Raw genomic sequence first — 69,807 nt, 5'->3', positions numbered from 1 at the left:
CCAGGTGGACCCAGGGCCCAGGGGGCCGGCCCGCGCCGTGGAGGGACAGGCAAGTGCAGGGGTCTGAGGGCGCAGACCCGCCCGACTGCCGGGGCACAGGGCGAAGAGCCTGTAGGCCTCCTGACCGAGGCGAGGGGCTTGCTTTGGTCACACTCCCCTGCCCAGTCCCTCCCAGCTCTGGGACAGCTCAGTGAGGTACACAAGGAGGGAAGGGGCCAGAAGAGAACGTGGGTCGCCTCCGTGCCAGGGGTCTGCTCCCGGGAGGAAGGGGCTGTGGTACCGGCTGCTCTGAGCTCGCAGCCCAGGGGACCAGCCTGGCCGGATGGCCAGTTCCAGACTGTCCCTGCTCAGAGCCCTGGGTCCCTGCCTGACTGCCCGCAGACGCGGAGCTCGCGGCACCAGGGGGCGCCCACGGACTTCGCAGCAGCCTCTGCTCGCCCACCTCGTTCTTTCTGCTCCTCAGAGACGGCTCCCCTCCACCCCGAGGCCCAGGGCCACGACCGGCGGGTGGGGGAGCGGGGAGGGGGGCTGCAGAAGGGCATGGGGAGGGGGGCCACGCTGAGAGCTCGGGGCCCAGGAGATGACAGGGAGCAAGAATGACATGGTCTCTGTGCCCTCGGGGGACCTGCGGAGGGCCGGTGGCTTTTCATCCACTCTCACTGAGCAACCCTAAAGCAGTCACTGCTGACCCCACTTTATACATGGGTAAACTGAGGGCCAGGGAGGCTGCCTGACTGCCTGAGGTCACAGGACTGGCAGGGAGGAGGGGTGGGGCTTGCACCCAGGCAATGGTTCCAGGGGACTGGACTTGGCAGCCATGTGCCTGTCACCCCCCAGGCTTGTCCTGCAGCCCCGCCCATGCTGAGAGGCTCTGCACGTGGCGCTCAGCGTTGCCTGTGGGGGCAGAGCTTGCAGGCCGCCTTCACTGGGGGTGGGGGGTGGGAGGTAGGAGGTGGATGTAATTTACCTAAGATGCGGTTGCACTGGATGAGGATGGTCCCTGATCAGACGGCTGGTGTTCTCAGAAGAGAAGTGAAGACTTGCGGTGCAGACACACAGCACAGGGGAGAGAAGCTGTGTGAAGACAGAGATCCCCGGAAGCTGGAGGAGGCAATGGGGAGCCCCCCCAGGGCCTTCGGGGGGGCACAGCCCTGCGACACCTTGGTGTGGACTCTGGCCTCCAGAGCTGGTAGAGAGTAAGCCTCCCAGCTATAGCCATTCGCTCCAGTGGCCCCGGAAAACTAATAGAGGCAGCGAAGATGGACAGAGCATCGGGCCAAGGACCTTGCCCATCATGTTCAGCTGACACAGAAATGGGGACTCTGCTGTTTCTCAGGGAGCGTGTGACAGAAAATCATGAACTAAAGAGAAAGTGCAAAACCACGACACCACTGAGGTTATTTTGAGATTAAACAAGCAAACAAACAAATACAATTACCCCAGAGAAAAGGCACAAACAGGAACCAGGAGGTGACCATGTGCCCAGATCTCACCTGGCCCTGGCAGGTATATAGAGGATCCTGGCCCAGGAGGCTCCACACCCGAGCACCTGCCCTCTCTCCCCACCTGCTCCTCTGACCTACTCCACCCTCCACCCACCAGAACATGGGCTGCTGTGGCTCCAGCTGTGGCGCGCCCGTCTGCTGTTCCCAGTGCAAGACCTGAGGCTCAGACCTCAGGAGAGTCTGCTCTCCCCAGGACGTGGCCAGAGCCCCATCTCAGTTCTGGGCTGTCTCCCAGACCCAGGAGTACTTAGTGTTTCCTGAGTCCCAAGGAATGGAATGACCCTGTCACGTCCTTGGCCTGTCCTGTGACCCCTCTGCCATCACCACAAGGAGTCTCCTTCTCCCCTGACCTGGGTACCCGACAGCTTCGAAGCTCCCAGAGCCCTGAAATCTCCGACAAGCCCGCTGCCAGGTCCAGCCCTAATGGGACCCTCCCTCTTGCCCCTTTCCCTCCACACTCCCTGTCTGAGCCAGCCCTGCAGCTGAGATCAGAACTGGGGGAAAAGAGCGACGGCTGAGACTTCGTGTCCAGCGGGACCTTCGATCCCTTTGAATAAACGTGTTCTCCAGCCCCAGCCTTGTCCTCGCTGGTTCCTGGGATGAGGGCTGAGTTTTTTGTCATTAGATGCAGCTCATGCACCAATTTGTCTTCACGTTTACTGAGCCACCCACGGCGTCTCGGGCTCCCTGCTTCTCCCCGGGGACACCGGTAAGGAGGATAAAGACCCCTGCCTGGGGGTCGGCCTCTGGGGGGTGGGCTCCTCCAGTCCGGCAGCCGCCCTTGAGCTTGACCCCATGGCGTCTGCATTTCCCAGCGGCTGAGCCCCAGGCACGGAGCGGGCACACCTGGGCGAGGCCCCAGGCACGGGTGGAGCAGGTGGGATTGTGACCCCTCTGTCCGCCTGTCTGTCCTGACTGTGACCACGACAGAACACCCAGCCAGCGCTGAGGGCCTCGGTTTATAGAAGATGCTGGGAGGGCAGAAGAGGGACAGGGGCCTGGGGGACATGCGTGCCCTCTGCTCTGGGGGTGGGGGGAGGTGACAGCTCACGCACACCCTGGACATCTCTCCATTTGGGGACCTAGATGGCGGGGAGGTGGCGGCACGGGGCACCTGCCTGGGGCTCGTGTCCCTCCTGGGCCCACAGGACGTACAGGCTGGGCTCGGCCGGGAGGCTTCCTTCCTGGGCCCCCATGGCCTCCAGGTGTGGGAAAGGTCAGGTCCCTGGTGACCATCAGACTTGGGCCTGGAGCCCCCGTGCCTCTCCCGGGCTGGCTGCAGGCTCCCCTTCCTGCCCCTCGCGCCCAGTGAGGTTTCCGAGGCCTTGTGAGGGCCATGTCCCAGGAGAGGCTGGCGTCCCCAGGGCGGTGGGGCTCCTCGGCCACTCACCAGGCCAGATGCCAGCGGCTTGCGGGGAGCCCCGGGCTGGACTTCAGGCCTGCCAAAGCCACTGCCCACTTTCAGCCACCCCACGAGGAGCTGGTACCAGAGGGCGCAGAGGACTGAGACTGTCCCCATGTCCCCACTCATCCGCCCCGACTGCCCTCCCCCGTGTTTACCCGGAGCCCCCTCTCCCCTCCTGGGGCCGCGTTCAGCCCCGGGATCACCGGGATAAAGACCTGTGTCATCCCAGACCCCTCCTCGTCACGGCTTCTCCTCCCTGACCCCAGGCCCAGCGAAGGGCAGGCAAGGCTGGGACAGGCCCCCACGGGCCCCAGCGAGGACCTCGGCTGGCCAGTGGCACCTCCTCCCCAGGCCGTCCCTGACCCCCAGGGGTCAGTGGTTCCGCGTCCCCGGGGACAAGCCTTGGGCACCAGGAGGGCCTGGCGTCTTTTGGCCTGCTGTCCTCGGCCGGGAACGCTCCCTGCCAGTTGGAGGTGCCCATTCCATTCAGGGCACTAAATCTAATTTAGTGCTTCCCTTAACATGAAAACATGATTGAAAAATAATAACAATAGCTAACTTTTGCTGAGTGTCATGTGGCACGTTAAATGTTAACTGAGTTAAACATTTTATATACCCTCATGTGCCAGTTTAAATGTTAACCGAGTTAAACGTTTTATATACTCTATCCTAAATGTATAATTAAAAAACAGGGGACCAAGAGGTAAAGGAATTTGCCCCAAGCCACAGAGCCAGTAAATCCAGAACCAGGGTCTAACCAGTGTCACTTTGTTCCCAAGGCCTGATGCTGCCTTGCTCCCGTGGATGCTGTTGACTTACCCAGAGGGCACAGGTTATTTTACAGCAGAAGTTCAGCGAGAATACGACCTCCCAAAGGAAGGAAAGAGTGGAAGCGCAGTGGCATCATTGCATCCAGGTCCGGGGAAATGAGAGCCTGAGAGCCCAGCTTTTGCTGCGAGCTCCCCAGCTCCTTTCAAAAAGGGAAAGAGGGGCCTCACAGGCCTTGTCCCCTGGGGGAGGGAGCAGAGCGGTTTGCAGAAGCACCCCTGTCCTCTGCAGAGGGAAGACTTATGTGGGGTGATGGGCCCCAGAATAGAAGGTGCCCTCCGGGGCAGAGGGTCCCCGCAGCTGCCTCAGTGAGACTCAAGGGACCAGTTCTCAGACCGGATTGGGAGGTTCTGCACACCAAGTCTAAAAGCTCAAGTAATTCACACACGGTCAGCAAATTTGAAGTTCATGTTCAGGGAAAGCGTGGCTGGTCCTGTGTGAGGCAAGGGTAGGGCTCATCACATCCCTGTCAGCGTGGCTGGGCCACAGAGCCCGGGTATGTGGGCAAACGTTATTCTGGATGTTTCTGTGAGGGTGTTTATGGATGAGATTTGCATTTAACTTGGTAGATTTTTTTTAAAAATATTAATTAATTAATTTATTTATTTTGGTTGTGTTGGGTCTTCATTTCTGTGCAAGGGCTTTCTCTGGTTGTGGCAAGCGGGGGCCACTCTTCATCGTGGTGCGCGGGCCTCTCACTATCGCGGCCTCTCTTGTTGCGGAGCACAGGCTCCAGACGCGCAGGCTCAGTAGTTGTGGCTCACGGGCCCAGCCGCTCCACGGCATGTGGGATCCTCCCAGACCAAGGCTCGAACCCGTGTCCCCTGCATTGGCAGGCAGATTCTCAACCACTGCGCCACCAGGGAAGCCTCCACTTGGTAGATTTTGAGTGAAGCAGATGGCGGCCCATGATGTGGGTGGACCTCAGCCAATCAGTTGAAGGCCTGAGCAAAACAAAAGACCGACCTCCCCACGAGCAAGAGGAGATTGTGCTGGCGGATGGGTGGTCTTTGGAGTCTGGCTGCAGCATTGGCTCCTGCTGGTTTGCCAGCAGACTGACTTCAAACTCAAACTGCAACCCTGTCCTGAGTCTCTGCGCCCGCTGCCCCCATTCGATTCTGGACCTGCCAAGCCTCCAGGATGGCCCGAGTCAATGCCTTAAAGTAAGTGTCTTTCTGCAGATGCATATCCTGTGGGTTCTACGCTCTGGAGAAGCTGACCAGCTCGCTGACCGCCGGCTGCGGGGACACTGCCCGCAGATGCTCCCCCACGCCTGGGAGTTCCAGGCCCGGCCGAGCCTCCTCCGCGTGATGCCACTTAGGACAACAGAGCCCAGAATTCAGAGAAGGTCTCGATTAACCCATCCTGGGAAGACACCTCGCCATCAGAAAGGCTCCAGCATTGAACCCAGGCAAGTCCACACACGTCCTGGCCCCATGCCGGGGTCTGGGCCGGCCAGGCATGCTGCTGTGTGTGTCGGTTTCCTTCTGTGAGGACCAGGCCGCCCAACCTGCGGGGGGGTGGGGTGGGGGGAGTAACAGATGCCATGAAACAGTAGAAAACCCACGTGGGACGCTGCCCGCCACCCGACATGAAAGGGCAGGATGGGGCGGGGTGGGTGGGAGAGCGTGAGAGCCCCCGGCCTTGAGCATCTCGGTTCCTGCACGCGCTGACCTGGCCGGGAGCCAGTCCTGTGAAGTCCGAGGGGGCGGCCCCTGCCGGCTCTCACCTGATGAGATGTGTGGTTTCTGACCTTGAATTCATCCTTGGAGGCCTTCCAGCTCCAGACACGCGAGGAGGTGCATGACCCGGAAAATTCCTCTGGCTGAAAAGAAATGGAATTATTGGGTAAAAGAAGGAAAGTCCTTTTCAATCTGTAGCTGACTAACAAACACCAGGCCGGCTGTCACAGGACTAGTGAGGGGGGCCTGGAGCCGGCTGTGAAGGGCAGTGGTCAGGGCTGCCCCACTGTTGCCCCCAGACTCCCAGCAGCTGTTTCTCCTTCCCGGGACACGTCGCACTGAAAGAAAAACACAGGAAAGGGGACACATGTGCACATAGACCACAGTAACGGCACAAGCTGACCACCCTGCTACAACCAGCCCTCAGATCGAGTCATAGAACATTCCGGCACCTGAGAAACACCCACTTCTAAGTTGCTGTCCCTCGCCGCCCCTGAGGCCCCACTCTCCTCAGTCCTCCAACCGAATGAGTCCTGTTACCAAGGGTCACACAAATGCCATCACACACTATGTATCTCTTGTGTCCTTTTGCTCCAGGGTCCTTTCCATCCAGGTGTGTTGGTGGGTTCCACCCACACTGTGCAGGTGACTGGGGTCCACTCACGGCTCTGCCACGCCGCATCCCATTGGGTGGATGTACCACCGTGTCCTTGTGCATTCTGGGACTTTGGTTCTACAAGCTAAGTGGGAGGTGGGGCCGCGTGGTGGGTGGTCAGAGCTGAGACTCCTAAAGGCTGCAGCCCCTCAGTGAGAGGGGCCCAGGGAAGCCCCCCCCATCGTCTGAAGGAGGGAGCAAGGAAGCATTCTTCCTGAGTCTGAGCAGTGGGTGATTAGAATGTCTCCCCTGGAATTCCCTGGTGGTCCAGTGGTTAGGACTTTGTGCTTCCACTGCAGAGGGCGCCGGTTCGATCCCTGGTCAGGGAAGTTCCACATGCCACACGGTGAGGCCAGAAAAAAAAAGAGAATGTCTCACCCGAGAAGTGACAATCCAGGCTCCCCCCCGCCCCTTACAGAGTTTGAAGCTCAAACTGACATTAATTTTATGGTCCAGAAAACCACGGGCTGAGAAAGTCATGTGGAGTGTTCTTGGATGGGGAAGAGCCAGGCAGAGGCAAAGCGAGACTTCAGAGAGGACACTGCCTCTTCCGGGCCTTCGGGGCTCCTGCCAGAGTCTGGTGACCCCAGTCCACGGCAGAAAACCACAGCACACGCGAGGAAGAAGTCACCACGAGTGAGAAGCAGCAGACGCACCGGACGGAGACTCCCAGGGGGTCCCAAGAGAAGACACCACTGGAACATCTCACGCACGGGGGCTTTACCCGCAGGCCTTCCTGCCAGGGAGGGCGCTTCCTTCCCTCAGGGTTTCAGGTAAACCCGGCAACACAGCTGCCTCTCTGCCCACACGTACCTTCAACAGCTAAGATGAAGTGGACCAGTTTCTGGATGGGTGAACCACCAAGCTCACTGGGGAAGAAACAGATCATCTGAATAGTCTTACATTTATCAAAGAAATTGAAATCATAGTGAAAAAAAACCTGCCCTCCCACACGAAAATACTCCACTCCAGATGGCATCACTGGTGAATGAGACAAAAGCTTTAAGGGAGAAATCGTGCAAATTTCATACACTCGTTTCCAAAAAATATAAGAGCACAGGGCACTTCCCAACTCTTGTGGGGGACCGGCATTCTACTGATACCAAAACACATTTCAAGAAGAAAACCACAGACCTGTGTCATCACCTCAAGCTCTACCAAGTATTAGCGCATCAAATCCAGCTGTTTTATATATAAAAATATATATATAAGTACATGTATATGTTTTATATAATTATAGATACTATATATAATTATATATATTATAAATATAAATATATGTAAGTTGTTGTGTGTTTTGTGGTAGAACAGAGAGAGGGAAGTAGAGATTTTCATAGAAACTGAGTTAAAGATTAAATACAAGAATCCCCTTCAAATATATATATACACATACATACATATATATAAAAATATATATTATGTATAATATTTAAAATATATAAATATATTTATGTATAAAACATATACTTTAAGATTAAATACAGGGAATCCCCTTCAAATACATATATAAAATATATGTTATATAAAATATTTAAAATATAACATATAAATACATTTATGTGTAAAACATCCACTTTAAGATTAAATACAGGGAATCCCCTTCAAATATATATATAAAATGTATGTTATATACAATATTTAAAATCTAACATATAAATATGTTTATGTGTAAAACATACACTTCATATCTCTCATCCATCTATACCTGTGTACCTGCGTATCTATCCGTCGGTCCGTCCTCCAGCTACACCTGTCTGTCTACCTGTCAGTCGTCTACCTCCCGCCGGCCGGCCGCGTCCGCCTCCCGGTGCCCCCACTCCAGGGCAGCCCGCCCACCCCGCAGCCCCCCAACCAGAGCCGCAGTCCCACCACTGCCGACCAGGTGGCGTCTGAGGCCCGGCCACCGTCCCTCTTCCTTAGGGCCACTGTTCCACTTTTTCTTCTGCTACGTGACTCACCTTGTGGAGATTGTGGGGCATTTTGAGGTTTTCTCTAATGCACATTTTGTCTCATGCCCACGCCGGGCGCTGGGAACACCAGCCGTCGGACTGGAGTGAAGCTTTGGGGGAAATCCAGGCGCCACCGGGGCTGCCTCGCTTGGTTCCCTGACCTTCGGGTTGGGTGCTCATGTCCCTCAGGACAGGAGTGCGGGGGTGGGGGGAGGACGCACCCCGCCGGTGACTTCCTAAGAGCTCCCCGCATGCTGGGAGGAGGGGACAGGTCCCCGCCCACCCTCAGTCTTCCTCCTGGGATGAGAAGCTGTCCTGGGGGACAGAACCATCCTTGGGAATGGGCTGCTCCTGGCCCGACCCTCAGAAGCGCCGGGGCTGGTGAAAACCTGGTTCCTTCAACAGGAGAATTTTATCCTGTTTCTTTTGGTCGGTTGTTTGGAGACATTCTTGGATGCGGTTTTGTCAGTTACAATTAAAAGCTACTCTTTTTTTTTTTTTTTTTTTCAGAAAACAAAAACAAAAACAAAACATACAACACCAAGAGTGAACCCTAAAGTACACTGTGGACCTCGGGTCATGACGCCGTGTGGATGAAGTCCATCAGTTGGAACAAACACACCGTCTGGTGAGGGTGTCAGTAGTGGGAGCCTGTACACACGGGGGGAGAGGGTCTATGGGGAATCTCTGCACTTTCCACCCAGTTTTGCTGTGAACCTAAAACTGCTCTAAAAAATAAAGTCTATTTTAAAATAAATAAATAAATCAAGGCTATTTTTTTTTTTAAGACTGTTGCTTTTTTTTTTTTAAATTATTTATTTATTTATTTATGGCTGTGTTGGGTCTTTGTTTCTGTGCGAGGGCTTTCTCCAGTTGCGGCAAGCGTGGGCCACTCTTCATCACGGTGCGCGGGCCTCTCACTATCGCGGCCTCTCTTGTTGTGGAGCACAGGCTCCAGACGCCCAGGCTCAGTGGTTGTGGCTCACGGGCCCAGTTGCTCCGCGGCATGTGGGATCTTCCCAGACCCGGGCTCGAACCCGTGTCCCCTGCATTGGCAGGCAGATTCTCAACCACTGCGCCACCAGGGAAGCCCCAAGGCTATTTTTTAAAAAATAGCCTCAGAAAATGAAATGTTTAGGAATAAGTTGAACAAAACGCATACGGAACCTGTGTGCTGAAGCACAGATGAAGGAAACCAAGGCAGACTCAATAAACGCAGAGAGGGCACTCATGGATTGAAGAGTCAAAATAGCAGAGACATCAACTCTCCTAAAACTCATGTGCAAATTTAATGGGATTCCATAAAAAATCTTAGCAGGATTTTTTGATAGATAGAGACAAAATGAAATTTTGTCTGTTTGTGAAATTGGAAAGGCAAAAAAATTAAAATTGCCGAAACAAATTTGAAAAAGAGAAATAAAGTTGGAGGCATGGTATTCCCTGACTTGAAGACTTATTGGCATATTATGTGACTTTTACCACAATAAAAAAAAATTAAAAAAAAAAAAAAGACTTACTGGAAGGCTCCTGTCGTCTGGACAGTGTGTTGTCAGCAGAGGGCAGACATGTAGCTCTGTGGAAAAGCACTGCGTCTGGGCATAGGTGAATACAAATAAGACCAACTGATTTCCGTGAAGGTGCAAAGGCAACTAACTAGACAAAGGATGGTCTTTTAAAATCACCAAAAATTCAAAAATCACCAAAATTCAAAGACACTATTTAAACATCCACAGATAAAATATTTTATTTATTTTTCAACAAATGGTGTTGGAACAATTGAATAGCCATAGTTAAAAAAAAAAAAAAAAAAAAGAACCTTGACCTAATCCTCATAATTTGTACAAAATTAACTCTGGATCAGTCATAAATCAAAATGCAAAATATGAAGCTATAAAACATTTAGAATAAAGCATAGGAGAAAGTCTCTGTGACCCTGAGTAATAGAAACAAGTGTATATTAGAGGTAAATAATAATGTATTTATTATAGTTTGGATGTGCAGGGTAAGGTAATAAAATCCTGTTATACTTGCCAAGGAAGAAGGGAAAGCTTGACAGTGGGTAGTGGTCGGTGGAGGAGAAGCAAGTGGAGGGTCCCTTTGGAAGGGACATTTTTTTTTCTTGTGCCATTTTTCATCAAGTGTTTAGCCTTTTGGGGGGCTCATGATAATCTTAATTCAAATTTCACTGCATTATAAAGCGACAGGGACATCCTGCTCTCAGCATGACAGCCAAGGGAGCTCTGCAGATCCACTCAAATGTGAAGCTGGAGAAAATGAGTTTTTAAAAACTGCAAATAGCCATTCTCTGGAAATGATTCTGAGCCATTTCACTGAAGAAACATTCATTCCGTAGAATCTACCAGAACTTGGTAAGAACTATGAGCGTCTGTGGTCTTTGAACAAAGGCGTGTGCCCTCCTTCCCCGCTCTGGCTCAGTAGGGCAGAAGCCCACCCCAGGCTGGGGAGCCATGCACACAGGGACCCCCGTTCCTGGCATCCAGCTGTCGGGCTTTCTTCCCGGGAGGGCAGCGTGTCAGCGCTTCTCATGCTGCCCCCCAGAGGTCTGTGTTTGGGGCTAAATCCCGAGTGAGTGTGGCTGAGAGGTGGGGGCTCCCTTCTCTGGCTCAGAAATATGAACATTAATGTCAATAATGATAATAATATGAACATTGTAATTATCAAATTACATTTGATAATTTAGATAAAATGGACAAAATCTATGAATTACACAACCTTCCACAGCAGGCTGCACGTTGAGCTTAGAGCATTGAGGATGCTGGTTCCCTGTTACCCTTGCCCTGGCTTGTGGCAGGTGGGGTGGTCCATGCAGAGACCCGGAGCTGCTGTCCCCCAACCCACCAATCACTCATCTTCTAAAGTGGGGGTGAGACACTGCGAGCCCTGGTCCCTGCCCCCAGCATCAGAACGGTGGCTCAGAGAGCTTTCCTGGGGGAGAAGCAGGCTGTAGAACCCAGGGCTCCAAATCCTTCTGCAAAAGAACTGACCTCATGTGCAGCAGAGTGAAGTCAAGCCCAAGGGTGTTCTCAGGACCAGTGGCAGCAACTGGGAGGAGACTGATAGATTCTTTAGAGACATAGGATAAGAGAGCCAGAAAGAGAGGCAGCTGTTAGGAGCCTCCCTGGGGTCAGAACAAATCTCAGACACCTGTCTCGGCAGCGGAGAATAATCAGTCCTGCACTAAGCATCTTCCCTCGGTGACTGATAGGACATGGGCAGAAACTAAGCAACGATGTAGAAGACTTAGGGTCCAAGGGCACCCACAGCACCTCCACCCGTGACAGATACACATTCGTGTCAAGTACACATGGACCGTTGACTAACCAAGACCACTTTCTGGGCCAGAAAACAAGTCTCAACCAATTTTTAACGTTTCAAGTCATACAAAGTAAGTTATCTGACCAGATGGAATTAAATGAGATATTAATAGTAGAAAGAAATCTTTACAATACCCATGTATTTGGAAACAAAATACCAAACTGCTAAACAATCCACAGATCAAAAGGGAAGTTGGAAGGTAAATTAGAAATTATTTCCAAAGAAAGAAAGTGAAGCATGTCAGTTTTTGAATTTGTGTTTTCACAATTTAGAACAGTAATGTCCATATTAGAAAAACAGTTCTCAGTGAAGGATCTCAGTGTCCACCTTAAGTAAGTAGAGAAAGGAGGAGATAAAAACAGAAGAAAAATGTAAAAGATCAGAGTGGAAATCAATGAAATAGAAAATAGAAAAGCAATAGGGAAAATCAGTGAGAACAAAAGATGGTTCTTTGAGAAGAGGAATAAAATTGACAAACTCTTAGCCAGACTGACAAGAAAAAGAGAGAAGACATGGGCTTCCCTGGTGGTACAGTGGTTGAGAATCTGCCTGCCAATGCAAGGGACACGGGTTCGAGTCCTGGTCTGGAAGGATCCCACATGCTGTGGAGCAACTAGGCCCGTGAGCCACAACTACTGAGCCTGCGCGTCTGGAGCCTGTGCTCCGCAACGAGAGAGGCCGCGACAGTGAGAGGCCCGCGCACCGCGATGAAGAGTGGCCCCCGCTCGCCGCAACTAGAGAAAGCCCTCGCACAGAAACGAAGACCCAACACAGCCAAAATAAAATAAATAAATTTAAAACTATTAAAAATAAATAAATAAAATTTTTTAAATAAATAAATAAATAAGAGAGAAGACAGAAATTACCAGGATCACACATGACAAAACCATAATCACTACATATTCCACAGATATTAAAAGAATTGAAAGGGAATAATATGAACAGCTTTATGTCAACACATTTGATAATTAGATAAAATGGACAAAATCTACGAATTACACAACCTTCCACAGCTCACTCAAGAAGAAATAGAGAATTAAATAACTTTGTATTTATTAAAGAAGTTAAACTTTGGCTTAAAAACAAAACAAAACAAATCAAAACAAAAAACTTCCCACAAAGAAAACTCCAGGCCCAGATGGCTTCATGGGTGAATTCTACCAAACACACAAAAAAGAAATAATATGAATTCTACACAAATACTTCCAGGAAGTTGAAGAGGAAGGAAACACTAAAATATACACAGAAATGAAAAAGACCTAGATTAAACAAAACAACTTAGGAAAAGAAGAGGACTTACACCACCTGACTTCAAGGCTTATTATAAATCTACAGAAATCACGATAAACCTGTGGTTCTCTGCTGGGCATGATGTGTTCAGGAGGGACATTTGCATTTGGCTGAACTGTGTCCCAAATCCCTGTGTTAGGGTCCTGACCCCCAGTACCCCAGAATGTGGCTGCGTTTGGAGGCGCGGCCTTTAAAGAGGAGATGAAGGTAAAATGAGGCCACTAGGGTAGGTCCTAATCCCACAGGACTGGTGTCCTTGTAAGAAGAGGAGGTCAAGACACAGACACACACAGAGGGATGGTCTACACGCCGAGGAGAGAGGCCTCAGGAGGGACCAGCCCTGCCCACACCTGGATCTTGGATTCCAGCCTCCAGGACTGGACACAGTGACTGTCTGCTGTTTAAGCCCCCTGGTCTGTGGGCCTTTGTTGTGCCGGCCCTAGAAAATGAAGACAGCAATGTCTCAAGATGTTTTTGGTTGTTACACAGGGGTGTGGGTGGGGATGCGGGTCTTTGGCACCCAGTGGTCTGAAGCAGGGGTGCTGCTAACACTTTACAATGCACAGGGAGCCCCCCTGACAAAGAATTGTCTGGCCCAGAATGATAATGGTGTCAAGGCTGAGAAACCCTGAGATTGACAAATACATCAGGGAAACCAAGTAGAGAGTCTAGAAATAGACCCACATACAAGTGGACAAGTAATCTTACCTTCTCACCAGACGGAACGACTGGGTGTCCTCACCCAGACAGGGGACCCGATTCGTACTGCACACAGCAATTACCGTGACTCACCACACACAGCAGCTACTGCCAGATGAATCTTAGATCGAAACGTAAGATACAAGCGAAAATCTTTGTGACTTTGGGTTGGGCAAAAATGTCTTAGATATGACATCAATAAAAGAAAAAAACTGATAAGTTGGATTTCCTCAAAATTAAGAGATTCTGTATTCAGAAAGTCATTGTTAAGAGAATAAATGAGAACATAATCCAAGGATGGGAAGAAAATATTTGAACGCACATGTCTGATCAATGACTAGTATCCAGAATGTATCAAGAATTCTCAAAGCTGAGAAAAGAAGTGGCGCAGTGGTTGAGAGTCTGCCTGCCAATGCAGGGGACGCGGGTTCGAGCCCTGGTCTGGGAAGATCCCACATGCCGCGGAGCAACTGGGCCCGTGAGCCACAATTACTGAGCCTGCGCGTCTGGAGCCTGTGCTCCGCAACAAGAGAGGCCGCGATAGTGAGAGGCCCGCGCACCGCGATGAAGAGTGGCCCCCACTCGCCGTAACTAGAGAAAGCCCTCGCACAGAAACGAAGACCCAACACAGCCAAAAAATAAATAAATAAATTAATTAATTAATTTAAAAAATGGACAAAAGATTGAAACAGACACTTCACCAAAGGATATATACAGACAGCAAGTAAGCACATGAAAAGATTCTACACGTCATCAGGGAAATGCAAATTAAAACCTCAGTGAGATGACACTACGTACTTTTCAGAGTGGCTAGAATAAAAAAAATAACGGACCATCTGAGGTGCTGACAAAGATGGTAGCAACGGAAGCTTATACACTACTGGTTGCAATGCACAATGGGGCAGGCCCTTGGGGAGTGAGTTTGGTGATTTCTTTTCTTTTTTTAAATTTATTTAATTTATTTATTTTTGGCTGTGTTGGGTCTTTGTTGCTGCTCGCGGGCTTTCTCTAGTTGCAGCAAGTGGGGGCTACTCTTTCTTGCGGTGCATGGGCTTCTCATTGTGGTGGCTTTTCTTGTTGCGGAGCATGGGCTCTAGGCGTGAAGACTTCAGTAGTTGTGGAACGTGGGCTCAGTAGTTGTGGCCTGTGGGCTCTAGAGCACAGGCTCAGTAGTTGTGGCGTACGGGCTTAGTTGCTCTGCGGCATGTGGGATCTTCCCAGACCAGGGCTCGAACCCGTGTCCCTGCATTAACAGGCGGATTCTTAACCACTGTGCCACCAGGGATGTCCCTGGTGATTTCTTATAAATGAAGCATGAACTTACCATACGACTCAGCAATCCTACTCAAAGTCATCTACTCAAGTGAAATAAAAAATCTGTGTTCACACAGAAACCTGTAGGTAAATGTTTTTGTTTTTTGGTTTACCTGGCCACGCGGCTTGTGGGATCTTAGTTCCCCAACCAGGGATTGAACCTGGGCCCCAGCAATGAAAGTGCCGAGTGCTAACCACTGGACCACCAGGGAATTCCCTAAATGTTTTTTTGTAATCATGAAAAGCCAGAAACAGCCTAAACTGACCCTCACCTTGGGAATGGGCAAATGGGTATATCTACATATTGGAACACTGCTTAACAATACAAAGAAGCAAACTCCCATACATGGAACAGTGTGAATGAATCTCAGATGCATCGTTACCACTGAAAGAAGGTAGACTTGAAAGCATACATCTTATGTGATTCCATTTATGTGGCATTCTGGAAATAGCAATATCATGGGAACAGAAAAAAGATCAGTGGTTGCCGGGGCTCGGGGGTTGAAGAGAGAGTTTGATTGCAAAATCGCATGGAGGAATTTTATTGTGATGGTGGAACTGTTCTACATCTTGATCTTGGTGGAGGTTATAGGACTATACATTTGTCAAAATTCAAGAAACTGTCCATTGTACTGCATCTTACTTATACCTCAATTTTTTGTTAATGGGGAAAAAAAAGTCCAATCCCAAGGGCACTCCCCTGGCTCCTGCCAGGACCTGCCAGCTGGTTCTTGCGATTCTGTAGGTGTGCAGTGTCTTTCCTGCCTTGGGCCCCACGTGTCCCAACTGGACTAGGTTGGGCAAGGCCTTGGGGGAACCCTTCTGCTGCCTTCTTCCCTGGGAGGAGAGCCAGGCCTCCCAGGACCTAGCCTGCCTGGGAATTCCAGTCATGGCTGAAGGCAGCCTGCAGCTTCAGGGCAAATGGGGTGTTGGATTTCAGAGCACAGCTGCTGGGGCCTTTGATCAATTACAGTCCCCCAAACGAAGCCAACAAGTACACACAGGATTTGACATCACAATGAAGAAATTTTACCTACAAGTCATGCAAAGAGCCCGACACCGACACTATAAAATAAATATTTTTTCAAGGACATATGATACATTAACAAAAGATGGACCATAGAGTAAGTATGTAAACACTTCCAAAGACTGAAATCATATACAGAATATTCTCTGCCCACAGTTCAATTATGCTAGAACTCCAAGAAAAAAATTTAATTAGAATATTCACGATAGGATATTGAGAAACATATTATAAATATACTATGGTGGGTAAAAATAGAATGTCATAGGGGAAGTATTTTTAACTGACGCTAATAATGTTACTAATCCATTCCTAGGCTGAAAGTAGGAAATTGCTAATATTTAGCTGTTTTTACCATGAAAGCAGCAATTTCAAATGAGTCAATGAAATAAAATGAAAACAAGACAAGGAGACTGATCTGTAAAGCACTGAAAGAAAAAAAAGTATGATTTAAATGCAAGAGTACCTGACCCAAGGAATTTTTTCCTGAAAATTCTGCCACTTGTGAAAAATCAGTAGACAAGATATTTCCATTAACTTTAATGTGAAAAACTATGATGTGTTTGGGTGTGGTATCATCACCCAAGATACCAAAACTACTTTAGGAAACTTAGTTTAATTGAGTAATGAAAACAATTGGAAATGAATTCAGTTTGTGCATGAAATGTGACGAAGCTTCTTGTTTTCCCGTATTTTTTCTGCACCATTTTCTTCACCAATTTTTCAACCAATTTGTCACAGTTATCCTGCACTCAAACTGCTATTAAAAATAAAATGATAGCCCAGGAAGACAGCTGAAGGGCAAAATAAGAGCTAAACATGAGAGCATCTCTGAACACGTATGTAATAGATGCGAGAGGTATAGAGCCTGCACCCTACCCTGTGCCCCCCTCCTGCCTGGTGATTTGTGCACAAAACAAAACAAAACATTGTGGGTTCATCCCAATGTGGTGCACGCTTCAAATTGTATGGTAATATTCTCTGATTAACACTGTGTGTGAGAGTTAAAAAAAAAAGTGTCTTCATCTGAAACCATAATGACGAAATATCACTTCTCATATTTATTTATTTAACATATTTGGGGAAGAAGAAGTCACTACACTAAATGAAAAGAAAAGGTTGTTCTAAAGGTTGTACAAACTCTCAATAGCCTTTATGGCAAAGCGTCATAAACTGAACAGTGGTTATATCTGTATTTGAAAATGAGAAAAGATAAAATAATAATAATAAAAAAAGAAAACGAGAAAAGATAAAAATTAAAAAGTTAACACAGACACAGAAACAAACTTATGGTTACCAAAGGGGAAAGGGGGAGAGGGATTAATTAGGAGTTTGAGATTAACAGATACACATTACTGTATGTAAAATAGATAAAGAGGACCTACTGTATAGCACAGGGAACTATATTCAGTACTTATAATAGCCTATAATGGAAAAGAATTTGGAAAAGAATATATGTGTATATGTAACTGAATCACTTTGCTGTGCATCTGAAACTAGCACAACATTGCAAATCAACTATACTTCAATAAAAAAATTTTAAACTAAAATTAACAAGTTAAGCATTTAGTGTGAGATATTGGAGATAGGAACAAATAAATAAGACAACAAATAAAATAGTAACTATTAAAGGAATTGAAACAAAGCCTTCCTACTTAAAAAACTCTAGGGCCACGTGGCTTCACCAGCTGCCTTGCCACAAAGATGACACAAATAAAAAAACCCTTGAAATAATTCAAGACTAACAGAGCTTTGCCACCCAAACCTAACAAGGATGGTGTGAGAAGGAGAACTTGCAAGTCTGTCACCCTCCTGAACATAAAGGCAAAGAAAAAAATCACGACAAGCAAAGCAGCATTTTAAAGTAATAACGCAGAATGGACATCTTAGATTTATTCCAGGCAGGCAAGGCTGCTTTACTATTGGGGGAACATCAAATAAAGTAATTTGCAACATTAAGGTATTAAAAGAGGAAAATCACATAATCAAATCAAAGGCGAGGGCTTCCCTGGTGGCGCAGTGGTTAAGAATCCACCTGCCAATGCAGGGGACACGGGTTCGAGCCCTGGTCCAGGAAGATCCCACATGCCGCGGAGCAACTAAGCCCGTGCGCCACAACTACTGAGCTTGCGCGTCTGGAGCCCGTGCTCCGCAACAAGAGAAGCCACCGCAATGAGAAACCCACGCACCGCAACCAAGAGTAGCCCCCACTCGCTGCAACTAGAGAAAGCCCGTGCGCAGCAAGGAAGACCCAACGCAGCCAAAAAAAAATCAAAGGAGAAACATTACTCAATAACATTCAATATCAATGTAATAAATCTGAGCCATTTCTGTTACAATGTGGGTTCATAAAATGCAAATTAGCTCAAAAGCAATTAGTAAATAAAGAAATGTCAGTGTGGCACAAGAATAATACTTATTTAGACCCATTTTCCCCAGCATAGTAATGATTTTAAATGATTGAGGTGGGCATTTTTGTTACTGACCAAGGTTCTTGGCCTCCTTAATAAATAGAAATTGACCAGAGGCCAGAAAAGAAATTCAGGCAAGGCTTTATTGGGGCCCCTGCTGCAGCAGGGGGGAGAGAAAACAAGTAACAGTTTCCCTTGCTGGCTCACTCCCCTAGGTGGGGCGAACAGGTTCCTCATATGGGGGGCGGGTAGGGGTGTGTCCAGGGGTCGAGCTGGAGGGGTGACTTAGGGGGTTCGCCCAGCCCTTTGGTGGTGTTCTGTGCAGGGGGCATGCGCAGTGTGCCCTGCTTTTGCTCCAGGCCCTTCAGAAGTGGCAGTTGGGGCCTTTGGTCTTTTTGTATCATGTTGTCCAGAATATGCCCCAGCTGTGCATGCACACAGTTATTTTTAGTCTCTTATAGTTTCTTTGTATTTTGTTGCTCAAGGAGCCGTTTGTTCAGGTGCAAGCACTGCAGCAAATGGTCCCAGGTCCCAGCTCGTCTCATTTTCACAATCATAGAGGAAGTCCTGGGAAATATGAAGGCCTGAAGGAAAAGCTGACAGCCCTGGAGGAGATTCTCCTAACACAGGAGCTGGTTGCCTAGAGCCAGTGCAGCGTCCACGGTGTTAAACTGTCCGGAGAAGCCAAAGCACAAATGAAAAATCTGGGAAGATGCTTTCCCCTGTGTTGAAAAAAGGCTGAAAATGTCTGTGTTTCGGGCCAGGTGTTGGAATTTGGTGAGATCTGGGGTGAATGCCTTTAAGGACCCAGTTGTTGAACTAAAGAATACTGGGCCAGAGCTGACAGCTTCCAGGGGATAAGCAGCTGAGGTGCTGGGTGACAATGACGGTGGGCACTGGGCTTCGTGCTGTTCAGTCTTTGCTCAGGTCACAAGGCCCCATAGGTTTTGAGTTGTCTGCCCCCAGAATCCACTTTCCTGTTGGCTCGGTTCTTCTAAAAATATGTTTTTGCAGAGGGCAAAGTTGTTCATATTTATGGCATTATGGCAAAAATGTCAGTATTAGCATATTATGAATCACAGGGAAGTTCCTTAAACTAATAAAAGATTTCTACAAATACTGAGAGCAAATATCATCCAAAATTATACAGCCAGAAAGATTTATCTTTGAGATAAGGATTACAGAAGGAAATCCTGCCCTCAGAACCTCTATTTCACATTGTAATTGAAGTCCCAGAAAAATGTAGTAAGTCAAGAAAAACCAATAAAATGTATGCGGATTAGAAAGGAAGAATTAAAACTGTAATTATTCAAATGATCACATGCTATGATTGTATATGTGGAAAATCCAGAACTTACAAAAATATCATGAAAATAAAAACACTTCTGGTAAGGATGCCCATCAGTCTTTAAAAGTTAATTGCAAAAACAAAAACACAAAAAGCAAAAGTCAACTGCATTTCTTTACATCAGCAATAAACACTTAGAAAAGAAACTATTTCAAACTGTAACATATACAACAAAAATCAATTATCTGGAAATAAATCTAACAAATTCTGTGTAAGAACTCTACACAGAAAACTGTGGAGTTGGAGGCTTCCCTGGTGGCACAGTAGTTAAGAGTCTGCCTGCCAATGCAGGGGACACAGGTTCGAGCCCTGGTCCGGGAAGATCCCACATGCCTCAGAGCAACTAAGCCTGTCCGCCACAACTACTGAGTCCACCTGCCACAACTACTGAAGCTCGCGTGCCTAGAGCCCGTGCTCCACAGCAAGAGAAGCCACCGCAATAAGAAGCCCGCGCACCGCAATGAAGAGTAGCCCCTGCTCGCCGCAACTAGAGAAAGCCCGCGCGCAGCAACAAAGACCCAACGCAGCCAAATATAAATAAATAAATAAATAAATAAATAAATAAATAAATTTATTTAAAAAAACAACAAAGAGCAAATGTGCCCCCAAATCAAGCGATGACAGGCCAGGCACCGAAGCCAGGGCACTGGGAATGAACTAGGTGGGATCACAGACACGTGTTAAAACAACTGCTGTAAACACGTGAGAGAAAACAGAGGAGAAGATGACAAAATGGACGAGAAGACAAAGAATCTCCCCAGAAAACTGGAATCTACAAAAAATCCAATAAACCTTCTTGAACTGAAAATACTATAACTGAAACCAAAAAAATGCATCATATGCGCTGAATCACAGCCTGGACACAACAGAAGACAGAATTCGTGAATTCCAAAAAGGTGAACAGAACATAGAAAAACAAGGCACCGAGAGAAAAATGTAAAAGTCAGAAAAGACAGACTGTAGAATTAGGGAAGAAATCTGATGTTTAACATGCACGAGATCGAAGTCCCAGAACAGAGGGGAGTGAGATTGGGGCAGAGGCGAGATGGAGAGGAGGTGGCGGGTCTTTTCCAAAACGGATGAAAGACCTCAAACCACAGTGTTGAGACCCAAGAGGGAACCGGGCACCACGAATTTAGAGCCACAGCGGCAGCACCTCTGACAGCCACAGCCTCAGGGTCAAACTGCTGAAAACCAGAACCTTAAATGTAGCCAGAAAAAAGGACATTCTGTATGGGAAGAAATGCTCCCTTTGCCCCCGATGCAAGGGGGTCAGAGGAGGACCTCCAGGGAGTCCCATGACCCCAGCCTCACACTGTCCACAGAGATTAATTCAAGATGGATTCTAGACCCACAAGCAAAAGAAGAACAAGAAGCTATTACAGCAAAACAAAGAGAAAAACTTCAGGACTTTGGAGTGAAGAAAAAGTTAAAAATCAGCAGGACATTCATCACAGTGACAAAAACATTAATCCTACAAGAAAAAAATTATAAATGGGACTTGAAAAATAATAACTTAGGTTTATCAAAGATAATGTTCAGAGGTTGACAAGGCCAGCTGCGAAGTGCGAATATTTGTATCTGTTCCTTCGTTCTCCTGGCTCCTGAGTTTGGAACCGTTCCTCAGTCTTCTGTTACTCCCATGACCTTGATACTTCTGAAGGTCACAGGACAGCTATGTTTTTAATGTCCCTCAATCTGGGTCTGCCTGGTGCTTGGTTATGTGTTTCTGGCGGTGTTTCAGTCAGCTCGGGCTGGCCCAGAGCTTCTGAAACCCTTGTGATTTCTTAAGAGATACAAGCCCAGGAGCTTCTTTTGTTCTAATATCTGTTTTTGACCCCATTACCAAGCTTCTAAACCCCTTGGGATTTCCTGGGCGATAGGAGTGTTCTTTGTTGTAACAGGTGACTCTGGGTGGGCTCCTGGGTGGCGCTGGTCACCAAAAGACCAAGCAGTGATTAGAAGCTTGGAGTTTTAAGAGGGGAGCAGTCTGGAGACTGAGTTAATGATTGATCATGCCACGTGGTGAAGCCTGCCTGAAATCCCAGAAGTATGAGGTCTGGAGAGCTGCTGGGTTGGTGAACAGGTGGAGGTGCTCGGAGGGTGGTGCACCCATAGAGGGCATGGGGGCCCCACGACTCTGCCCCACACCTTGCCTCGCGCAGCCCTCCATGAGGAGATTCGCCTGTTATCCCCCTTTCCTAATAAACTGGTAAGCAGAAAACTGGTTTCTTGTGTTACGTGAGCCGCTCTAGCAAACTAACCGAACCCAAGGAGGGGGGTCATGGGAACATCTGATTTGTAGCCAGTCGGTCAGAGGCAGAGATGACAACTGGAGTTTGCCATGGGTGTCTGAAGTGGGACAGTCTTGTGGGACTGAGCCCTTCATTCGTGGGAGCGGTGCTGTCTCTGGGTAGACAGTGTCAGAAGTGAGTTAAAGTGTCGGACCTCCAGCCGGTGCAGCACAATTGCTTCATGTGGGAAAAATGCCCACGCGTCCCATGTCAGGAGTGTTGTGAGTGTGGGAATCGTATGAAAGCAAAGGGGACTCACAGGACAAGTGCAGGTTTTCTTTCCAGGCTGCAGTAGAAGAGCACTGCAGACCGGGCAGCTTAAACAGTGAACAATTATTCTCACGGTTCTGGAGGCTGGTGGTCTGGGATCAAGGTGCCGCCAGTTTGGTTCCTGATGAGACCCCGTCCCACTGTGTCTTCACATGGAGGAAAGGGGGCCCTGCTCTCTTCATTTTCTCATAAGGGCACTAGTCCCCCATGGGGTCCCACCCTCGGGACCTCATCTGACTCTCATCACGTTGGGGCATTTGAATTTGGGAGGCACAGGCACAGACAGTCCACAGCAGGAGGGATACACACGAGTGAGGCTGAGTTAGGCTGTTCCCCGTGCATCCTCTCGGGTGGTAGACGATTCTGATATATCCCCTTCCCAATGATGTTCACCGGGTCATTAGATCGAGTAGGACCTGCAGAGTTCTCCACCCGTGACATTACTCAGTTTTCCCTCTGTAATTGTAATTATCCTTCAGGATGGTTCTTTGAAACCAAAGATCCCAGTGTCCATTAAACCTCCAGCTGATTTATTTACTAATCTCAGTATGGACTCATGGTTTCCTATTTTATTCAAAGGATTATAATTGTTACTAATATTGTCTACTTTGATCCTCAAATTGTCCTGGATTTGGCAGGGGGTCCTGCACATTTTGGACACATCCTCCTCGATCCTTTAGCCCTTCTTGCTTCCTGGTGCAAGCTGGTCCAGGTCAGCCCTGGGCGTTCCCTGAAATCAGCCGTTTCCCAGGGAGCCCTGGGTCTTGTAGGTCAGTGGTCCCCAACCTTTTTGGCACCAGGGACTGGTTTCGTGGAAGACAATTTTTCCACGGACTGGGGATGGGGGTGTTTTGGGGATGATTCAAGCACATTACATTTATTGTGCTCTTTATTTCTATTATTGTCACATTGTAATAAATAATGAAATAATTATACAACTCACCATAATGCAGAATCAGTGGGAGCCCTGAGCTTGTTTTCACTTGCCACTCACTGATAGGGTTTTGATATGAGTCTGCAAGCAATTGATTCATTATGGTCTCTGTGCAGTCAAACCTCTCTGCTAATGATAATCTGTTTTTGCAGCCGCTCCCCAGCGCTAGCGTCACTGCCTCAGCTCCACCTCAGATCATCAGGCATTAGATTCTCATAAGCAGCACGCAACCTAGATCCCTCGCATGCGCGGTTCACAGTAGGGTTCGCGCTCCTATGAGAATCTAATGCCGCCGCTGATCTGACAGGAGGTGGAGCGCAGGCGGTAATGCGAGCGATGGGGAGCGGCTGTAAATACAGATGGAGCTTCGCTCGCTCGCCTGCCGTGCGGCCTGGTTCCTAACAGGCCACGGACTGGTACCGGTCTGTGGCCCGGGGGTTGGGGACCCCTGTTGTAGGTGGTGAAGTGTCACTGGGTACTGGATGAGCTTTTGCTGTTGGGATGTTGCAGACCCTCTCAGCGGAGAGAGCCAGAGGACACATGTCCTCCTCCAATGCCACCCAGCACCCCGGGTTCACCCCCATTTTATCCCTTTCCACATCTCCCACCCTCCTCACCAACACCTGACTCCGGTCAGCTGTGATATATTTGCTAATTTGACCAGTTCCCTTGTCTGTCACCAACCTCCCGTCATCACTACTGTCCCTCCCCATGAAGATGCCCTTCTCATCCCCCCATGTGGTCCCTTCCTCACCCGCCTTGGAGTTGGCCCCCCTCCTCCCCAACACCCCACACCTGGGTGCCCCTCCCACTTCTCTCTGTGTGTTTTCATTCACAGTAAAAATGAACAATCTCCTGCTCACCTGTTTCCCTTCCCACTATCATTTTCCTTCCAGAGACACTCTATTCTATGCATTGTGGTTATTTATGAATAAATACAAGGATAAACTCCCCAGGGGAATTACTTGAGTCCAAACAAAGCTCTGCACATTTATCCTTTTTATTTTCATATGTATATGAAAATATATGTTAATAGACATTTATTTCCCACTGATGACATTTATGAATAATACTGCTATAAATATACATTAGTATAAACACATATATACATATAAATATGTATTTATACAGAAAAAATTTGTGTATACTTATAAATAAATATATATATCATACAGAAAACTTCATAACACATAGTTGTACAATCTTTTATAAAGCATATACTTGTGTACCTACCACCAGCATCAAGAAATAGAACCTTATCAGCACGCAGATGTCACCCATGTGTGCCTTGACTTGTCAAATGTATCAAAGTGGGTTTTTTTCCAGTTTTATTGATACATAATTGCATACAGCACTCTATAATTTTAAGATGGACACTGTAATGATTTGACTTACGTGCATCATGAAATGATGACCACAAAAGTTTAGTCAACATCCATCATCTCATGTAGATACAGCATTAAAGAAATAGAAAAAGAAAATTTTCCCTTGTGATGAGAACTCAGGATTTACTTCTTAACTTTTGTATATAAAGTACAGCAGTGTTCATTGTCTTTATCATGTACATTACACCCCTAGGGCTTATCTGTTTTATCACTGGAAGTTTGTACCTTTTGACTGCCAGCATCCAATTCCCCTCCCCCTCCCCCTGCCTCTGGTAGCCAATATCTGATCTTTCTATGAGTTTGTTTGTTTTTGAAGTATAATTGATTTACAACACTCTATTAGTTCTTTTTTTTTAAAACATATTTATTGGAGTATAATTGCTTTACAATGGTGTGTTAGTTTCTGCTTTATAACAAAGTGAATCAGTTATACATATACATATGTCCCCATATCTCTTCCCTCTTGCGTCTCCCTCCCTCCCACCCTCCCTATCCCACCCCTCTAGGTGGTCACAAAGCACCGAGCTGATCTCCCTGTGCTATACGGCTGCTTCCCACTAGCTATCTATTTTACGTTTGGTAGTGTATATATGTCCATGCCACTCTCTCACTTTGTCAAAGCTTACCCTTCCCCCTCCGCATATCCTCAAGTCCATTCTCTAGTAGGTCTGTGTCTTTATTCCCGTCTTGCCCCTAGGTTCTTCAGAACTTGTTTTTTTATATTCCATATATGTGTGTTAGCATACGGTATTTGTTTTTCTCTTTCTGACTTACTTCACTCTGTATGACAGACTCTAGGTCCATCCACCTCACTACAAATAACTCAATTTCGTTTCTTTTTATGGCTGAGTAATATTCCATTGTACATATGTGCCACATCTTCTTTATCCATTCATCTGTTGATGGACACTTAGGTTGTTTTCATGTCCTGGCTATTGTAAATAGAGCTGCAGTGAACATTTTGGTACATGACTCTTTTCGAATTATGGTTTTCTCAGGGTATATGCCCAGTAGTGGGATTGCTGGGTCGTATGTTAGTTCTATTTTTAGTTTTTTAAGGAACCTCCATACTGTTCTCCATAGTGGCTGTATCAATTTACATTCCCACCAACAGTGCAAGAGGGTTCCCTTTTCTCCACTATATTAGTTCTTGATACACAACATAGTGATTTGATGTTACTGTACACTTCACAATGATCACATGATAAGATACAAAGATATTACATAATTATTGACTATATTCCCCACACTGTACTTTTCCTACACATGACATTTATTTTGTAACTAAAAGTTTGTACCTCTTAAGCTCCCTCACCTATTTGTCTCCTCTCCCCCCTCCCCTCTGGCTACCACCTGTCTGTTCTCTGTATCTATGACTCTGTTACTGTTTTGTTATGCTTGTTCATTTTTTTTTTTTTTTTTTAGGTTCCACATGTAAGTGAAGTCATATGGTATTTGTCTTTCTCTGTCTGACTTATTTCACTTAGCATAATGCCCTCTAGGTCCATCCATGTTGTCACAAATGGCAAGATTTTATTATTTTTTATGGCTGAGTAAAATTCCATTATATATAACGCCATACCGTTTTCCACAATGACTGCACCAGTTTGCATTCCCACCAGTGGTGTATAAAGTTTCCCTTTTCTCCACGTCCTCACCAACACTTGTTATTTGTAGACTTTTTGATGATGGCCATACTGACAGGTGTGAGGTGATGTCTCATTGTGGTTTTAATTTGCATTTCTCTAATAATTAATAATGTTGAGCATCTTTTTATGTGCCTGCTGGCCATCTGTATCTTCTTAGGAAAAATGTCTATCAAGTCTTCTGCCCATTTTTTGATTGGATTGTTTTTCTTTCTTTTTTTTTTTTTGATATTGAGTTGTGTTGGCTATTTATATAGTTTGGATATTAACCCCTTGTTGGTCACATCATTTGTAAATATTTTTTCCCAGTCTGTAAGTCGTCTTTTTGTTTTGTCAATGGTTTCCTTTATTGTACAAAAGCCCTTATGTTTAATTAGGTTCCATTTGTTTATTTTTGCTTTTGTTTCCCTTGCCTGAGGAGACAGATCCAAAAAAATATTGCTACAATTTATATCAAAGAGTGTTCTGCCTATGTTTTCTTCTAGGTGTTTTATGGTTTCTGGTCTTACATTTAGGTCCTTAATCCATTTTGAATGTATTTTTGTATATGGTGTGAGAAAATGTTCTAATTTCATTCTTTTACATGAAGCTGTCCAGTTTTCCCAACACCACTTATTGAAGAGACTATCTTTTCTCCATTGTATATTCTTGCGTCCTTTGTCATAGATTAATTGACTATGCAAGTGTAGGTTTATTTTGGGGCTCTTTATTCTGTTCCATTGATTTATGTGTCTGTTTTTGTGTCAGTACCACATTGTTTTGATGACTATAGCTTTGTACTATAGTCTGAAGTCAGGGAGTGTGATTTCTCCAGCTCTGTTCTTTCTCAAGATTGCTTTGGCTATTCAGAGTCTTTTGTGTTTCCATACAAATTTTAAAATTATTTGTTCTAGTTCTGTGAAAAATGCCATTGTATTGAATCTGTAGATTGCCTTGGGTAGTATGGTCATTTTAACTGTATTAATTCTTACAATTTATGAGCATGGTATATCTTTCCATCTATTTGTGTCATCTTTAATTTCTGTCTTCAGTGTCTTATAGTTTTCTGAGTACAGGTCTTTTACCTCCTTAGGTAGGTTTATTCCTAGGTATTTTATTCTTTTTGACATGATAGTAAATTACAAGGCAGAACATTCTTTGACATAAATCATAGCAATATTTTTTTGGATCTGTCTCCTGAGACAAGGGAAACAAAAGCAAATTATTTCCTTAATTTCTTTTTCTGATCTTTCATTGTTAGTGTATAGAAATGTCACAGATTTCTGTATATTAATTTTGTACCCTGCAACTTTACTGAATTCACTGATGAGCTCTAACAGTTTTCTGGCAGCGTCTTTAGGATTTTCTCTGTATAGCATCATGTCATCTGCAGACAATGACAGTTTTAATTCTTCCTTTCCAACTTGGACTCCTTTAATTTCTTTTTCTTGTCTGATTGCTGTGTCTAAGACTTCCAATACTATGTTGAATAAAAGTGGTGAGAGTGGGCATCCTTGTCTTGTTCCTGATCTTAGAGGAAAAGCTTTCAGCTTTTCACCATTGAATATGATGTTAGCTATGCTCTTGTCATATATGACCTTTACTATGTTGAGGTATGGTCCCTCTATACCTACTCTGTGGAGAGTTTTTATTATAAATGAATGTTGAATTTTGTCAAAATCCTTTCCTGCATCTACTGAGGTGATCATATGATTTTTATCCTTCATTCTGTTAATGTGGTATATCACATTGATTGATTTGAGGATATTGAAAAATCCTTGTATCCCTGGGATAAATCCCACTTGATTACGGTGTATGATCCTTTTACTTATTGTTGAATTCAGTTTGCTAATATTTTGTTGAGGATTTTTTTGTATCTATGTTAATCAGTGATATTTGCCTGTACTTTCTCTCTTTTTGTGTGATCTCTTTGTCTGGTTTTGGTATCAGGGTGATGGTGGCCTCATAGAATAAGTTTGGGAATGTTACTTCCTTTGCAATTTTTTGGAGTAGTTTCAGAAGAATAGGTGTTAACTCTTCTCTAAATGTTTGATAGAAGTTCCTTGTGAAGCTATCAGGTCCTGGACTTTTGTTTGTTGGGAGTTTTTAAATCACAGATTCCATTCAGTACTTGTGATTGGTCTGTTCATATTTTCTGTTTCTTCCTGGTTCAGTCTTGGGAGATTGTACCTACGAATTTGTCCATTTCTTTCAGGTTGTCCATTTTACTGGCATATAGTTCCTCTTAGCTGTCTCATGATGTTTTGTATTTCTGTGGTGTCAGTTATAACTTTTCCTTTTTCATTTCTTACTTTATTGATTTGCTACCCTTACTGTGATGTGTGGGGATTTGTCAGTATTTCGGCTTCAATGGTCTTGAATTTGTGGCCTAATTGATTCCATCTTCTTTTCTCCACGCCCCTCTGGCAGCCCTCTCAGCAGCACATCTTTCTGTCCTGGAAATCAGCCTTGAGACTCCCCTTAGGGGTCCCAGCCTCACCAGGTGGCATTAGGTGGCAGGGGGTGGGGGAGGGGATGCTGTGCCTCTTCTGACTCAGAAAAGCCCCCCGTACCTGTCCCCGCTGTCCTCCCACCCACAGGTCATGTGCAGAGGACCAAGTCTCGTGGGCTTGGGGTTTGTGGCAGTCAGGGACTTGCCCCTCCCCTCGTGCCCCCATCAGAGCCGGTGGTCACTATTCTGTGGGAGGGGGAGCACTCGGGCGACACCCTGAGCTCTGCACCCCTGCGGGGGAGATGAGAGCACACGACTGAGAAAGAATATTCTGTGGGTTTCCAAAGTCTGCAGAGTCAGGCTGGAGCGGGCAGTGGCTTTGCAAGTGGATGGGCCCTGGGGGATTCTGGGGGGCTGTGGTCAAGGCAAGGGGCTGAGCTGGCTGCACGGCGGGTACCCACCCCAACACACACATGCCTGCAGGCAGAGGCACACACACACACTCACACATGCAAACGTGCCCACACGTGCACACTCAAATGCGCACACACACGGCCAGTCTCGCCCTTTAGACCCGCTCCCCATTCAGCTACTTGGTCCCGATCCTTTTAGATTGGACTCTGGGCTGGGGGGTCACAAGGACAGTGGCCAGGCCAGCCAGGGCAGCACGAGGGAGAGGGGAGGGCAGGGAAAGTCACCTGATGCCCCCAAAGATGCCAAAAACTAGGGGGCGTGTCCAGGAGGGACGGGGGAGAGAGTGAGCGAGGACGATTCACTCGTATGTATTTATTATTTACTGCAAACTGAAAATCAAATAAAAATGGGGAGGGGGGAGTGCAGGGGGCACAGGGCCGGAAGGAAGGTCAGGGAAGAGACCAGGGAGGCAAAGACACAGGCCTGGAAGCCAGAGACCAAGGCACAGCCCGTGCCGCCTGCTGCCTGTGAGGGCGAGGGATCCGCCTGGCCCACCACGGTCACGGTGCCGCGGATGCCCGCCCCCCCTCCTGAGCCTGACGGTGCGAGGCCGGCACCTCTGGGGTGGCCGCGTGCCCCACGCTGCCCAGGACCGGATACGAGCATCCGTGAGCCGAGGGCGCCTTTGCTGGCTGCAGGGCGACTGTGCCGTTTCTCCAACAGGAGCCCGACGCCTCCGCTGCACGGGCCCCGCCAGGGGGAAGCTGGCGGAGGCAGACTTAATGTGGATGCCCTTCCTCCTGGGACCCGTCCCCGGCAGCCAGCCAGCCGCGGGCATCAGAGGTGGAAGGAGGATGAGCAAAGGAAACGTTTCCCCTCCACTTTCACCACCCCCGCCAGGCACCGTAACGCGCTAGGACGCCAGGGTGGCCCAGGCTGACCTCAGGAAAAGCGGCGCCCGTGTCCCCCAGGTGCCTGGGGGGCCGGGCGGGGGCGGGGCAGGGACTCTCTCCCACGGCCGGCCGCAGCCCCTCCCCTCACTCCGCGTCCTATTCCCAACTCCTTCAGGGACCCACGGGCTGTGGTGGGCGCCTCCCTGGGCCTGACCGCGGAAGTGTTGAGAGCGCCCATGACTGAGATGCAGTGGTCTGTCAAGGTGTCCGGTTGCTCAGCCCCACCGCCAACTGCCCTCCCTGCTCCAGCCCTCCATGGAGGCCACCTGGGAGGCTGGCTGCTCCCCTCCAAGGGGTGGCCGCGATTCAACTCCCTACGACCTTGCAGGGCCCTGACTGCCCGTTCTACCCCAATCCACCACTGCCCAGGGTCAGGGGTCAGCAGCACCGTGTCCCTGCCTTCTGCCCCGTCCTGGGCCCCCAGCGCTCCTGCCTCTCCTTTGCAGGTGTCGGCTCAGGCTCACTCACCCCATCTCTGCCCCCATCCACCCAGGCTGCACCCGCTTTGCTTGAAGCTTCCAGACCCAGCTCGAGTCTCCACTCCGAGCCCTGGGCCGTACCCACGGGGGTGCAGCCAACACCCAGGTTCTTGATAGTCTCACCTGGGAAACACTTCTCCAGGCCCAGTGGTCATAACACTCAGAACGGCTGCTCCCGTGACCCGCCCCCCGCCTTGAGCCCCCATCCCTCCCGGCAGGGGACCCACCGGGATTCTAGCCCCCGGGCCCCTCAGCCGCCTCCTGTCCTCCCCAACCAAACACCAGCCTGTGTCCTGTTCCGACACCCACCTCCTGGACACCCCTCCCAGCCTCCTGCATGGGGGCTCCCTCTCTCTAGTCTGTGTAGCTGGGCGCCGCGTGAGAAGGCCACTGAGCCCACGACCTGGGCCATTAGACGGGCAACCAGCCAACCCAGCTGGCCCACACCTCTCCAGAGACCCACGGCCCATCCCGAAGATTCGCTTCCCCAGAGGACTCCACTGGGAGGGCCCCTCTCTCCCAGGAGGTCCGAGGGGAGCCCCCGACTCCTGACCCCACATGCACACGACCACAACCATCGCCCCAGCGATGGAAGAGGTCTGCCTGCACACAACCTCCCCTGCTTCCTAGACCAGCTGCATCCCTCACGGTGAGGCCTCGGCTGGCTCTGGGGTCGCTCCACCTGCTGCGCTCGCTGCAGCTCCTGGGCTGAATCGGGCCTCCTCCCTCACGTCCCACGGGGCCTGCGCTTCTCCTGTCCTAGGGCTCCTCAGACTTGCTCCCAGAGGCTGACGTTCCCTGCTGGGCTGTGAGCAGAGCCCACCTCCGTACGGGCACTGCTGCCCTGGCTCCCGGCGCGTGCCGCCCGCACCGATCTTGATCCTGAAACAGCGACCTCCAGCTGATGCCTCGCTTTCCCCCCTGGTGATCTTCACGGCACCTCTGAGACATGGGAAAACCACATCCCCTACTTGGTGGATGAGGAAACGGAGGAAGCTGCCCAGGTCCCAGGTCCCCACGACAGACTGGGAAGGCCAGGGCAGTGCCATAGCTGCCGGGGGCTCCCTCCTGGTGCCCGCCCCCCTTCCCTCCTCTCCAAGGAGGCTGCCTGAGCCTCGTGGGGACTCGCGTTAGGGGCACACTCTGCCAAAAGCCCCCTCAGTCCTGTGTTGCACAGTGAGCAGACCGCCTGGATTATGGAGCAAACTTTCCCTGGAAAAGTCAGCTGGGTGCAGCACGCGGGGCCCTGGACCCCCAGGCAGTGACTGCATGGGGTTCCCAAAGCCTCCAAATCCCGAGCCCTGCCCAAGCGGGGGACAGGAGGCTGGGCCAGAGCTGGGCAGGTATTTTATTGGAAGTTCACAGATACAAGAGCTCTGAGCAGGGTCACAGCTTGGAGGAGGCGGCGTCAGGGAGGAGAGAGTCAGTCCCCAGATGCTGGCAGCCACCCCATCCTGGGAAGCTCCCACAAAAGCCCTTCTTGCTGGGTGTGAGGTCTGAGGGGCCCCAGGAGCCTGGGCGGGGGCACAGGCAGGTAAGGAGGGCAGCCACTGGAAGCCAGGGTGCAGCAGCACAGGAAGAAACCCACGGGCCCCCCCAGAAACAGGCGGAGGACCAGGAGGCAGAGAGGATGGGCCGGCACGAAGCTCACCGTGCCCGTGCCTCGCTGCCGGGCTCACAGCTTCAGGGGGGCTCCAGCTCCGCCCCAACCGCAGGGCATCCAGCTTTCGTCAGCCACGAAAATGAACCCATCTCAGAGCTTCACCTCCAGGCTGGTGGTGCCTGTTGGGGCCTCAGTAGTCGGTGAGCGGGTACCGCAGGAAGATGAAGACGAGGATGATGCAGGAGGCTGCCAGGGCAGAGCTGGTGATGTTGAACAGCCGAGCGGTCTTGGCGTCCTCCACTGCTCCGTTCAGGTCGTTGAGAAGTTTCTTGTCCCGAACCTGAAGCCAGAAGGAGGAGGTGAGACCAGCAGCCGGCGCCGAGGGGTGGACACAGGCAGGGGCCAGGCGGGAGGGCGGGAGGGCATGAGGGCAGAGGGCCCTTGAGAGTGTAGCCCCAAGCCAGGGTCAGTTGCCGATTCCTGATTCCTGACAACCGTGCGGGGCTGCTGCACAACGATGCCCTTGCTGGGTGGAAACGTGCCCTGGATTATGGGGCATTAGGTCGGAAACTTACTTTCAAACAGTTTACAACATAAAGAATAGGTATTTAGAGAGAGAGAGAAGAAAAGGTGAATATGGTAAACTGTTAACATTGGGATGTCTGGGTGAAGGGTATATAGGAATTCTTTGTATCTTTTTTTTTTTGCAACTTTTCTATAAATCTAAAACATATAAAATAAAATGGCTTGTTACTACTGTATTATATACTTGGAAGTTGCTGAGAGTGGACCTTCAGTGTTCTTACCACCAAAAAAAAGGAAAAGATAATTATGTAAGATGATGAGTATTAACTAACCCCATTGTGGAAATCATTTCGTGGTACACCTTAAGCATATACAATGTTGTAGGTTGATTATACCTCAATAATGCTGGGAAAATAAATAAATAAAACAAAAGAGGAAGCCGATCTCAGAGAGAGTTATGTGATTGGATGATGGGGCAATACACGTGTGTCCTAATCTGATTGGTCCCACCTCATTTAAAATTAACTGGGATTCCCTGAGAATACACACTGTGCTTGGACGGGAGGCAGCCCTGGGGTCCCTGCAACGGGATATTAAAGTGAAGGGAGCGGTTGGAGCCCAGTAAGTCCCGGGGAGATGGTGGACAGTGGTGGACCCATTTCCAAGATCCTCTGGCTGTGAAGAGGTGTCCCTGGGGAGCGTGTCCCTTCATCCAGGCTAGGTCTGAGGAGTCGCCTCCTCCGTCCCCTCTCCTTCCACAGAGTCCAGAGAAGTGCAGGTCTGAGCATGCTGCAAACAGACAGCAAAGCCTGGGAGGAGGAGGAGAAGGAGGAAGCGGAGAGATGAGAGAGGCAGGGAGAGAAAGTATCTGCATCAGCAGACTGGTGGATAAATGGATGTATGGATGGATGTATGGATGGATGTATGGACAAAAGGCAGGGGGCTGGGTTGGGCAGATAGAGGACATTGATGTCTGGCTGCCCGGAGGGTGGGTTACGCAGATGGACGGGAGAATAGATGGGAAGTTAACGCGGTGGGGACAAAGATGTGGTGGGAGTGTGGCTGGGTGGATGGATTTCCTGTGGGTGGATGGATGGAGGAGGTGAATGGTGGAAGGAACAGAGGGAGAGGAGAGAAGAAAGAAGACAGAGGTGACTGTCTGGCAGTGGATGGAGCGGGTGAGGAAGGGAAGGAGGAGATGGAGTGGAGTGGAGCTGGGGGACAAGTTGGAGGGACTGGGGAAGGGGTGGAAAATTGGGTGACTTAAGGTGGATTGTATAGAATGGAGAGGTAGAGGGAGGAAAAGAAGCTGGCCTTGAGGAACTAGGGAAGGGAAGGAGAAAAGAATAAAGTCTATGCCCTTGTGGAACCTTTATTCTAGTGATTTTGGAGAGAGCCCACATCTTCACTGAGTTTTATCTTCCGTTGTGAGAACATGATGTATCACTCCCTTATTTAGGTCTTATTCAACATTGTCATTAAAATAAAATTTTATAACTCTCTCCAGAAGAAAGAGCTATTATATCTTTTGTTAGACTTAGTCTGTTTATTTTGGTTGTCATTATATTGTAAGTGATGTCTAAGATTACATTGCTAACTGATTTTTGCTGGTGTATAGAAGTTCAACTTCTATAGATTGATTTTGTATCCAGCTAAACTATTGTATTAATTATGATAACAGACCAAGTTTTCTATGTAATGCATCATAACTACTGTAAATAACAGTTCTATTTCTTCCTTCAAGTCTTTATTCTTAGACTCTGTAGCACAGTGGTTAAGAGTACAGATGCCTGGATCTGAATCCCAGTTTTGCCAATCACTGCATAATCTTAGCAAGTATTCTCACCTGTAACAGGAAGATAACAATAGTACCTACGGCATAGGGTTGTTGAAAGGAATTAATGAGTTGGTGGACGCAAAGCATTAGCATAGTGTCTGGTCCAAAGCAAGCTCTTATATAACGGAAGCAAAGACTTCAGAACGATGCTGACTAGCAGTGATGTAACAGGCAGCCTACTCTCAGTCTTAATGGTAAAGCTCACGACTAAGAATGATGTTCATTGTATTATTAGAGGTAGATCGCTGTATTTTTAAAAATCCCCATGAGATAAACATATTTTTTCTCTAATTCATTAACTAGTAAATTATATTCATTGATTTTTTTCCCCTCATGTTGAAACAAGGCTGATTTATTTAAAAATAAACAATTGGTCATGACTTCCTTGTTGGATATTGGAATGAGGAAAGGAATGATAGAGATGGATGTTGAAAGTAGAAGGCTGAGTAACCCATCCATTCAGTTGTAAAGGAGATCAGGGAAGGGGAGAACTGGACAGGTGATTTGATGATGGGAAGGCAGGTGGATGATGAGAAGGAGGGAGATATGAACGTCCCACGCTGGATGCATGGGACACGCAGAGAAACGGACATAGGAATGGATGCTGGATGGAAGGGATGGTTGGATGGATACACGGATGTTTGCCAGAAGCGAACGACTGGTACACAGATGGATACGTGAAACATGCTCAACAGGTAGGACAGGCAAGTAGATCAATATCTGAGAATGGGTGCTGAATGGATGGAACAGGCTAGATGGGCACATAAAGGTATGCCAGGTGGGCAGGACAGGTAGACAGATGGATATACGAAATTATGTTGCATGATGGGAACAGGTACCTAGGCGGTTATAGAAAGGTATACTGGATGGGCGGGACAGGCTGGTAGATGAGTTTATGAATATACGCTGGATAATCTGGACAGGGGGATAGATGTATACATGAGTATATGTTGGATGGGTAGGACAGGTGGCTAGATGGGTTTAGAGATAAATGCTGAATTGTTGGGATAGGCAGATAAGATGGTTGTGTGAATGTGCACTGAAGTGGTGGGAAAGGTGCATATATGGACATTTAAAAGTGTGTCAAATGGATGGAATGGAGGATAGATGGATATATGAATGTGTGTTGGGTGAATGGGATGGGTAGATAAATGGAAAGGAGGGAGGGTTGTTGGGTAGATTATAGTACAGACCAATGCAGAGTAGGTGAATAGGTTCATTAACTCAATCAAGCAATATTCAGTTCCTGCTCTGTGTAGCTGCTCTTCTAGGTCCAAGTGTACAGCAGGGAACAAAACAAAGTCCCCTGTCCTCGTGGAGCTTACATTTAAGGACACATTTAAGGGAGAGGACATGGAAAGTAAACACAATAAATAAGTAAAATATATAGTGTGTTAAATGTGCTAAAAAGAAAACTGAGGACAGGGAGTGGAGAGCATTGGGGGAGGTATGATTCTAGCTGGACGCTCAGGAAAGAAAACGGGGAGTATGGACATTTGAGTAAAGCCCGGAAGAGTGTGACAGACTCGGTCATATGTTTATCTGCAGGGAAAGCACGTCTCAGAGCACGAAGCTCTGAGGTGGGGATGAACCTGTGTTCTGAGGAATAACCAGAGGCCAGTGTGGGGAGAGCAGAACCCAGAGGGGAAGGGGAGTGAGACTTACGGTCAGAGAGGAAATTGTCAAGGAGCAGATTGCGTGGGACTCTGTAGGTGCTTTTTAGCAGAAAAAACAATGGCAGGCTCTGCCGTGTTTTAACCTGGTAATTCCGGATGCTGTGTGGAGAACAGGTGGAAGGGGCAGAGGCCGGACAAAGCAGAGAAGAGGCTAACAGTCCAGGTGAGTGGTCAGGGTGGGTTGCATCAGGGCAGTGGTTGTGAAGGTGGTAAGAACAGACCTTTTTCTGGATCTATTTTGAAGATACAGCTGACAGTATTTACTGGGATCAGATGTGGAGTGTGATTAAAAAAGAAAGGAATTTGAGATGATTTCAAGGCTTTTTGATTTGATCTACTGAAATAAGGGAGCTGTAGGAGACTCCAGGAGGAGTCAGTTTGTGCATGGTTCAGTAGTTTGATTTCTGACATGTTTAGCTAGAAATGTCTTCTAGACATAGAGCTGGACATTCTGAGCAGGTAGGTTTTATATGAGTCTAGAGTTCAGGGATGAGGTCTAGGGCAGAGATACAAATTGGAGAAGCATGAGCATGAAAATGCTACTTAGAGCCATGAGGCTGGGTGAGAGCACCACGGGAGAGAGTGCAGACAAGAGATGAAGAGGACCAGGGACTGAGCCCCAGAGCATCCCAACGTTAAAAGATCTGGGAAGCAAGAGGAATCCAGGAAAGGAGGCCGAGAAGAGCAGTCTAAAAAGCAGAAGGAAGGCAAAGGGAAGGAAAGGATGGTGGGTGGGTGAAATGACGTGAGAGGAGGAGGAATAAACATGGAGGAATGGAATGGATAAATGGATGCAGGGCGGGTGGGTGAAGAGGTGGATGGGCGATGTTGGGTGGAAAAAAAGGAAAAGGAGGAAGGCGGGTGAGTGAACAGACTGATGGTTGGGTAGTTGGGTGAGTCAGTCAAAGAAAGGAAAGGAAGAAAAATGGGAGGATGTGCAGATGGATAAATGGATGGACAGTTCTTTTATGAATGTGTATCTTCATGGGATGATAGATTGATAGCGTGTGAAGGAAAGGGAGGATGGGTCGATGGGTGTATAGATGAATTGATACCAGCTCAACAGCTGATTACACGAATGGATATAATAAATAATTGGAAGAACGGGGTAGAGGAAAGAAAGGGAGGGATAATATATAAATGGATGACTGGACAACTTAATTTGGAGGTGAATGAAGGGGAAGCAGGAATAAATGAAAGGAAAAGATGGAGAGATGGAAATGTATTGATGGTTGACGGATGATTGGCTGGATGGTGGGTGGGTGGATACATGGTTGTGAGAAGGAGAAAGGTAAGAGAGAAGAAGGGTTGATGAATAGAAGTTTTAATGAATGATTGATTAGCTATATTGATAGAAGGAGTTGGTAGATAGAAGAATGGAGAATAGTACAAAGGAAGGCTGTATGGTTGGGTGGATGAATGAATAAACCGAGAGGTGGATAGAAAGTGCAGGAAAAGGGACAGAGAGAGGAAGAGATGAGAGGACGAATAGACAGAAGGGTGATGACTACAGGAAGAAGAGTGTAGTGATTCAAAAAGGGTCCGAGAAAGGAACTTGATGGTGACCTCAAGGCAGTTACTTTGTATCACTGTGCCTGTTTCCTCATCTGTAAAACAAGGATATTAATTGCACCTATTCATAGGGTTTTGTTATCATTAAATAAAATGCTACATCTAATTAAATAATTAGAAGTTCTTAAAAAGGTGCCTAGAATATACTCAATAATTAATTAATTAATTAATTAAGAGCTCAATAATTAATTGTTGTTTTATGGGTATTGTTATTTGCTGGCTTGTTGTTACTATCGCTATTACTATGAATAAGTAAGGGGGGAAACAGATGAATCCAGGGAAGAAAAAAAGACTAGATGGAGAGCTGGGTGGATGGGTAGATGAACAGAGTAATGGATGAGGTTGGTGGATAAACAGTGGAAGGAAAGGGAGAAAAAAAAGACAGATGATGAAATGAGTAGAAACATGAATTTAGTAAATAAGTGAAAGAGTGAATATAGGGATGGTTGACAGTATGGAAGTGAAATTCCGGAAGGAAAGAAGATGAATAGATGAATTTTGGGAAAGAAAGTGGATGGGTAGGTAGCTGAAAGGGTGGAACCATGAATGCATGCGTTGGTGGGTTGACAAGGTGAGTGAGGGTCTCTTCCTCACAAACCCGCCCCTCCTACAGCCTCCTTCCTCATCTGTAAATGGCACCTCCCTTCTTTCAACTGCTCAGATGAGTACCCTTGGAGTAATCTTTGGATCTTCTCTATTTTCCCTCACCTTATGTCCAATCCATCAGGATACTCTTTGTTGACTTTTCTTTCAAAATATAGGACCAGTTTTAAGTCTCCACTCCCACCCTCTGAACCAAGACTTGACTAAGTCAACCGCCTTCGGTTTGGTCTCCCAACTCCCCGACCCCTTGCATCCTTAGAGTCTATTCTTCACTAGTAGCAAGAGCAATCTTTTAAAATGTAAGTCACACAGGGACTTCCCTGGCGGTCCAGTGGTTAGGACTCCATGCTTCCACTGCAGGGGGCATGGGTTCGACCCCCGGTTGGGGAACTAAGATCCCACATGCCGCATGGCATGGCCAAAAAAAAAGAAGAAAAAAAGTAAGTCACATAATATTAACTCTTCATTTACCGGACCCTCACTCCTCCCTGCCTCTGGGCTTGTCTCGCCCTCTCCCTCCACCCTGGCTGCAGAGTTCACAGCTCTGATCACCTCTCCCTTCCGCGTCCCCCACACCCTTCCCATGGAATTCCGAGTCTTTCACTGCACGGCCTCAGTCTGCCTTTCCTGGACCATCTTCTGCTCCCCACAGAGGATGGGGCCCTGCTGTTCCCCCCGACTGCCCCACCCTCGTGTCTTAGTTTATGAACTCCTGTCCCCTCACCCACCCTTCAAGGCCCAGGGCAAGTGCTGCCTCCCCCAGAAGTGTCCGGGGCTGACCCCAACCTCACGCCCAAGCTGGGAGTGAAGTGTTCTTCTCCTGAAACGTTTGGTGCGTATGCATCTTCCCACGCGCCCTCTGTCCATCCACCCACTCCTCCAGCATCCTTTGCCCCCCAACTTGGTCAGCCCTGCCTTGGGTCGGGGGTGGGCAGCTGTGGTCAGGTCGGGGGCTCTCTGATGGGGAGGAAGGTTTGGCCAGAGGGAGGCAGCAGAGCCTTTGGGGGTGGGGGCAACCCGGGCCTCACAAAGGTCCCAGGCTGGGGGCAGCCCAGCGCACCCAGGGAGCTCACAGAAGGGCAGGGGCTGGGTCGTTTGGTGAGCTTAGGGAAGGGGTTAAAAGTGGGTCATGCAGGGCCTTGAATGCCAAGATGAGGAGGCTGGACTTCTCCAGACCGAGAAAGGGGAGCCGGGGGTCATCGTGAACAGCTCGTGCAGACTGCACAGATGGAGAACTGGCCTTCTGTGTCTGTGCCATCCCCAGACACCAGGCCGAGCCCATGAGGCCCCGATCTGCACTGAACGTGCCCCTGGGGGTGGGCGGGGACAGACAGGGACAGCTAGGGACACAGCGCTTCTTTCTCACCCACCGAAGGCCAGCCTCTGCCCTGCTCCTGTGCTTATTTGAATGTTGTTTTGTTTTGCTGTGTTTTGTAAACAGATGAGGAAATGGGCTCAGTGAAGCGAGATCACTGCTTTTAAGAGGCCACGCGGGGAATTAGCCAAGGCTTCCTGACCCCAAGGCCATCAGGCGCCCTTGGAAGTGCCCACGACGGGCTGCAAACGATGTAGGGTGCAGCAGCCCAGGAGACGTGCAGCTGGACGGGCAGATGGACGAATTCCCAGGCGTGGGAGCCCGTGCCAGCCAGGTCTTTCCTCCCCTCTGCCCGGGACAGAGGCATCTCACCTTGCTCGCCCCTCCCAGGGAAGCCCCAAGCCTTTCTGCCCTCGCTAATGCCCAGGAAGGATGTGAAGGAGCAGCCGGGCTGCAGGCACAGTGAATCCCCTTCCGTCTCTAGAAGCACCAACTCCCACCCGCACTGCAGAGCGGATCCTGAACCATTCAGAAATCTGTGACCTACCTACAACCTGCAGCAGATGGGCCTGCCCTGTGCCAGCCAGCTGCCCACGGGCGCACACGCAGCCGGACCCAGGTCCACAGGCTACTGGTGGGGCCGGGCAAGAGGGCCCAGGGAGGCAGAGCTGAGGCTGGCCTGGGGCTTCACCCCCAATTCCCAGGGACCCCTGCACGCACACACAATACACACAATTACATGCACACTCCCATGCACACACTCATGCACACACATACACAATGCATTCTCACACCTATATGCAGGCATATGCTCGTGCACACACATATGCACACTCATGCATTCATACTCCCACACATACAATTATACACACATGCACACTCACACCCACACACACTCACACACAGTTACAAGTGCACTCTTATGCCTACACAGTTCATGCACACACATACACACACACAAATGCTCACACCTATATGCAGGCACACACTCATGCACACACGTGCCACACACTCATATGCACACCCATGCATTCACACTCCCACACAGTTACACACACATGCATGCTGACACCTATATGCATGCACACACAATATACACAATTATACACATGCACACTCCCATCCACACACTCATGCACACACATACACAATGCATTCTCACACCTATATGCAGGCATATGCTTGTGCACACACATTTGCACACTCATGCATTCATTCCCACACATACAATTATACACACATGCACACTCACCCACACACTTACAAGTGCACTCTTATGCCTACACAGTTCATGCACACATGTACACACTTACACACAAATGCTCACACCTATATACAGGCACACACTCGTGCACACACATGCCACACACTCACATATGCATACCCATGCATTCACACTCCCACACATACAATTACACACATATGCATGCTGACACCTATATGCATGCACACACAATATACACAATTATACACATGCACACCCACACCCCTATATGCATGCTCGCACACATAATTACATACACGTGCACACACCCACACTCATACAGTTACAAATGCACTCTCACGCCTACACAACTCATGCACACACACATGCATGCTCACACCTATATGCAGGCACACATGCACACACATGCAACACTCACGCCTATATGCACACACACTCACGCACACGTGCACACTCACGCACACTCAATGGACACAGTTCCTGTGTGGTGGAGCCCAGGGCCGGGTACACAGCCCCGGATTTGAAGGCGGTGGGTGATCGTGATGCCAGTGATAAGTCAGGAGGACAAGAAGCCCAGGTGGCCAGAGCGTGTGACGCCAGGGCAGGGGGCTCCGCGCTCAGAGATGCACAGAGGCGGAGCTGTCCCAGCACCTTCCCCCAGGCCAGCCTCTCGGGCCCAGCCCCTCCTCGGCCTCCAGCACCCCCCACCCCCACGCCCCGTGTTCTGCCCCCGCCCCGCTGGGCAGCTGCAATCAGTGAAATGCGCCTGGCCTTGGACACTCAGATCTGGGCTCGGGAAAAGTGATGATCTGGCGAGACGTGAGCCAGGTCCTTCCGGGGTGGCGGGAAGGGAGCGATGCCCTGAGTCTACCCCCTCTTCCTGCTGGTTGGGCTCCAGCAGCCCCAGGCTCTTGGGTCCTTACACATCTGCATGGATCTCCCGACCCCAAGTGCGACCCCAAGCGCGAGTCAATCACAGCTCCCCTCCCGCCATCTCGGTCCATTTCTCTCCACTTCGCCCCCACCCCGGGGCGGGGATGGGGTCCTGTCTGCCTGGGACACTGCTCTGCTCCCAGCCAGCTCCTCTCACAGCAGCAAGGGGCTTCTGGAAGCTGTACACACTCAGGGCGTGGGGTCGGGGTGTACGGGACACCCTCACGCCTCCCTCCCCCGGGCTCCCGGCTCCCACACAGCCCCCCCGAGACGGACCATCTAGAAACCGTGTGTGATGGGAGGCAGAGCAGCGGCTGGGGATCAGCACCCCAGTCTGTCTGTCACGGCCTCCCTCTGAGTGCCTGCCTGGCATCAGGTTTCCTGCAAGGGGCTTGGACAAGAAGGTCTCCAGCAGTGACGTCACCCCTCCTCCTGTCAACAGGGGAAGGATTCCAAGGCCTCTTCATCTCCCTGCTGGCTCCATCCCATATGCCTAGGGGCAGCTTCACCCAGGCCTAATTCCCACGTCCCCCGCCCAGGGGACAGGACACCGAGTCCCAGGTCCCCAACCCACAGACCAAACTCGCTGCGCAGAGACCTTGGCCCTGAGGACCCCGGGCCCTGACAAGACACCCTGGAAGGTTCCCCAGCTCAGGACAGGATGGGCTGACTCTCCCTGCCGGCCCGGAGCTGGCTGACATCCGTGTCTCGCTGGGTCCCCCACCATCCTTCTATCCCTCGGCCCCTCCGCTGCACCCGCTGCACCCATGGGCTTCTCTGCGAGGGAGGGGGGCAGAGTGATGCGCCAGCACCCGCTTCTCCTGCTCCCCCCGCCCCCTCCTCCATTCCCCCCCGCCCCCGCCCGGCTCACTTTGAGGGAGTAGGCCAGGGCGATGAAGCCCAGGCAGCAGAAGTTGAGGTAGACGAAGTTGAAGATGGACCACAGGTAGTAGTCGTTCACCTCCGTGGTGTCCGGGTAGACCTCGATGACCGTCGTGGGGTTCGTCATGGTCTTCTTCTCTGCTAGGTGCTTGCAGGCCTGGGGGGCGCTGGTGGCCCGCACGCTGTCTGTCTTGCTGCTCTTGGACTCCATGGGGAACAGGGTGGGTGCCATGGGGGGTGAGGCTGAGGGCTCAGGGCCGGCGGCCACTGGAGCCTGCAGGGCGGGGGGCTTGGACACGCAGGCGAAGCAGCCCTTGGGCGAAGCTGCCGGGGGCCTCGGGATCCAGAAGGCCCCGTCCAGGGGAACTCGGGCTCCCTGGGTGTCGTCCGTGGTGCTGGCCGGGGCTCCCAGCGGGGCTGGGCACTGGCTGGGGCCCTGGGCCTGCAGGGAGGGGCAGAGGAAGGATGGGCCGGGTCGGATCACCCTATCGGGCCCACCCCGGCACCCTGCGGCGTCCCCCCTGCGGCCCCATAAACAGCCCCCCAGGACAACCCCCACCCGCCGCAGATGCCGAAGCCCTCACAGCAGCCTTGGCGGGGACGTCGGGGGCTCTTCGCCACTTCGCCATCGGCACACAGTCACCCACTGACACGCAACAGCAGCGCTCCGCCAGCATCCCGACTGGCACGCTCTTGCAGTAAACACAGCAACCGGCACCCGCACACAGCCCGGCGCACACAGGGCACGCAGACCCACAATGACACAGTCGCTCTTTGGCGGAAGGAGCAGAGCGCTGCGGGGCACCTGCGCGCGGGCGCCCGCTGACACCTCGGACACAAACGCCGGCACCACCGCCCGGCTCCCCAGACCCCGGCACACGCCAGGCGCTCAGAGAGGCCACCAGGTAAACAACCCCGCACTGTGACACTCACACACACCGCGACACAGGCCCCGACGCAAGCCCCCGAGGAGGAACACGGCGGCCGCTGGGGCTCCGGACGCGCGCGCATCGCCCCCTCACACCCCGGCCCCGAGCGGCGCCCGGACCCCAAGAGCGCGCACTCGCCGCGGGCCACTCGCGCCGTGCCGGGAACGGGCGCACAATGACACTCTGCGACACGAACACTCTCCGACGAGGCACCCGCGCCCCGCGCCGCGCCGGGGGTCCGCAGCCGAGGCCCCGCGGCCCCGCAGGCCCCCAGCCCGGCCCGGCTCTGCCGCAGCCGCCCGGACGGCGCGCCCTCACCTACTGGCGACTCCTCGGCGGCCCGGCCCGACCCAGCGCCGCGCCCCGCGCGTCCTTCCGCCGTGCCGCGGGGGTCTGGCTGTCCCGCCGCTCCGCGTCCCAGCGGCCCGACCTCGGCGCGGGAAGCGCGCGGGGTGGCGGCGGGGTGGCGCGCTCCCTCCGCAGCGCCAGGCCGGCCGCCGGCTGCAGCCCAAGCCTGACTCACGGCGGCGGCGGCGGCGGCGGGCGCAGCCACCTCCCCGCCCCCTCCCGCCGGCGGGGTGGGGGCAGCGGGCGCCGGCCGGAAGCGGCGACCCTCGGGGTGGCAGAGCCGAGCAGGCATGGGTTCCGCTGCAGCGCCAGACCCCGGTGCCCGCGCGCCACCCGCGTCTCCCCTCCCCACCCCCTGCGCCCTCCCTCTTGCTGAGCCCCCAGCCCCTCGCTGAGTCCTCGCATCTGTCTCCCCAGGGGAGAGCCCCTTCCTCCTTCTGTGCGCCCCCTCCGCTCCCCCCGCAGCTCCCAGGACCGTGTCAGAGCCCCTTCCCCTTGCGTGCTGCCCCTTCTCCGCCTGTTGAGTTTCCTGCTCCCCCCGGCTCTGTCCGCATGTCAGTCCTGGCCCTCCACCCACCCCGCAGTCCCAGGCCCGGTGGGTGTCTGAGCCTCCCCAAGCCCCTCCACCCACAGAGCCCAGGTGCCTCCAGCCTGTCCTCACCAAGCGGGTCCTCATGCCTAGCCCGGCCCCTGTCTGCTCTCCTTGTCCCCGCACGACCCTAGACCCTATCCAAGCCCCCTCCAGGGCCTCTGTCCTCCTTGAGTCTCTGGCCCCTCCCAGCCCCCAGGCCCCCAACTGCAGTCTCTCCCTGAGCAGGGTGCAGCTCCCCAGGCCCCCACTGGTGTGCCCAGCTCTGCACAATCCCATCCCTGACTGAGGCCCCGCCCCCAGGCCGCCCTCACAGCCCTGTCCTTCCTGAGCCCACCCCCGTTGGAGTTCCTGCCCCCATATTTTCCCCAAATCGGACTCACGGGTGCCCAGCTCAGAGCCCCTGAGCCCCACGCTCGATAACGTGGCTCACCCCCAAAGTCCAGTCTTGAAGATTGTGACCCCTCACCTGTTGGAACCCTTTGCCCCTGGGACCAGGTGTCCCTCTCCAAGCCCCTATGACACCGGTCTCCTTGGAGTCCAGGCCACTCACCTGCCCATGCCTCTCTGCAAGCCCGGCCCGGCCCACCCTGTGGATGCTCTGTCCCCCAAGTCCCTCCCCCAGCCCCGGCCTCAGCCTGCCAGCCCCCGTCTACCCCACCTTGCTTTCCTTATCTCTTTGACACTTGCCCCCAAGTGGCTTCCCCTTCCTGCCAAAGTCCCAAGGATACCCTCTGCCGTGGAGAGACCCCAGCCCCTGTGCTGCGCCCTGGGTCCCCACTTCCCCGTGCAGTGGTCCTCTCTGAGCTGGGTCCTCTTCACCCATCTGCCGGCCCCCGTGGAGCCCAGACCCTCCAACCCTGCCACCCCCTGAAGCTGCCCTTCTGTGTGGCAGCCTGTTCCCTCCCTCGCCTCCCTCGAGCCCCTGTTCTCCCCCAGGCTGTGCTCTGAGCCCTTCCTCCCGTGAAGCCCGGCTCTGCTCTGACCCTCTCAACCGGCCTCCCTTCCCTCCACGACCCTCTCTCCTCCCAGCCTGGGTCCTTCTCAGGGACCCCTTCTCCTCGGAGCGCTCGCCTGCCTGTGCCGGGCCCTCTCTGAACACTTCTCTCCCCTGCCTCAGTGCGCTCTGAGCCCGAGCCCTTCTCTGCACCCCGGTCCCTGGACACGTCCCACCCCCGCTCCAGGCCCCTCCCCTGCCCCGCCCCCACCCCCTGGCTGACCCTGGTACAGCCTCTGTCCGGGCTGGTCAGGAACCCCGCAGCGCAAGAGCTGGCTTTAAGGATGTTGATAAAACCGTCTTCAAGTGGGAGGGGTTCCCAAGCAAAGCTCGCCCCCCGCCCTGACCACGCCCTCAGCAGGGCCCAGGCCCAGGGCCCACAGGTCTCTGAGGGCAGATGGGGACTGCGGGGAACTGGGGTTCAGTCTCCCTCATCCAAACCCCACTGCCCCTTTCCCAAGGGCCTGGCCTGGGGGCACCGGACCCCAATCGGGCTGAGTCTGACCTAAGGGGCCCTCCCAGGCTTGTGAGTGGCCTGTGAACTAGGCCACCTGGGTCTCCCTGGTGTCTGAGCTGGTCTCCCCTGGGCCAGGCGCTACCCAGGGCTGTACAGGCTGCTGTAAGGGGCCAACGGGCTGGTCTGCCCCTGCGTCCAGCTGGTCCTCGGGCAGCAGGAGAGGGCGCCCGGCCCACAGGAGGCTGCTGCAGGTCGCTGGGAAGGGGCTGGACTCAGGTGGGCTCCTGAGAGCTCAGCCCGAGGCTGGGTGTCCTCCAGGCAGGACACGCCCACCGGCGCCCCCTGGGCTGGTGCTGAGCAGGGCTGAGCCAGCCAGGACGAGAGCCAGCGTTTGGAGCGGCCGAACGCCAGGCCCTGTGCTGGGCTCCTCATCGTGTCCATCGGGCCCACCGCGAGGACTTCCCTGTTGTCACCCACCTTCCCTAGACAGAGACTCCAGGCTCAGGATCGGGTCACAGAAGCCGGGTCTGAGCCCAGAGTCAGACTGCAGGGTCCGGAGAATCCCGGCCAGCTGAACGGGGCCCTCCTGGGGTCAGCGCAGGGCGGCTGCACTGGCCCGACTCTGGGCAGGACATCAGTGCCCTGATGGTCTGGACTAGGGGCTGGGGGCTCGGCCTGCGCTAACCCACACAGTGTCCAGGGGTCTGGGGCATCCCGCCACACTCGTCCCCGTGTTCCAGAAGAGAGGACCCTCCAGCCGAGGGTCACGGTGAGCAGGACAAGCAGAGCAGGGGCCCGTGAGTCGGTGAGCCCCTGCTGGCCGGCCTTGGGTGGTGGGAGGCTGAGGGGACAGAGAGTGGACAGCGGGCCCAGGACGGTCAACGGGCAGGGGGTGAGGGGAGGGCTGCGTCCTCCCTGGCAGCCCTGTCCTGCGGGCCTCCCAGGCACCAGCGTTGATGAGTCTCCCCAGAAACCCTGCAGCCCCGCAGAGCTCTGCCCACTCCCAGCTCGAATTTCAGGTGCAGAGAACACCGGGCACGTGTTCATGATCTTTGTAATTCTGGAAGGCGCCTGCTAGGGCTCAGCTCTGGGGTGCAGCCCCTGGGCCTCCTGGGGCCAGGTCAGTGACAGCCACAGCCCTGCTGGCTGAGAAGGCACCAGGATGACAACAAATGTCACATCAGCCAGACCCCTACGCCTGCAGGGGGTGGGTTCCAAGGAGGAGTCCAGAGTTAACCACCCCTGAAGAATCTGCCCCACCACCAAGTGTTCACAAACTCCTATTCATCCCTCAAAACCTCCTGACTGTGCAGCTGCTTCTGACCACCCCCCCTACCCCCACCAAACAGGCCAGAGCAGCCAGGAAGTTGCTGTGGCCTGACGGGATTCCTAACTTGGATCCCTGCAACCCCAGGACCCCAGGCTGGCCTGCTCCAGCGTCGGCATGGCTCACACACGGAGATACGGCTTCCAGGGGCTGGCGAGGAGGCCCAGATGAGAGGCAGGCTGCCCAGGTGCCACCAGCCCCATCAGGCCTCTTTCCTTGGCCCGAATCATGTGTGCAGGGGGATCAGGGAACACTGGGGGGCCCCATTGCTGGTGGAACATTCTCCAAGGAAACATGGAGGACACTCACCTGGGCCTGAAAATCATGCCTCCATGAAGGCACTCACATAAGCAGTCCTGTGCTGGGCCCCACCCTGCTGCTCACTGCTCCAGGCCCCCATACAAGCCAGCCCCCTACCAGCAGCGTCTCGGCCGCAAGGCTGGGCAGGGGACAAAAGTCTTGGGGTCTGGGTCTGTGAGCCAGGCCCGGGGCGACCCCAGGGGGGCACCCCAGGGTAGCTGGGTCAGCCCTCCCTCTGAGATGACAGCAGGGCACCAGCCACACCAGCTCCTTCCCCACCACCCTCCCCACCAAGCACAAAACACGCCAACACACAGTAAGAGGCCTAAACAATTTTATTTTCATGCCAACTTTGGCTCCCGGCAACTCAAGACGGGGGGCAGCTGCAGGGAAGGCCGGCACCAGCCCCCTCCCCTCCCACCCCACCCCCAGGCTACCGAATGCCCTGAATGTCCGCCACAACGGAGTCAAGCCCCAGGATGACCCCACCGCAGGCCTCACAAGACTAGCTCTTGTCCCCTGCCAGCTCGTTCCAGCTCATCCTCAGGCCTCAGCTGGCCCCTTCCTCGCTGGGTCTAGGGCAGACGGGTGGGGGCCGCAGTGCAGAGCACCGGGCCCCAAGCTGCACGGAGGGGGGACTGAGAGGGCAGCCTGGCGCTGGGCGGTGCTGGGTGGCCAGGCCCCCGAGGTGCAGGCTGGGGAGGGAACTACCCTGGGGGTGGGGGTCCTAGGATGCACAGCTGCCCAGAGGGCTGGGTCTTCCAAGTTAGAGCAAGGACCCTGTGCACCAGAGCCACCCACTGGCTCTGCCCCCGGCCTGCCCCTCCAGCAGACAGACAGACAGACAGACAAGCAGGCAGCTTTTCCGAAACCAGGGAGGGGAAAACCACAGGACGGAACCGCAGGCCCGTCGGGCTGGGTGGCCTCCAGAGAGCTGTGCTGCGAGTGCAAGTGCAAGTGTGAGTGTGTGTGTGTGGCGGGGTGGCCGGGAAGGCAGGGGTGCGGCCTCCTTCTCCTCCTCGACCCTCCTCCGGACTCTGTCAGCGGGCGGGGAGCCAGTTATGGCCTGGCAGCCTCGGCCAAGCCCACCCGGTTCTGGTCGCGGTCGAACACGGCATAGTAGCGGCCGATGAACACATCGCCCAGGATCCAGAGCGGCCCGCCGGGCGGGGGGATGTCCATGCCCATGAAGCCGCTCAGGCACATGGTCTTCCCAGCCTGCGACACCTGCAACGGCCAGCGAAGGTCACCGCCCAAGCCGCACCCTTAGGCGTCCTCCGCCCCACGCCCCCGCGATCCCCAACTCACCTTGAGCGTGTAGTCCTCTGGGGACAGCTTGTAGGCTTTACCCCCCAGCTTCACGGTGACCTTGGGCAGGCTGGACACCTTCTCGCAGGGGATCATGTACTAAGGGGGGACGAGAAGACACTGCATGCACGGGGGGAGGGGCACGGCGGCCTGGGGGGCCCGCCCTCCCCCCACCCCGGCCCCGCCGGCCCGCTCACCTCGCCCTGGATCAGCGGCAAGGCCCCGATGGCTTTCTGCAGCTCCCGCACCTCCTCCACGGGGCCCACGATGAGGGAGGTGCCCGTGTCCACGATGGCCTCACAGCCCCCCTTACACACGGTCAGGCTGCTGCCCACGTCCACCCTGCAGCGGAGGAGGTGTGAGTCCCCTCCCAGGGCCACTGGAGACCCGGCCCCCACGGCAGGACTCGGCCTCGAGCAGAGTTGGGTGGGACGGGAGGGGAGGCGGCGGGAGAAGCCAAGAGCAGGGTAGCAGACCCCTAGGCGGCGTGTGGACGAGGGGACACGGGCTGCAGCCCGAGTACAAGAGCTCGGCTGGGCACCAGAAGGTGGCCAGAGCACCTTGGGCTGGCGGGACACAGGGTCCAGGCCCACCCCGCCCGGCCCCCCCCCACCCCCACAAGGTGCTGCTGAGGCTGGGGGCGGGACCCCACAAGCCACGCCCCTTGGGGAGCCAAGGGAGGGGCCCGCCCCCAGTACTCACTGGTCCATGTGGATCTGCCAGTAGGCCATGCGTGTGACGTTGTGGTAGATCAGCGAGCCTTTGTAGTACTTGGGGTCAGTGCCGCCCAGCATCAGCTCACCCCCGGGCTGCGCATTTGGGTCCCTGGTGGGGGAGGAAGGAGGGAGTCTGCTGCCCCGCCCACCCCTGCCCCAGGCTGGGACCAGGTCAGAAATCAGGGATGGGAGGATGGATCTCAGAAGGTGCCCCAGGGCAGGACTCTTCCTGGGTGTGCAGGGATGGAAGGATCCAGAAGGGGGGAGGGGCTCTGATCCCACACCCAGTGTGGACTGCAGGCCAAGCCCCATCCTGAGCAGAAGAGATCCTGCTTGGGCCTCGGGGCTCCTGGTCTGCCAGCTGAGGACAGCCAGGGTCAGGCCAGCAGGCAGATGGGGACACGAATGGTAACAGCCCCAGGAGCAGGGACCTGACCTGCCTGGAAGAAAAACCAAGGGCTTCCAGGAGGAGGTGCCGGCAACCCTGAAAGAAGCTGAGCCAGCTGTTCCTGCCCCAGGCCCTTTGCACCTGCTGCTCCCGAGGATGTCCTCCATCCAGATCCTTCCATGACTCGCTCCCCCTTCGGATCTCAGCTTTTGACTCTCCCCACCTCTTATTTACACTTACATTAATACTTATATTAATTATATTAACTTATATACTTATATTAATACTCTGAGCTCAGCATCGTCTGCCTGGCCGTCCCCAGCACTCAGGAGCACCTCGCTGAACTTGTCCTTCCACCACCACCGTGGCCCCCACCTCCTGTCACCCCCAAAACCCACTGTGTGGAAAGATCACACCTCCAGTGCCCCTCCTCACCCTCAGCCCTGCCCTTGCAAGCCATCCGCCCCCCACTTCCTGCCTCAGCCCATCACCCGGGAAGTCATAGCGCTGGGCCACCCATCCCCAGTCCCAGGCCTGGCCGATCTCCCGGGTCCGCTGCACCTCGTCTGCCTCCCCTGGACCCAAGAACTCAGGGGGAACGGCCCCACCTGTTTACCTGCACCCCAGCATCTAGCAGGCAGCTTGGCCCCAAGTAGCTGCTGAGTATTTGCCACTGACCTAGCAAGGGACAGAAGGCAGTTTCCACACAGAGGCCAGGCCGAGGGCTCTGGACTGGAATTCCGCCAGAAATGCCTGGGGTCAGACCCCGGGGGTGGGGGGGTGGCAGCACGTAGGGCTCAATGACCAGGAGCAGCTCAGGGCAGCGGCCGCCCGGCTCACGCCCTGCCCGGAACCTCACCCTCAGCACAGCTGCATCCCCCCTCCTGTCTGGGGCTCCCTCTCAAGGCCCGCAGCACTGTCGTCCTGGGAAGAGGCCGGGAGCTGGAGGAGTGAGACCCCTTCCCAAGGACCCCCTCCCCGGCACGAAAGGCGCCTGGCGTTGCCTCTACAGGGTAGCAGCACCCCTGGGGAGGCCTCCCACGCAACATCGCCCCAAGCCCTCCCCGAGGTCATCCCCGCAGGAAAACCCTGGCCCTCTTGCCTCCAGAACTGTCACAGATTGAAGCTCGTGGCCTGGTCCCCTGTGGGCCGAAAATGACCCGGGAGGCTAAGACCACATCTGCCCATCACCAGGCCCAGGAATGGTGGGCAGACTGACATGGGAGGGAACCCTGCCAAGACCCCGGCCCGGCTCTGGCTCTCCAAGATCCCAGACCCGGGGGCCCAGCACCCCCGACTTGGAGACCCCGGTGAGACACAGCCTTCTGTAGGGGCTGCTTGTCCGTCTGTGAGAGGGCGCCAACCCATCCTGCAGTCAGAGCTCAGGAGCTGTGACCCAGTGCCTGGCAGGGGGACACGGGAAGGGCCGGCGTGACAGGGACTCGCCCTGCCCCACCTGTTCAGGTAGAAGGAGAAGATGTTCTTGTCCACCAGCTTCTGCTGCATCAGGTTGTCAAAGACAGGGACCACGTTGTTCACGGAGATGCGGGGGTAGGCCATGCCCAGGATGCCATCGAACTTGGCTGCGATGAAGGTGATGCCCGGCTGCTTGGTGGCCTCCCCGAAGGTCTGCCTCTCCACCTTGATGCTGCCCAGGCTCGACAACCCTGATTTACAGGGCACCTGAGGGCCACGGGGGGGGGGGGGGGGAGTCAGTGGGCCACGTAGACCGCCAAGCCCAACGCTGGGCCCTGGGCGGCCCATCACCTCCCGTCCCTGCACGGGCAGCCACGGCTACAAAGCCCAGCTCAGTCGATGCCTGTCAGGTAGCACACAGGAGACTCAAGAAGGGCAGAGGACCCAGAAGAAAGGGCTGGCAACCCCGGGCCGGACACAGGTGGGGACAACGGGGGTGCGGGGCCCACACTCTGCCAGGAATATTTCAAGGATAGATGCAAACGGAGGGAGTAGGGAAGAGTGGGGTTGTGAGCTCAGGCTTTCCCACCCACAGCTCTCCCTTTAGGCCTGTTCCTGCCCTTGGGGAACCCGTGACCCGACCCTGGACTCAAGACCACACATTCCCCCCCCTTTCCCCCGCCACCACCCCCAGCCACCAGGAGCTGCAGATAAAGACAGGGCAGGACGTGGGAAGAAACGGCTGTTTGGGGCTGAAACTAGGAGGGGAACATGCTGGGTGACATCCCATCTCAGGCCCAGAGAGAACCTGGCGGAGGGGCCCCTGCAGATAAACCTGGGCAGGCAGATAAGGAGGGGGAGGGGGAGGGGTGGCCCGCAGGGAACCACAGCGCCCCTGACCTGCCAGGACGCCCCTGACCTGCCAGGACGGTCAGAAAGAAACAGGCCAGCTGGAGGAAGGGTCCTCCCCCCACGCCTCTGCCACTCCCCCATCCAAGTCCCGCAGTACGCTCTGCGGCCTTCCTGGGGCTGGGGGCTGGGAGGGGACCATCTTCTGCTTTGTTCCTCTTCCTCTACAACTCCCAACCCGGGCCCCTCCTGCGGCCTGGCCCCAGCAGCTCCACCCCAGAGCTTGTGAGAGGCACAGGGGCCCGGGCAGAGCCCACAAGGGCCCCCCAGCCCTCCCCGGGGGAGGCGGGCACGTCCTGCAGGCCCCTCCCCAGCCCCCGCCCCCCAGCTGCTGCCCGCTCCCGCCCGGCATCCTCTGCAGGTGCCCCTCTGCCAGCAGCTCCAGCTGCAGGGACCCCGGCCATGCCTGACGCCATCACCCAACGGCATCTCAAAGCCAACACGTCAGCACGGGACCCCATCTTCCCACTGGCTCTTCCACGCGGCCCCGTGGCCGGGGGCCTCACCACTAATCACTCACGGGGTCCTGGTCCCAGAGCCGTGCCCGGCGCTCTTACACCTGTGCCTCAGTGGCTCTCTGCCCGCTTCCCCTTCCAATCTCCCAGCTGTCGCCCAGCCCGCACGCGGGACCACGTCCACCCCGTCCCCGTCCCACTACCACTTCCTCAGCACCAAGCACACTGAGCTGCCTCACCTCTGGGCCTTTGCTCAAGCTGAACCCCCAGGCCCCTCGCTCAGCTGACCACTGCTTGCCTCCCCTCTGGGGAGCTGGCACAGACCCCTGGTTAGGAGGGCAAACCCCCTCCACGGGGAGCGGCCCAGAGACAGACTCACCGACACGGTGTCCTGGCTCAGGTACCCGGAGAGGCTGCCTGAGCCGTAGTGGATGTCGAAGGAAGTGCCGTTCTTCACGTACGTGCTAGACTTGCCGCTGTTGTACTTGTGGTGGGTCCCTGCACCGGCCGGGAGCCCGTCAGGCTGCCCGCTGGGCCACGACCAGACCCGCTGGGCCCCCACCACCGCCTGCTGCCGCCCGTCCACCGAGCCACCCTCCTGGGGCGGGTGGTCTGGCCCACAACTCGCTCCATCCTTGGCTCCCACGGTCCCAGCCCGGATGTGAGCAAGGGTGGAGACCCCAGGGAGGGAAGCCTGTCTGGTGTGGCCGAGAGGTGGGAGCTGCGAGTTGCCCAAGAGGTGCCAGGACAGGGCCACCAGAGGTCTGCGCCTTCCCACCGCTACGCCCCAGGACTGGAGAAGGTGGGCTGAGGCTGGACAGCTGACCCCCACCGCCCACGGGGAGAGCGCATGCGGGAGAAGGATGGAGGGCTGCGTGCCCCTCCCCAGGGCCCCTACCCTCCCGAGTCCATGGCAGGCAGGGGCTGGGCCCGGCCCTCGGTCTCCCTCTGGCCACCGGGGAGAGGCGTGGGACAGGCTGACTTACAGCAGGCGATGTCCAGCAGTTTGCAGTGGATAGACGGGACCCACAGATTGGAGGAGCCGGTGTCGAAGACCACCGTGAAGCACTGCGGGGGTGTCCCGATGCCGATCTCCCCGTAGTACTGGGCCTGGGTGGGAGGTAGGGTCTGTCAGGGTTAGGGCAAGGGGCACCCTCGCCTCCCCACGGGGCCCAGAGAAGGCCCGGGCCAGGGGAGGAGCCCAGGGTCAGACCTGCTGCCTCGGCTGCCCACCCCCACCTGCCCCTCCCGAGCCCTCGGTCCTGGTACCCATGGGCACTTCAGGTTCCAGGGCCCCTGGGTACCACCCCGCCCCTGGCTGACCATGTGAGCTGGGGGACGACCACCCCGCGTGAAAGACCCAAAACCAGCGGTGGAGTCAGTGTCGCGAGAGGGTTGAAACGCCTGCCCGAAAACCCTCTGTGATTCACGGGTCCAGGGCCCCAGGAGGGAAGACCTCCTCCCAGCATGAGGGTCAAGTCAGGGCCTGACTCGGGCCTCAGGTTCCACGGGCTCTTGCCCCACGGGGCCAAGCCTGGAAGGCCCCGGGCAGAGGGATCTAGGTGGCCGAGGGGAGAAGATCCACAGCGGAGGCCGAGGGCGCAGGCCGAGTCCCTCACTGCCAGCCATGCTGCCTTCACTGCTCTGGGCCTCAGTGTTACCATCTGTACACAGGGCAGCACAGGCTGCCCGGGGGAGGCCCAGGTGCTGATCGAGGGCTCAGGTGAGCATGAAGGGGGCACGTGACCCTCGGAGCCTCCAAGGGAAACCCCGTCTTTGGCCCTCTCGCAGGTCAGAGAACGTGGGCAGTTTTGTCTGGAGTCATCTGGGCCCTGCCTCCCGGGCACTCCCTTCCCCAGGGAGGGAGGCTGGGCCAGCAGTTGCTGCAGGATTCTGGCTCCGACCCCTCCAGGCATCTCTTGCCGGCCACTTTGGCAGCCGCTGACTCATGACCCGACAGAAGTGTCCAGACTTGGGGGGGCGGGGGGGGGCATGGGGTCAGAGAATGACTCAGCAAATCTCCGTGGTGTGTACGCGTGTGTGTGTGTGTGTGTGCGCGCGCTGGGGGCGACAGGAACTAGGAACTGGTCCGTCAGGCCCCAGGCAGACGGCCCCTCCGACCAGCCTGGTCACATGCCTGTGAGGCCACAGCTTCCTGGCACAGCTGGGGCTCCAGCCAGGCAGAACAGAGGGCAAGGCCACCCGTCCCAAACCTACGTGGACCAGAGGCTGGATGGCAGCAAGGAGCTGGCTCCCCAAGACCCTGGGGGCGGGGGGTGCAAAGAGGATGTCACCTGGGCAGTCCCAGAGGTACCAGGCTGGGGCCCAGGACCTGGCCCCACCTTGCTGTGTAGCTTCCAGAATGTTCCACCTCTGAGCCTGTTTCCCCCTCAACGAGCAGTGGACATAAGGGCTGGCCGCTGACCCAAGAGGAAGATAGGGCCCAGGGACTGGGCCACAGGTCGCCCCAGGCCTTCCAGCAAAACGGGCAAGAGCACAGAAGCTCCAGAGCAGTTAGTGCCACCTGGGCACACAGGCGACCCAAGCTCAGGGACCCCCAGGCCCCCACCCACAGACTCTCGGGCAGGCCTGGGCCCGATTCTGGGCTCCTCCGTGCTGTGCCCAGCGCCCTCATCTGTAGAGGCTGACGCAGCTCCCCCCAGGCTGGCCACCAGGATGAAGACGCCGGCCCAGCTCTGAGCTGACGGGTGGTGGCACGTGGGGGAGACGTCAGGGAGGTGCCAGGGCCACTCCAGTCAACCCTCTCAGCCCCCGCGGGACGAGGACCAGGATGGGCAGGGGAGCTGGGGAGGACGTGGGAGGTCAGAGCCCTCAGCCTGGAGGGGGTTGTGGGCGGCACCCACGGCGAAGGGCGTGGCTGAGCAGAAGCCCCTCCCCCATAGCACACAGCTAAAGCCCCCAAAACCACTGGGGGCTGAGAACACGAGTGTTTCAGCGAAATCCACGCTGGCTCACAGAACCCGTCCTAAGAGCCAGCCCCTGTCCACAACTGTGTTCGTAGTCAACCCGCTCCCCCAGCCCCCGGCCGACCCCCCCGCCCCCACCGAAACTCACATCCATGTAGTTCTTGAGAATCTCAGGAATGGGCCCCTGGGTCGCAGTGGGCACCCCCTGGGAGTATTTTGAAACGGGGCCCTTGGCGATCAGGTCTTCCATGGGGCCCCCCGTTTCCGACATGGTCCGGCGGATGGATGTGAACTTGTGCAGTGGAATCCTGTCAAGACAGGGGTCCGGGCTCGTCAGGGCCTGCTGGCTGCCACCTCACCTGGAGGCTCCCACACCTACATCCAGGCTGGAGGCCCAACACGCCTGCTCCAACCGCCCCCCCCCAAACACCTGCACCCCACTGTCCCTACTCTGGGCCCGCTCTGCTCTCTTCTGGGACAGTGACCAGCGCGGGCTATGAGGGTGTCGGTGGTCACCTGTCACGTCTGCCCAAAGCCCTCCGTGGAGTCCCATTTGCCTGGCCCTCTGGCCAAACCTGCCACTCTCCACGCACACCACACGTTGAGATGGTCCCAGTTTACCCATCTGACTTATGGGGTGGCCACCTCCTGCCTGTCAGATGGGACTTCCAGGCCACCCCCTCCGAGAAGGCCTCCTTGCCCACCCCCCAGTCCCCCTCACATGACCCTGCTTCCTTGCAGTCCTCACCCCAAGCCACACTGAGCCCAGCGGCTCTCCCCCCACACAGGCCGAAGGAGGGCAAGGATGGCGCCTGGGCCCTGGAGGCGGGGGCTTCCAGGCCTGCCTTCCGCCACGCAAGCCCCAGCGCCCCCGCCTGGAGCGCTCTTCTCAGCACACGCGCCAGCCTGGGTGGCCCACCCAGCAGGAGGGAGCAGGGCGTTCTGCCAGCAGGGAGCAGAGTGAGGGGCCCTTCTCCGTCCCCAGCTCCCCGGCTCCCCAGGGGTCTGAACCTGCCCCAGGGGGTGGGAGGGGAGAGCCACCGGACCAAACAGAGCTACTGGATGAAATGTCTTCCCAGCCCTGGGAATCTTCGCGTTCAAGGTCACAGCTGGCTCTTCCTAGCAGGCCAAGGGTGTGCTCCAGGAAGATGCGGCTTTCGCCTCTTGCCTAAGAGCGGATAGGCTGGAAGAACCTGAGGTCCTTGCCTGGGGGGAGGGAGGGACACGCCCTCCAGCAACTAAGGAAACAGGTGCCAGCGGTCCCATAGGATTGGGAGATGTGAAGGGCTGGGGTTCAGCTGCCCTGCCCCAAGAGGCCCCAGGCTTCCTTCTCCACTGCTGTCCACCCCCGGGGGAGGGCCTGGGGGTGAGGCCAGGGCAGGCTCAGGCCTGCAGGAGCTCCGCCACAACTGCTCCAGCTGGGACTACTCGCCCCCAGGCCACAGCGCACAGAGGCGCCCACTCAAAAGCCCACACAAGCCAGCCCTTCGGCAAGGCTCGGTCCGCTCTGGCCCCAGCCAGCTCCTGCAGCCCTGAGACCTCACCCACCTGCCCGCAGGCAAAGGCCCACAACAGAGGTGGAAGCATGCCTGCCCAGGCCGAGCACAAAGGCCCTGGGAGGGCAAGGGGGTGGGCAGGGGCAGAAGGGGATGGGCCCACCGCACCCCTCCCCTGCTGGGCGAACAGGCTGCCTTGCAAGGCCGGGAGTGGGGGGGGGAACCCTCCGCCTTGCTGACACAGCATGGCACAGCCCTCCCTGGACCAGGCCTGATAGTCCGTGGAGTCACTGGGCCCGGTGGAACCCCCAGGCCTGAGGAGGGCATGGTCCTTACTGGGGGCAGCTGGTGTTGTTGTGACAGAGCCCCACCCCAGGGTGGGGGGAGTCGCCCACAGCCTGGTGCCAGCTGGGCCGTTCTCCCAGGCCCACTCCTTAGGCCGACTCCCTCTGGACTCCGGGATGTGTGGGTCTCCTGGTGTCCAGAGGGTCTCCCCGCTGGCCCAGGACCTGCGGTAAGATCTCATGGGACAAACCAGGTGAGACCGCAACCAGTTCACATCTAGTAAAGGGGACCCCAGGCAGGAAAATGACCTGCCCAGGCTCAGCGGGCTCCTGGGCCTACCCCTCGGTTTCCCGACTTCCACCCGAGAGCGGGCCCCGAGTACAGGCTCCCACCCTACCTGTCCTGGGGACGCCGGGTCGGCTCCCAGTCACAGCCGCCCTCCCTCCTGCTTCCTCCGCTCCCCGCAAGGCCGACCCCACGGTGGTAGAGAGGCAGGGTCGCGGGGCTGGCGGGGGCCCTGGGCGAGCCCCGCACCTGCAGAGCTCCCCCCGCCCCGCCCGAGGGTGGGCCCTGCAGGAGGCCGCGGGGGCGGCAGAGCCGCATCCCGCGCGGGGCGCTCAGGGGGTGCCCGGGAGTCACCGGGGCGCGCGAGCTGCGGGGCTCACCTGACGAGCGCGGCGGCGGGCGCGGCCAGCAGGCCGAGGGCGAGCAGCAGCAGCAGGCAGGGGGTCTGCATGGCGGCGGCGACCCGGTTACAGCGGACAGCCCGGGAGGTCGCGCGCTTATAGCCGAGATGACGGCGCAGTCGGGCCGGGTCAGCTGACCGGCTTGTTTGCACCCGGCTGGTCACGTGGGCCGCCGGCGGCGGCGCGGGGGGCGGGGCCGGGGCGGGGCCGGGGCGGGGCGACCCCGGGCCTGGAGCAGACAGACTCTCCGGCGCGGGCCCGCGCACGGCGGGTGGGGATGCGCTCGCCGCCCGTCCCACGCGGGCTCCCCCACTGACCACCCCGAGAATTACCGGGACCCGGCCGGGGCAGAAGGGGACGGGGCCTGGGACCCCCTGGACACCTTAGCCGGGCGAGGTCCCCGGAGCCGCGGCTCCTTCCCCGCCCCAGGCACGCGGTTGTGCAGGGCTCCCTGCTCCATCCTCCCCCTCTACCTGCTCCTTCCGAGGGCGCCCCTGACCCTCCCACTCTTCCTTCACCCTGGGAATCTCCCAGGTATCCCCTCTGGAGGCTCCAGCCACCCTCATCCTCCCTCTCCAGGTGTCCACAACCCTCCCACCCCCCAGTACCCAGCCCCAGAGCAGCACCTGGTCTGGCCCTGCCCGGGTCACCCTGGGCCCTCCTTCCTGTGTAACCCGGCACCGTCCCCACCAGGCCCCAGATCTCAGAGGATGCTGGGGGTGGGGGTGGGGGGTGCGGGAAGGGAAGGAGGTCTCAGCTCCAGGCACTGCTGGTCAGTTTTTCGGAGCCTCAGGGGCAGGAGAGCGAGTCCCTTGTTCTGGCCAGTGCTCAGCGCTGAAGCCACGGTGACCCGGTCAGCATCCGTTCCTTCCTGCCCAGCCTGCTACCCAAGGAGAGGGCCAGATCCATCCCTCCACCCTCAGTCCCAGCCAGAGGAGGGGTGGGCGTTATCGAGGAAAGGAATTTGGACAGGTCATTTCAGAGAACGTCATGTCAAGAAGGAAATTAAGCAGGAGAATGTGCTAGGAAGTGACCGCTGCGGGGGGCAGGCCTCTCTGAGGAGGTGACATTCGTGCAGGGAGTGAACAGTGAGGAACCTTCACAAGGGGACTCGCCCAGGGCACGTTTTCGTGAGTGGTCCTCCCAGCTCCCCCACTTAGAGGGGGGCAAACTGAGGTTCTGTGGCTCACAGAGGCAGGGTTAGAATTCCCGTCTTTTCTGTAACCACTAAATAAACCAGAACCCTGACCTCGGCCACCATCACCGCCTCCACGCTGGTCAGCCTGATGGCTACAGGTGAGTGACCCCCGCCTCGCCCTACCTCTGTATCCAGCCGTCACATAAATACTTACTAGGTTCCCTGCTGTGGTTCTAGATATGAGGACTAAAGCCGGGAGCAAAGTAGGCACACATCCTTGCCCTCGGAATCTGGCCCGGCGCCCTCGGGCCCAAGGCTGTCCTCCGTGCAGGCCCAGAAGTAGGGCCCTTGCACCAGGTGTTATCCCCTCCCTCGCGGCAGGCCAGTATCTTGGAGAGGTCATCCAGGCCCTGGGTGGGCTGGAGTCTGGCATACAGTGGAAGGGGTCCCAGCTGGTGTCCCCTGGGTCACCATGCTGGTCCTGATGTCCGGTGGGGACATGATAGTGTGTACCTGTGGTGCTCAGAGGCAGACGTCTGAGAAGACACGTGTTCAGAGTGTCCTACCTGCTTCCTCCTCAGAGGCATTTCTGAGGCCCCTGGGGGGTCTGGGCAGGAGGCAGCGTGGATGGTCGGAGGGGCCAGAAGCTTGACACGGCAGCCAGTTGTGTCTGGCCCAAGCTGTTGGGAGCCAAGCTGACATCCTTGGTTTTTCCCTGAAGGCGGCAGGGGGCTGCTGAGAAGGGACCCTCTGGTGGCCCAAGGGGTGGAGAGACCCTCACCCCCTGCAGAGGCCGTCTGTCCATTTATTACAGAGCAGAGATGCTCTCTGTGCTGGTTCCCAGCCCAACCCTTGATGCTCCAGGAGGGAGAGCCCAGGCCCAGATGTGTGGGGGGCGGGGGGGTCGTGCCCAGGTGAGTCGAGAAGAGCGGGGATGAGCAGCCCCTCCCTTTGACCTCCACTCGGCATCTCGTGGGTCAGCCTCTCTGGGACCCTGTGCATCCGTTTTCCCCTCCCAACATGTGATTGTGGAGCACCAACCGCATGCCAGGCAAGCTCTGGGTGCCGTGGAAATCATGGGAACAAAACAGGATTCCTGCCTTTGTGAAGTTTATACTCCAGGCAGGGGAGACAGACAGAAGGTGAAAAGGCTGCTTACACAGGTCACTGTAAGGAGATGATGAAGGGAAAGTCGGGGCAGGGGAGGGACAGCGAGTGACAGGAAGGGGGTGTTGCAATCGGAGAAGCCTCGTGCAAGCACGTTAAGTCAGCTGAGCACGGGCAGAGCGGGGGGAGAAGAGATGAGATCAGGGGTCAGAGTGGAGCTTCCCTGCCAGGTCACTCGGACGTCCAGTCACCAAGAGGACCCCGGGTGGGACGAGCTGGAGGGCTCCGAGCTGCACCACTCTGGCTGCCCTGCAGAGCAAGGGGAGGGAGGGAGGGCGACAGTAGACCAGCTGGGAGGCTAGTGCCACCATCCACGTGGGGGGCTGAGGTGGCCTGTACCGGGGCGGTGGCCAAGGAGGCTGTGAGAAGCAGCCAGATTCGGGATGCACTTTTGAGGCAGAGCCTGTAGGATATCCTGATGGATGGGAAAAATGGTGTGCGATGGAGGGATTAACACTGACTCAGGTGTGTCCAAAATAGCCAGAAGGATGGCATGTTATCGGCCGAGATGGGAACGGATGCGGGAGGAGGGACCGGGGAGGAAGACGGGGAGCTCCGTTTCAGATGTTTATCACATTGGCATGATGCCCGGGGGACATGCAGTGGCACTGCTGAGTGGCTGCAGCTACTGGGGTTGGGAGTTGAGGAGAGAGATCTAAGCTGAGACAGAAACTTGAGTGTCATCAACACTCAGCACTTTCTAAACAGTGAGATCAGATGCTAGGAGAGATGCCTGAGGGCTCCCAGCTTTATGTGGTTAGAGAATTGAGGGGGAACCAGCAAAGGAGACAGCAGGAGCAGCTGGGGACAGGAGGGGTGCCTGGATGCCAAGTAAAAAGTCCAAGGAGGCTTGTGGCCCACCTCTGGGCCGGGTGGAGGATGGGACTCCGCACCGACCACGGGACTTAGCGACTTGGCCTGGAGGAGAGCAGTTTCACTGAAGTGGCAGCAGTGATGTTTAAGAGAGAGCAGCTCTTGTAAAGACCCGGTGATCAAGACAGCGTGGTATTGATGCAAAGACAGGCAAATAGATGGGGGAGCCGAAGGAGAGCCCCGCACTGAAGTGCAGGGGGGAGGGCTGTCTTCTCAATGGACGTGCAGCGGGATGGGGGGGGCCTCGATCCCTCCCTCACACCACACACAGCTGTCAATTCCAGGTGGGTTAGGAAGATGGTAAATTCCTTAGGTCAGTTAGATCAATGGTAAATGCATCAGGGGGAAAACGACATAGGAGACCGCCTTCATGATCTTGAAACCAACAAAGATTTGTTTTTTAAATAGGAAATGTACAAAACCCACCAAATCTGTAAAAAAAGACAGAAAGACAGGATTAGGAGAATGAGAAGAGAAGGACTGGCATCCAAAATACGAGAAAACTCTTGAAACCCAACAATCAGCAAGTGCGCAAGATCAGACGCCCCACCAAAGGAGAAATCCAGAGGGCAGAGAAGCCCGTGGAGACACATTCACGTCAGCAGGGAAATGCACGTTAAAATGGCAACCAGAGGGACTTCCCTGGTGGTCCAGTGGTTAAGAATCCGCCTTCAAATGCAGGGGACAGGTTCAATCCCTGGTCCGGGAACTAAGATCTCACGTGCCGCGACTAAGCCCATGTGCTCTAGAGCCCACGCGCCACAGCTAGAGAGAAACCCACGCGCTGCTACTAAGACCCGATGCAGCCAAATAAATAAATTAATTTAAAAAAACCAAACAAAAAACCATCAACCAGATACCTCTACACACCAAAATCATGGAGACAGGAAAAGAATCAGTGGTAAAAGAACCGGGGGTTGGGGGAGGGGAGGAGGATCAGTGGGTAGACTTAGTACAGCCATTATTACAGCAGTTAAGGGACTCTGTGTGTGACACTTCAAGTGTAGATACAGGACATCACGGGTCTCTCAAAACCCTTAGAATGTACAGCACAAGGAGTGAACCTCAATGTCAACTATGGACTTTGGTTAATAATAATGTATCAATATTGGCTCACTGATTTTAGCAAATGTATCACTAACGCAAGATGTTACTAATAGCGGACACGTGTATGTGTGTGTGTGTGTGTGTGTGTGTGTGTGTGTGTGTGTGTGTTTGGGGGAGGTGAGTTTATGGGAACTCTGTACTATCTGCCAATTTTTCTGTGTATGTAAAACTGTTCTAAAAAATAAAGTATTGGGCTTCCCTGGTGGCGCAGTGGTTGAGAATCTGCCTGCCAATGCAGGGGACACGGGTTCGAGCCCTGGTCTGGGAAGATCCCACATGCCGCGGAGCAACTGGGCCCGTGCGCCACAATTACTGAGCCTGCGCGTCTGGAGCCTGTGCTCCGCAACAAGAGAGGCCGCGATAATGAGAGGCCCACGCACTGCGATGAAGAGTGGCCCCCGCTTGCCGCAACTAGAGAAAGCCCTCGCACAGAAACGAAGACCCAACACAGCCATAAATAAATTTTAAAAATAAATAAATAAATAAAGTATTAATAGAAAAAAGGGCATCGATCTCTCTCAGGGGAAAAATGATAAATTAATCTACATCAAAATTGATAACTTCTGTTTCTCAAAATACACCGTGTTAAGAGAGTGAAAAGGCAAGCCACAGAGAGAGAAAAACTGTTTTCATTACACAAATCTGACGAGCAACTAGTATCTGAAACATAAAAAGAGCAGCAAACCCATAAAAAGGCAACCTAACAGAGAAAAGAAAACCAGGAGAATGATTTGCTGGACCCTTCGCACACAGGCAAAGGGAACCAGGTGCCCAATAGACAGGAAAAGTGCTTATCTTCCTTTGTCATCAGGAAGGTGCCAGTCAGATCCCAGGTGGGGACCTTACACACCCTCCAGAGCGGCTCCAGTGGAAACCCTGGCTTAGCCAAGCGTGGCTGGGACGTGGGGCAGACGGATGTGCCAGAGAACGGGGACCGGCCCTTGGAGGCCCATGTAGTCCCGTCCACTGGAGCTGGTCCCCAGCTGTCCTGGTCAGCGGTGCACATCCTGGCTATCGAGGCAGGTGGAGAACGTGACACCATAGCCCCACGAGGAAAGCCCCGCGGCCCGTGGAAGCTTTGTCCCCGAGACTGGAGGGGTGGGCGCTCCGTGGCACAGCTACACGCCCGGAGGCCACACAGCCTGCAGGGCAAACGGTAACCACAGGCCACGTGGTGGACCCTGCAGACGTGGGGTGGGGCGGGGCCCCTGGTCCTGCTCTCCTCACCTCCCTCCCATCGGTTTGCAAGGTGAAAGGTGGGGGGCGCAGACAGGCAGTGGGCTCTCTCTGCCCTGGTCTCCCTGCCCCAGGCTCGGGTCTGGCCCGAGGCTCGGAGCCCCCAGCCCCGTGTGAAGCTCTGAGCCTGCGGCTCCCGGGCACCTGGAGGGAAGGAGGGATGAGGCCCCCGTGAGCCCGGCAGCGGAGAGGGACGGCGAGGGGCAGAGTGGGCAAGGTGCTCCCGGATGCGGCCAGAAGGGGTCTGTCACCAGGTCCTCCCTTCGGTGGGTGGAGGCGCAGCTGGGCTGCTGGGTCACACCTCTCCCTGTCCTCACTGCCCCGCCCACCTCTAGGGCCTGAGTCACCCTGCCCTCAGGCCCCCAGAGCCCGCCACCCTGGCCCCAGGAGGAAGGGGAGGCTGCAGCCCCTGGGGCCCCAGCCATAGGCTCCAGGCTAGTAGTGCTGCAGGGGAGGGAATTAGCTTCAGGTCAGCTGATCTTGGACAGGGACCCACTGGTGGGGGAAGGGTGGGAGCTGTGAGTGGTTGGCAAAGTTAGGGCAGAGGAGGGGGTACCCGGGCACAGGTGGAGGATCGGGGGGGGTCCATGCCTGGGCACAGGTGGAGGATCGGGGGGGGGGTCCATGCCTGGGCACAGGTGGAGGATGGGTGGGTACATGCTTGGGCACAGGTGCTCACATTTACCCCTGGTCCAGGGCCTAGGGATCCTGGGTGCCCTGCAGGGCAGGGACCTGGCATGGCTGAAGTGCCCTTCTCCACCCTGATCCCTGGACAGGGTCATTCAGTGCCTCCTGCCCTGGCCTCTGCCCCCTGCACCTTAGTCCAGTTCTCTGCACGATGGGGAGAAACAGCTTCCAGGGCCCACAGTGGCTAAACGTCACCCTGTGAGTCCCCTCCTAGTGGGCTCCTGCTACAGCCTGCACCCCATCCGTGAGCATTCCCCATTTCTGAGCCCAGCACGGGGCCTGGTTCTAGACCAGCAAGGAGCTGTGGGCGGGGCCTGGCTGCATGGGCAGGTGTCTTTGGGGTGTCCAGATGGGCCCGTGCTACCGAGGATTGTGCATGCATGAACACTAGTTTGTTCATTGTGCTGAGCTTTGCGAAATCCCAGATTCTGAGATGGAGACAAGACCCAGTGGTCTCTCAGGGCCTCAGTCCAGGCACTGGTGAAAAGGAGACCAGGGTCCCAGTGGCTCACAAGCCCTCTGGAGCAGGCATCCCAGCCCCAAGGGTTGAGCCCTGAGCCATGGCCTTCCTCCATCATGGTTTCTCTGGGGAGGTGGGATGGGGCCGGGGCTGGTAGCCACATGGGGCCCTTGGGACCCCAGGAGCCAACATGTCAGGGACCTGCCTGGGCAGAGTGCAGAGCCTGCTGTGGCCGGCGTCTGGAGTGACGGCACGCTGACTCACCTCCCCTGCACCCGCCACCCCACCCCGTTTGGTCAGGGACCCCTCCCCTCGTTCTCTAACAGAACCCACCTCACTCCCAGGTGCCAGCCTCTGAGCTGCACGCTGGGGACAAACAAGACAGAAACACACCTGCCTTCCTGGGGCAGCTAGACCCAAACCAGGTCCTCAACCAATGCACGACCTGGTCACAGGCTATGGCTTGTACCGAGGGGATGGCTGGGGTAAGGTGAGGACCACCATATACCCTCCTGAACGGTGAGCAGGAGCTGGACCGGAGCAATGTGGGCCGGGGTTGGGGGGAGGTAAGAGGGCCTTTGGAGCTTGGGGAGCAGCGTGTGCAAAGAGCCTGGGTGGGGGGCTTCCCTGGTGGCTCAGTGGTTAAGAATCCACCTGCCAATGCAGGGGACATGGGCTCGAGCCCTGGTCCAGGAAGATCCCACATGCTGCGGAGCAACTAAGCCCGTGCACCACAACTACTGAGCCTGCGATCTAGAGCCCGCGAGCCACAACTACTGAGCCTGCGCGCTACAACTACTGAGCCCGTGAGCCACAACTACTGAGCCCGTGAGCTACAACTACTGAGCCTGTGAGCCACAACTACTGAGCCCGTGAGCTACAACTACTGAGCCCGTGAGCCACAACTACTGAGCCCGTGAGCCACAACTACTGAGCCTGTGTGCTACCACTACTGAGCCCGTGCGCCACAACTACTGAAGCCCGCACGCCTAGAGCCCGTGCTCCACAACAAGAGAAGCCTCCACAATGAGAAGCCCGCTCACCGCAACTGAGTAGCCCCCCCTCGCCACAACTAGAGAAAAGCCCACACACAGCAGCAAAGACCCAACATAGCCAAAAAAAAGGAAAAAAAAAAGCCTGGGTGGGATGGAGAGCAGTGAGCTCCAGGGATGCAGAGAAGCCCCCGATGGGAGGCGGGGAGAGTTGGGGGGGGTGGGCAGAGGGGTGACGGGCTGCCTGGTCAGGCGGTGTTCCCAGTGGGGGCTCGGCCAGACTGTGGGAGGCCCCGGAGCAAGAGCCTTGCCTTCATTCACGGGGCGACAAGCACCCACGGAACGGCGGGAATCTGCCGTGCGGACCCCATGAGGCCGGCTCCCGGGACAGGCCTGAAGCCGTGAGAGCAGTGGGGACGTGCAAAGAGCGGAGGGCCCAGGGGTGACCTGAGCACCCCGTCCTGCGTGTGACGGTGGCCTGGTGGTTCTCCAGGTGGAGGGGATGGACCTGACTAGGATGGTGGCCTTAGGAATGGGACAAAGGGACTGACAACAGATACCGGGAGTGGTGGACGCAGGCGGGCGCGCAAGAGGGGGCAGGCTGCCTTGACTGTTTCCCTGTCTGCTCCTCCTGGAAATAAGGGCGCCCCTGGTTCCGGCGAGAGGCACCGGGGAAGTGCTCCCTGTGAGTGTCCTGTGGCTGCCGCTAACGGCCCCACAGACAGTACAGAGTCACTCCCTCCCGCTCGCGAGACCTAAAGTCTGAACTCAGCCACGCTGGGCCAAAGTCAGGGTGTCGCCGGGCTGGTTCCTTCTGGAGAATCCAGGGGAGAATCTGTTCCTGCCTCTTCCAGCTTCTGGAGACGCCGCATCCTGGGCTCGTGGTCCTTCCTCCATCCTCAAAGCCACTGGTGCAGCCTCTCCCTTCTCTCTCTTATGAAGACCCCCGTGGTGACATTGGGCCCAGCTGGGGAACCCAGGACCATGTCCCATCTCAAGATCTTCCACTTGCTCGCAACCTGCAGAGTCCCCTGTGCCATGGAAGGTCACACATTCACAGGTTTGGGGGATTGGGACGTGGACGTCTTTGGGAGGGGGCGTTATTCTACCCCCCACACTGTCGTTTGTTGAAAAGGGGAACATTGGACTTCCCTCGTGGTCCAGTGGTTAAGACTCTGCACTCCCAATGCAGGGGGCACGGGTTTGATCCCTGGTCTGGGAACTAAGATCCCACGTGCCACGTGGTGGCCGAAAAAAAAAAAAGAAAGAGAGGAAGGAAGGAAGGAAGAAAGAAAACGGGAACGTTAAAGTGATGACGAGGAGTTCAGTTTGGGGCCCAGAGGGTGTGCGGTGCTGGTGGGCTGGTCCTGCTAGGACAGGTGTCCCCAAGGCACGTGGACACGTGGGGCAAGTTCAGAGCAAGGCCGGGAGAGGCACGGAGCTGTGGCAGTCAGCTGGCAGGGGGGCTGGTGGGGCAGGACAGTGAGAGTAAGTGGGCAGGTGAGGGGGGTGTGGGACGGATGCCCCGGAGAGGCTAAGTGGGATGGGTGGATGGGTGGCTGGACCTGGGAGGCTTGCAGGGCTGTGGGGCGGGTTGGTGCAGCTGGGATGGTGGTTGCACTGCTCTGCCTGCGTCTGCTGGGCCGGGTTGGGCTGGCTGGGTTGCTTGTTTTTCGGTGCCGGCTTTGTGAGTGTCGGGAAGAATTGAGCAGCGCCTGCGGCTTCCCCGGAGTACTCTCGGGCCCTCCACATGGCCCGCAGAACAAAGGTGTGACTTGTGCCTCGGCAGCTGGAGGCCGATGCAGCAGAGGCGCACCACTCAAAACGCTGCATTCACATCCACCCCCAGCTGTGGCCAGGGACCCGCCGCGCCTCCATCTACAGCCACACGCTGGGCCAGCTGCTCCCAGGGAAGGCGTACCTCCCGACAAGAAGGGGGCCCAGGCCGTCTTGCCTCGATGCGCCCCTATCCACCCCGAGATGTCCTTAGAGCAGAGCAAGGGGGTGCCCACATGGCTGTCCCCCTGAGGGCAGGGCCACGGTGACCCCATCATGACCTCCCAGGCGTGGGTGCGCAGGTGGGTGGGAGCCCATCGCAGTGGAGCCCAGGCATCGGCTCACCCTGCCGTCCCAGGGCCGGTCCTTCTTCTGGAACAGACCTTATTGCTCTTCCCGCAGCTCCCACCCACCCTCCGCCCACAGCCGGCGGTGCAGGGCCGGTTGCCGGGGGTGGGCAGGTGACTGGCGGTCAATGCCCGCCTGCTCTCGGGACACCAGCTTCTCTGCAGCGCCCGGCCCCTCCCAGGCGGCCTGACAGACGGGTCTGGGGCTGCAACACCCACTGTCTTTGGAGCAGTGACTCAGCAGAGCAGGGAGAGTGGGGTGAGGGGAGGCCTGTGTCCCGTGAACAATGCCCTGATTCTTTGGAGACCCAGCTTGGATTGTGTCTCAGCCAGTGCACAAGCTGAGGGGCGGGAAGGATGGGCCTCGGCCCACCTGGAGGCGAGTACTGAGGCCTCGACTTTCAGTCCTGGAGGGACCGGGAGCCACAGACTCAGACACCCCCCCGCCCCTCCAACACTGACTCTGTGAGTGACCCAAGGCTGTCCCCTGCACTTGCCCCATTCACTGCCAGCAGGGAGCACGGCCCTGGAGCAGACTTCTCCCCAGTGGTGAGCCCTCAGCCCTCTGGGGTGGGCTCTTCAGCTGCCCCATGCCTCAGTCTCTTGTCTGTAAAATGGGGTCGTGCTGTGGAATCTCTCCTGCAGGGAGAGAGCACAGGGGCAGGTGTGTGGGGCGGGGCACCCAGTGCTCAGGTGCAAACTGCCCCCTCTCCGTCCCCTCTGGGGCTGCTCAGCTGCCACTGCAGAAGCCCAGGGGCTTTGCCTCCTCTGATCACAGACTCACAGGCAGAGGTGGGAGAGGCGTGGGGCCTGGGCTGGAGTGCTCAGGGCCTCCGAGGCAGGGCTCCAGTGTTGTGGGGACTTTGCAGGGCCGAGAAGCAGAGGGGACTGGGTGCAGCCCAGGGGGGTCAGGGGGGAGAGCAGGGAGGAGGCTGGCATGGGGCTGGGAGGCAGCGGATGGGCTGGCCGAGGGGGGAGAGAGAAGGGGCCAAGGACACCTTCAAGAAGACGCGGCCGCAAGAGGAGCACGTCCGGGGGGCAGGCGGAGACGCTGCTAGGGCCCCGCGGGGGCTGAAGGGCGGCAGGCGGCCACCATGCAGCCGGCCGTTGGCCCGAGCAATGCTCTGATGCCTCCGGAGGGTGAAGCTGGGAGCCTCCACCAGAGGCGGTCCCTGTGGCCCTGGGGACTGGTCGCGGGCAGCTCGAGGGGTCCGGTGGGGAGAGGAGATGCTGAGGGTGTGGTCCATCCCGGGGACAGTGGCTACACGGGAGGGGAGGGGGCAATGGCAAAGAAGTGTCCTCTGGGAGAGCCCTTCAGGGACGACGGCCTCAGGAGGGGGGGATGCAGAGCAGAGGCAGAGGAGACGCGGGTGCCTGCCTGGAGGGACCGCGCGGCGCTGCCGGCTCGGCCACAGGCAGCTGGAGGCCACTCCTCCCCCAGAGCCTGCACCCGTCGGGGCCCCAGGCCTGCTGACCCCGGGCGCGTGACGGTGGCGGGGGAGGCTTTCCGCACGAGGGTCGGCCCTGCCGGCAGCTTCCTTCCCTTTCTGGCTGGGGTTCCTGCTGTCTGTGTCGGGGGCCGCGGGAAGCTGCCTTGGCCTCAGGTTCCGTCCACTCCGTCCCCAGGGGAGGCAGCCCCTCTTCTCAGCGCAGCTGCGCGCCCAGCGCACAGGCCTGGTCTCTCAGGTGGACAGAGGGTCTCAGAGGCCCTTCCAAAGCGGCCACTGCCCGCGGGTCCTGCAGCTCTTGCCAGGCCCCCTGCCCTGCACGCGGTGCCCCTCCTCCCCCCTGCTTAGGCCACGTCAGGGGCAGCACCTCGGCCTGGGGCGTCCCCCTCTTGGGGTGCAGACAACACGTGGGTGCCCAGACACGGGAGCTGTTATTACCCTGGGGGCGGTGGGGGGCAGCAGGCCGGTGGTTTCCAGGGGGTGGGACTCCTGCCGGGGACTCAGGCTGACAACACGGGAGGCCTGGGGGCGGGAGGGAGGGCGGTCAGGAGACCAACCTGAGAATGGGGTCCCAGCACACGGTGGGGAGGTGCGGGGGTTCCAGAAGCGTCTGCCTGCAG

The 69,807-nt window shown here is 55.1% G+C and overlaps 2 protein-coding genes across 4 annotated transcripts; both read right to left on the bottom strand.

The window, feature by feature from the left end:
• Positions 1-31,575: 31,575 nt before the first annotated feature.
• IFITM10 (interferon induced transmembrane protein 10) lies at positions 31,576-44,684 on the bottom strand. 3 transcript variants are annotated; one of them, XM_082478042.1, is made up of 3 exons: positions 44,362-44,684; positions 42,503-42,865; positions 31,576-32,195 (listed from the first exon to the last, which is right to left on the bottom strand). In XM_082478042.1, exons 1-3 carry the CDS (start codon positions 44,566-44,568, stop codon positions 32,046-32,048), a joined length of 720 nt encoding a protein of 239 aa, XP_082334168.1. In that variant the 5' UTR covers positions 44,569-44,684; the 3' UTR covers positions 31,576-32,045. The 3 variants fall into 3 exon arrangements, with proteins under 3 accessions (XP_082334168.1, XP_082334169.1, XP_082334170.1); XM_082478043.1 differs by lacking the exon at positions 44,362-44,684 and adding an exon at positions 43,008-43,162 and having other exon boundaries at positions 31,578-32,195; positions 42,413-42,865; XM_082478044.1 differs by having other exon boundaries at positions 31,580-32,195; positions 42,413-42,865; positions 44,362-44,672.
• Positions 44,685-47,687: 3,003 nt separating this feature from the next.
• On the bottom strand, positions 47,688-58,108 carry CTSD (cathepsin D). Its single transcript, XM_082478041.1, has 9 exons — positions 57,936-58,108; positions 55,638-55,797; positions 53,549-53,672; positions 52,942-53,060; positions 51,239-51,465; positions 49,381-49,503; positions 48,876-49,020; positions 48,679-48,777; positions 47,688-48,597 (listed from the first exon to the last, which is right to left on the bottom strand). The coding sequence occupies exons 1-9, from the start codon at positions 58,004-58,006 to the stop codon at positions 48,430-48,432; spliced, it is 1,236 nt and encodes a 411-aa protein (XP_082334167.1). The 5' UTR covers positions 58,007-58,108; the 3' UTR covers positions 47,688-48,429.
• Between the last annotated feature and the right edge of the window lie 11,699 nt (positions 58,109-69,807).

The sequence above is a fragment of the Balaenoptera physalus genome (assembly GCF_965194825.1).
Source record: "Balaenoptera physalus genome assembly, chromosome: 10".
Taxonomy (NCBI): Eukaryota; Metazoa; Chordata; class Mammalia; order Artiodactyla; family Balaenopteridae; genus Balaenoptera; species Balaenoptera physalus.
The sequence above is the reverse complement of the archived record's forward strand: the minus strand, read 5'-3'. Positions and strand labels throughout refer to the sequence as shown.

Coding starts and splice junctions, on each gene's coding strand:
- IFITM10 (XM_082478044.1), bottom strand. CDS start 44,568: ATGGGATTGTGCAGAGCTGGGCACACCAGTGGGGGCCTGGGGAGCTGC. Junction 42,866..44,361: donor TAGGCATGAGGACCCGCTTG/GTGAGGACAGGC, acceptor CCCTCCCTGCAG/GCCCAGGGCCCCAGCCAGTG. Junction 32,196..42,412: donor CCCTGGCCTACTCCCTCAAA/GTGAGCCGGGCG, acceptor TTCTGGCTTCAG/GTTCGGGACAAGAAACTTCT.
- CTSD (XM_082478041.1), bottom strand. CDS start 58,006: ATGCAGACCCCCTGCCTGCTGCTGCTGCTCGCCCTCGGCCTGCTGGCC. Junction 53,673..55,637: donor TTCTCAAGAACTACATGGAT/GTGAGTTTCGGT, acceptor CCTCCCACCCAG/GCCCAGTACTACGGGGAGAT. Junction 49,504..51,238: donor TTCTCCTTCTACCTGAACAG/GTGGGGCAGGGC, acceptor CTCCCCCACCAG/GGACCCAAATGCGCAGCCCG.